The 60,948-nt window shown below is 50.1% G+C and overlaps 1 protein-coding gene across 1 annotated transcript; it reads left to right on the forward strand.

The window, feature by feature from the left end:
* The first annotated feature begins 15,966 nt into the window (after positions 1-15,966).
* SYT13 (synaptotagmin 13) lies at positions 15,967-58,300 on the forward strand. The gene is made up of 6 exons (XM_045065980.1): positions 15,967-16,349; positions 44,215-44,440; positions 47,126-47,260; positions 48,780-49,081; positions 52,688-52,817; positions 54,648-58,300. The coding sequence occupies exons 1-6, from the start codon at positions 16,167-16,169 to the stop codon at positions 54,950-54,952; spliced, it is 1,281 nt and encodes a 426-aa protein (XP_044921915.1). The 5' UTR covers positions 15,967-16,166; the 3' UTR covers positions 54,953-58,300.
* The last annotated feature ends 2,648 nt before the right edge of the window (positions 58,301-60,948 follow it).

Below are 60,948 nucleotides of genomic sequence, written 5' to 3' on the forward strand. Positions count from 1 at the left end.
TTCAGGGGATGGGTGGTTCTCAAAACTTCTGCAGAAAGCTTTGAGAATATGTTACAACCAGGAAAACCAAGAACTGCTGTGAAGATGGAATAACAAAGAGCATTCGAAAGGTGAGAGGAGAACTGCCAAAATTAAAAATTCAATGACAGGTTTGAAATACAAAGTCAAGAAAATCTTCCAGAAGATAGAACAACAACAACAACAATAAAACAATAGAGATGGAAAATATGAGAAAATTAACAGACACGAAAGGTTGATCAAGGAGCTCAAACATCTGACTGACCAAGTTCCAGAAAGAAAGTTGGAAAAGTGAAGGGCACAAAAGCAATCCCCAGGGCTAAGATAACAACTCTTTACATTGAGATTGAGATTAGCATCCACAGAATGCCCAACGAGTGAGTGGAAAAAGACCGATACATGTCACGGTGAAATTCCCAAGCACCACGTATAAAGAGTAGATCCTGAAAACTTCTAGAGAGAAACAAACACACAAAAAGTTGCTATCAGTGGAATGGAATTCAGGCTGGCACCAAAAGATGCAATTAGAACACTAGAGAAAAATGGAGCAAGCCTTTCAAATGGTGAGAGAACATGACTTTCAACTGGGAATTCCATGCCCAAGTGGTCAAGAGAGTTTAATCAAGTCTGAAGGAAGGAGAAAAGTCATTTTCAGATTTACCAGAACTTAGACCATTGTCTGCCACACACGGATTTTTCTGAGGCAGTTACTTGAGGATGTGCTCCAGCAAATCAAGTCCTCTTTCTTGGTCTTGAGAAAGGCAGAAACTTGGTGCCTGACCCATGAGAAGAATGAGAGGAAGTTCCAAGATTGCAGAGATATCAGGAGGCCAGGAGAATAATTAATTTGGTTGGGAAGAAGGAGACGGAAGATCCCAAGAGGAATATACCTGTAAAAACAGGGATTGGAGAAGTTCTATATATCCTGAGACTTTGGTACCACGTAAAAGGATATTACAAGAAATCAATATACAGTAGTAAGGCAATGAACCATACAAAAACTTTAGGAATATAAACCCCTGAAAAGTTCATTAAGAAATACAGGAAAACAAGCTCAGAGCCAGACTGCCAAAACTTGTGAAATCCAGTTCTAGAACTTACCAGCTGTATGGTCCTATATAAACTCTTTGTGCCTCAACTTACCTATCTGTATAATGGGAATGACATTAATGCATCATAGGATTGTTGCAAAACTTACATGGATTAATATCTGTAAAGTGATTATTGCAGTGTCTGTTCCATAGTAAGAGCTCAGTAAATCTTAGCCATTAGCCATTATTATTATAGGCTTTTCTGAAAAAATCCCTTTGTGGATAAAAACCAACCAATCAAAACAAAAGAAAACAAAACAAAACGAATCCCACAGAATCAGAAAAACTGCAGTCATTGTGGTGTCCATTTAGAGGAACAAAGATACTGGTTAAGGTCACATTAATTACCTTAACAAGCACAACCAAAATATATAGGGGCTCAAACATGATGCACGTTTATTTATTTCTGGATCATATAAATTCCAAAATCGTTGTTTCCTGGTTGGCAGGCGGCTCTCCTCTGATTGCTGAGTCAGGGCTCCAGGTGTCTGTCATCCTGGGGCCCCGCAGTATTCGGGGGTGCTGGGTTTTCCTGCAACCAAGCAGCGGGACGGGAAAGAGCACAGAGCATCACAGACTGAGGTTTTCACCGGCCAGGCCAGCAAGGGGCACACAGCTCCCCAGCCTGTGGGGCCATTGTCTAGAGCGCAGGCGCGGGTGATCACAGAGGACGCTGGGGACTGTAGTCCGGCGGGAACAAAGGGTGAACAATTCCGTGAACAGCTTGTCACAAAAGGTGGTGTCAGAACACAATGTCAATGCTGTAAACTTGGACGGAGAGAATAAGAATAGTATTCAGAGGCTAGGAAGGAAGGTGGAAACATCAAGGGTGCTTAATTCCCTCCTCTGAGCAGGGCATCGATCTACGCGGCTTCAAATAAAAACGTGTGGTTTAAAAAGAAAACAACTAATGACTGCAGTCTTCTGGTTTTTCCACACTCCATTTTTGCACCTTCAAAGAATCCTTTAAATTAATCTCTTACAGAGAAGAGCATTTGTCTGAAGTTCAGACAGCAGGTAGCCTAACCTCCGTTTCCTTTTCTTCTGATCAATAAAATGAAATTTAGTTCTTTGCAGTCAATGAGTGCGTGTCTTGATGTCCACGCTTATATGGCACTTCCCAAAGCCCGGAAGTCCCGGCTCAGAACCTGCACCCCAAAAAAGCCTGAGTGAGATCCCCTTAGCGACGTGGCAGTCCCTTAGCTCCGGCCCTGCTTAGCCTCTCCATCAGCCACAGCACTGTGGACTGGTCAGGAGGGTCGTGAAGGTGCGGTTTCCAAGGACAGCACCCCTCCTTCCTGCCTTGCACCCTTCCCATGTGCTGGGGTTTACTGCCCTGTGGGAAGGAACAGTGAATGTTCTCCCCCAACAGGGAGAAGTTGGGCTGGGAGGACTCAGGCTCTCTGCCGGCTTGGATCCAAGAAAGGGATGCAGGGCCAGAGTTAGGGGGTTGCTAGAACTTGCTGATGTTGATTCTTTTCGTCTTAGAATTGTGGAAATGCTGGGAAGTAACACTTCCCAGGACAGGTAGTAATCACTATCCTTAAAAAAGAAAAAAGAAAGAAAGAAAAGAGAAAGAGGGATGTGCTAGAGTCAGCAGAGTCCAGATGATTTGCCCTAAATGCTTTGCAAAGTCAGCCTAACACGAATCTTCCACTTAATATCCAGTCCCCAGAAAGACCCAGCATCCGAGGGCTCACCCTCACCCACCCCTTCACCCCTCACCCAGCCTGGGGATCCTCTCTCTTGAGTTTGGAGGTTCCTCAGGCAGGGAAACAGCGTTGGTGTCGGGATCCAGCAGTGAACACAAGAAGCCGTCCCAGGCGGAGTGGGGCTTAGATTCTAACCCAGACAGGGTTCCTCACCTTTGGCCCTTCTGACGCATTGGGCACATACCCTTGGTTGGCGAGTGGGGGCTGTCCCGCGCTTTGTGGGATGCTCATCTCCATCTCCCTCTACCAGTTAGATGCCAATAACAACTCCCCTTCTCCCAACTGTGACCACTAAAAAAAAGTCTCCAGCCACCACCAAATGTCTCCCAAAGGGCAAAATTATTTCCAGCGGAGAAACGGTAAATTGGGAAGAAACACACACACACACACACTCCCCTAACAATACTTTGAGCATGAGGCTCACCAAGCCAAGGACAGCCTAATGTATTCCTTATGACATGACAACCCCAGTATTAACCATCCTCCCCCCATTTTACACATGAGAAGACTGAGGCAGAAGGACATTGGAAGTAACAAGCCACAGCTCCGAAGTGGAACAGCTGAGATTTGAACCCCGGCAGTCTGACTCCATGCTGGTCTCGAGATCTCCATTGCGCTCTGTAAACAGCGTTGGGTTTGGGTTTGCCTGAGCTGCAGCCCGCAGGACGCCAAGAAGCAATAAGGACCTCATGGGTAGGAAAGCAGGGGAGGGTGGTCGTGAGAGGTTTGCAATTCAAAGGTGAGCTTTGGAAATCAAGGGCCTGGGCCAGCCCTGAAAGAAGCCCTAGAAGAAACTCGGGGCCAACTTTTCTTTCTCCTGCTGGGGCAATTCCTAACACTGCTTTTCAGGGCTAATAAAAGTCTATGGTGTGCGAGAATGCAAAATCACATTACTTTTTTGCGGTAAAACTATAAAGGCGTCCATAAAAACGTATGTTTACTGCTAGTCCTTCAGGTTCTTCAGGCCCATACTAGGTAAGGGGGCAGAGTTGGAGAAATGTTGATTCATAGTAATAATGACAACAGTCATTAACAGATAGCGAGCCCCTTTGCATGCAGTGACTGCCCTTTACTTGTGTTAAATCATTTAATCCTTGCAAGAGCCCATTAAATACGAGCAGGGTTTTTGTCTATCAATTATACCTCATTACGGTGTCAAAATGAGGATTAAGCAATTGTTCAGTGCCCAACAGATGCGTATGTCTCATGATGGAATAATTGTAGTTATCTAATTATAAAATAAAATACTATGTTTCTTATTTAAAAAAAAAAAAAAGCCCCAGGGTGCCTGGGTGACTCAGTGGGTTAAAGCCTCTGCCTTTAGCTCAGGTCATGATCCCAGGGTCCTGGGATCTGAGCCCCACATCAGGCTCTCTGCTCAGCAAGGGGCCTGTCTCTCCCTCTCTCTGTGCCTTCCTCTCTGCCTACTTGTGATTTCTGTCTGTCAAATAAATAAATAAAATCTTAAAAAAAAAAAGCCCCATGGGGCTGATTAAGGCAAGTGGGGACTCAGATAGGGGAAGTAACTTTGCCTGAGGTCTTACAGTGAGACTGACCCACAGGGACAGGGCTTGTTCAAGCTCTGAGTTCAGCAGGTGGCTATGGATGGAAAGCGTGGTGAGCTGCCCGGAACTGAGCCAAGGGCACTGGTAGCAGCAGGCAGTGGGGGGGAAGGTGAATCTGGTCCTTGATTCTCTCCTGCACCCAGGTGACTTTCCTTAGGGGCGGTCGAAAAAGGCTGGAGAGAGAGGCTGGCAGCTCCAGCGGTGGTGTGCAAAGTTGTAATTAGAGAGTTGGTGACATGCAGGGAGACAATGAAATGAACTCAAGGCCCTGAGCTGGCCCTGAGGCACAGCCAAGGTAGTGAAGTTTCTCCAGTTAGAGTCCCTGGACTCCCCACACTGGGGTCACCTGAGTCTGTTGGCAAATACACAGTTCCCATGTGAATTTAAATAACAAAAGACTCTTCACTTACTTATGAAAATAAAAAATATAACAGAATCGTGGGCTTTTATTTTGTTCCCACTATATATGTGGAAGAAGAAAGCCCTACAGTCCTGTCCTGATTTGACAGGGCATCTTTTTTAAGATTTTATTTATTTATTTGAGAGAGAGAGAGCGGGAGACAGTGAGAGCAAGAACATAAGCAGAGGGAGTAGAGAGGGAGAAGCAGGCTTCCGGCCGAACAGAGAGCCCGATGCAGGGCTTGATCCCAGGACCCTGGGAATAGAGCCCGATCCAAAGGTAGATGCTTCATGACTGAGCTACCCAGGCGCCCCTTGACAGAGCAGCTTCTGAGTCTTAATGCTCTTGGCAACTACAGAGATGTCCAGTGCAACATTATCACCAGAGAAATGCCTGGGATCTAATTGCCAGTTTCTCCCTCAAAGGTTCTTTCCAAAGGACATGGTAGCAATCTTGGAAGTCTCATGGCCTCTCCATGTACTTGGCCTTCCCAGCATTTGGAAGCTCATGACCAGTGAGTGTTCCGAGAGGCGCCGGCTGAAGAGGGGAGGGTTAGTCCTGGGTTTCAGTGCTTCTCTTCTGGGCCTTCTGTTCTGCAGCACATCATCACCAAGGCCAGCCTGCTTCAAAGGTGAGGGAAACGGACTCCACTTCTCCGTGCGAGGGTGGCACACATTTACCCATTTCTGGGGAAGCAAGGGATTGATGGTCGTCTTTGGAGATTACCAGCCGCATCCCACCAGTCTCTGCGTTGCATAGAAACCAAGATGGACAGTCTCACGAACGATCTCCATTTTACCTCGTATCAAATGAGATTATTTGCCAAAGAAAGATCTTGCCCCCGCTGTAGCTATGGAGAAGAGGGAACATCACCTTCATGGGTTTCTGAGATACTTTTGCTCATTATGAACCCTTCAGACTCGGAGGGTGAGACCTGGGATGTAAACAGGGTTACAAGCAATCAGTGAGTTACTCTCACCTCCAGCACAGAACTGGAGCAAAGGAAGGAGAGGATTTTACTTATGAGCAGTTTGGGAGATGCGGATCTCACTGCTCATCCAGACCAGGCTCCTCGGGGACCCGGGATCAGCCTCTCTCCAGGTGGGGCCCAGAAACGGACATTATGTAATTTTTATCCAGGCGTTAATTCTTCTTCTGCCAGTTAGAGCCACTTCCAAGCCTGTTGTCGAACATAAAGGGTGATGATGATATTGATCACAATAAATACCTTGTCGATTACTTAGCGCTTTGCCATCTACAAAGCCCTTTTCACTGATTATTCTACTCTGTTTTCACAATAATTCCCGAACCTCCTCCGGCCTCTTTGTTCTGTGGCTCCAGGTTGACCCTGGCTTTGTCTACAGAGCTTCTCAAGTTCACCAACCTGATTTTGTTTCTGAGATTTCTTCTCCAAACGTGACATTAAATCTTTTCCAAAAACCTCCCTCATTCCTCCTGCTTTTCCTTGAAGCACACCACAATTTAAGTGAGGGGAAAGAGATCATCCCTGATGAGAAGCCACCCCACCCCCTTGGGCTCTTCACTGGCCATCCAAGAAAAACCGGTGAGAATTTGGTGGGAGGCTAATAGAGAGACCCCTGCTCGTGTAGTCAGAAAGCCCGTGAACCCGGCCCAGGTTAGCTACAACAGGTGTGGTCCGGGCAAGGTCCACCTCCTCTCTGGACTGTGGGGTTCCCAACTGTAAATTGAGGGTGTCCACTATTATCGGTGTCTTTATAAGTGCTTTGGAATGACCTTGAAGTTTCTATGGGGGCCTGGCCATGAGGGGCCCCAGGTGATTTCTCCTGCCTGTCCACCTGCACTGCTTGTCTTTTGTGTACAAGTTGAAGTTCCACATAAAACTAGGGGGAAGGGGAGGGATGTTTTTCAACAAAGGCAGTAACCAGTGTTTCTTCCAGACCACATGACCTCTAGTTTCACTGCCTGTCCTCACATTTCAATATAATGCCAAGAATTTCCAACCGTCCAGCTTTAAGCCCGGGCCAGACATGTGTCATTATTATTAGTTCATTCTGTCCGTTTACAGATGTCATGTCAGTGAGCCTCACGAAGACAAAGTGCTCTGCCCGAGGCCACTCAGCTGGATCCAGGGGGTAGAAACCAGGTTCCCTCAGGGCAGACCGGTGCCACGGCCGTCTGTCTCAACCACTACCCAGCACTACTGTCCAGCTAATATGGCCACTCATCTGTCATAACAGAGACCAGGGCATGTGGGGGTCCTGGTCCTCCCACTCTCCCCAGCCCTGGAGCAGTTTACATAGTGCCAGGGGTTTCCAGGCCCCACCTTGGGTGGGACTAGGGGTGGAGGGAGATGACAGGAACTGGCAAAGGACATGTACATGGGGGTACAGCATAAGCCTCGGGGCTTGCTTGGGTCAAGGCCCCCTGTGGGGGGGCTTGGGACAGGGGCAGGGTTCCTGTGGGACAGGGGCAGGGCTCCTGTCTGTCCACTCAACAAACTTCTTGAGGCGCTAATATGTGCCAGGCACTGTTCTAGGCCTGGGGAATATCAAAGGATGACACAGATCCATGTCCCTGGGAGACTCAGGCCATCAACAAGACAAACGACAAACAAGGAAGCTTATATGGAGTATTAAATAATGTGGAAAGTAAGGCAGAAAAGGGAATAGGGAGGAATGAGACAAAGGGCAGAGCTGGTCGTTTTAGATAAGGTGGGCAGAGAAGGCCTCTTAGAGAAGGTGAAGTAAAAACCTGGAGAGGAAGGTCCATTTCCCCCGACCTCCTCTAGGTGGCAGCATCCTCCCGATCGTCGGGCAGCATACGGCAGACCTCCGCCCAGCCCTGCGGGAGGATCCCCAGCGAAGCTTGGTTAAGTGGGACACCGTACACCGTGGGAACCAGGGCTGCTCCCCGTAGCCCATCTGCAAATTCTGATTAAAATGGGGAATCCTAGCAAACAATGCCCTGGGATGTGACTATGTTATTTCTTGATCTGGGTGCTAGATAGACAGGTGTGTTCACTTTGTAAAAATCCACTAAGTTATGATCTGTGGGGGTGCCTGGGTGGCCCAGTCCCTTAAGCGACTGACTTCGGAGCAGGTCATAATTCTGGATCCTGGAATCCAACCGGGCATTGGGCTGCCTGCTCAGCGGGGAGTCTGCTTGTCCCTCTCTCCGGGCCCTCTCCCAACTCAGGCATGTGTGTGTGATCTCTCTCAAATAAATAAAATTGTTAAAAAAAAAAAGTTATGATCTATGTATCTCTGCCCTTGAGTTACACTTCAATAAAAAGTTAAGTGTGACATATATACCCTACGCATTTTCTTTTTATCCAGATCGTAGGTTTTTCATTATTTTTGCACACCTCTTGCTGATTAGAGAGCTCTGTGCCATCTTTCTTAAGGATTATTAGATACATTAGAACAGATAACATGTCCAGAGCCATTCCTGAGAGGTAGGAAGCTCTTTGTAAATGTTAACACCATTTCCTGTTGTACACGCTGAGATGCATGGTCTGTGATATCCAGTCTTGCCTTCTTTACAGTGGAGAAAGAACTTAGAAAAACTTGCCCAGTGACCTAATGGCAAAATCCTAGACTTTAATGATTTTTCCCAACCTTTTCCAGATAACTTGCCCATACCTATTTCAATAGAAGTTCTAAGGGAACTTACCTTTATGGGTTTTTCTAAAGTACTCACCTTAGTTTTCATAGAACTAACTCTCCTTCATACTTTGATATCATTAGATGACATATTAATTAAAGTATCTCATTCAATAAGGAGATGAACTGGCATAAAAAAAAAATTTGGAGACGGGGACACCTGAGTGTTGCAGTCTATTAAGTGTCTGACTTAGTTTTGGTTCAAGTCATGATCTCAGGGTCATGAGATCAAGCCCCACCTTGGTTCTGTGCTCAACAAAGAGTCTGCTTGAGATCTCTCCCCCCATCCTTCCCATCTGTCTCTGTCTCTCTCTCTCTTTTTCTCAAATAAATAAATAAATCTTTAGAAAAACAGATTTGATACAAGCCCATCTAACACTAAATGAGTGTACAACTCAGTTGGAAGGGGAGGGAAGACTGAGGTCAAGGAGAGAGGCTTCCTCCAGCAACAAGAGCTTCAGAAGGGGTGGAGAGAGCCTTGGCCAGTGGGGAAAGTTGGTTGAGTGGTTGAGTTAGAGAGCTATCTTGTACCCTTCTCAAGTGTTGCAATCCCCAAGATTGATTCTTTTTTTTTTTTTTAAGATTTTATTTATTTATTTGAGAGGGATATATATAGAGAGAAGCAAAGAAAGAACAAGAGTGCAAAAGCAGAGGGAGGGAGAAGCAGCCTCCCCTCTGAACAGGGAGCCCCAGGCAGTGCCCAGGACCCCAGGATCATAAGCTGAGCAGAAGGCAGACGCTTAACCAACTGAGCCACCCAGGCATCACCCCCCCGACCCTGGATTAATTTTTTTTTAAGATTTTATTTATTTATTTATTTGACAGAGAGAGACACAGCGAGAGAGAGAACACAAGCAGGGGGAGTGGGAGAGGAAAAAGCAGGCTTCCTGCTGAGCAGGGAGCCCCATGCGGGGCTTAATCCTAGGATCATGACCTGAGCCAAAGGCAGCCACCCAACAACTGAGCCACCCAGCCTCCCCCTACACCCCATTGTGAATTGTGAAGAACTGTGATTCTTACACAATACCAATAAGTGGGTGCATCTGCCGAGTATTACTGGAAGTACTTAGTCAGGCAGGCTGCCTTGGGGATCTGGGAATAATCATCACAGCCATTGCCTGTGTACCAGGCCCTGTGCGAGGTGCCTCACGTACCCTGACAGTAACCTTGAGAGGGCTAGATATCATTTAGTCTTTGAATCTGGTAATCTTGATGTGTAACGAACATTTAAAAAACCCCAATTTTAACTTATTTTATAATCCTGTGCTTGGCACTACTTGGGGTCTCAAGTGGGTCATTCTAGATTCAGTTGGTCTCAGTCATGCATCTTTGATGAGCTCTGCTCTTGGGAATTGGCCAGCGGCAGGCTGGGGCGACTGAGACACTGGGGCCACTCCCTGGGTCTCTCACCCTCCAGCAACTAGCCTGAGCTTCTCCACACAGGGGCTGGGCAGGGTCCCATGAAAGAGACAGGAAACCTCCGAGGTCTCTGCGAGGCAAGACTTAGACATGGCACCATGTCATTTCCACTATCGTCTCTCAGCCAGATCAACCCACGAGGCTAGTCCAGATTAAGGAGTGAAGCAGTAGACCACCACCTTTTTGCAAAGTTGTACTGCAAAGGGGTATGCACCCAGGCGCAGGAATAATTGCGGCCACGTTGCCAACAGTATTCCTTAGTCTTTATACATGAAGAAACGAAGACTTGAGCAGGTTAAGCTACTCATCTACCTAGGGTCTCTCAGCTCATAAGTGAAAGAACTAGAACAACATGTGCGCTCTTCCACTAGGCTAAGTGGCTTAATTAAGAAATTAAAGAATGCAAATGATCGTTTCAATTCTTAAATTAACATTGGTTGAGCATCCTCTATTATACAGCACTAAGTAAAGGTGATCATCCTCATTTGACAGGTCAGGAAATTAAGGCTCAAAACAATTAAGGTTATGGGGCGCCTGGGTGGCTCAGTGGGTTAGGCCTCTGCCTTCGGCTCAGGTCATGATCCCAGGGGCCTGGGATCGAGTCCCGAATTGGGCTCTCTGCTCAGCAGGGAGCCTGCTTCTCCTCATCTCTCTCTCTGTCTGTCTCTCTGCCTATTTGTGATCTCTCTCTCTGTCAAATAAATAAATAAAATCTTTAAAAAAAAACAATTAAGGTTATTCATCAATGGATTATGAAGCCTAGTGCACGTAAGGACAAGGGATTGGAACCTTTTCCTTCTGATTACAGATCCATTCTTCTTTCAGTCACACAAAGAAATATTCATCTGGGGCCCATGAACTTCTAGAAGATGTCACGTGGTCCTTGAACAAGCTAAGCTTCCATACAAAATTTAAAAAATACTGCATTCAAGCATTTTTCTTTATTATTATTATTTTTTAAGATTTTATTTATTTATTTATTTAGACAGACAGAGATCACAAGTAGGCAGAGAGGCAGGCAGAGAGAGAAGGGGAAGCAGGCTCCCCTCTGAGCAGAGAGCCTGATGCGGGGCTCGATCCCAGGACCCTGAGACTGTGACCTGAGCTAAAGGCAGAGGCTTTAACCCACTGAGCCACCCAGGAGCCCCTATTATTTATTTTAAGGAGGAAGAGTGGAAGCAGTGGCAGTGGGGGGAAGAGCAGAGGGGAAGGGGAGCAGAGGGAGAAGGAGAGGGAGAGAGAGAATCTCAAGCAGTTTCCACACCCAGTGGGGAGTACCACCCAGGGCTCGATCTTACAACCCTGAGATCCTGACCTGAGCAGAAACCAAGAGTCGGACACACAACAAACTGAACCATCCAGGTGCCAATCAAGCATTTTCCTGAAAAAGGAAAAGAAATAGTTCTCATTAGATTCTCAGAGGGATCTATGTCCCCGCCCCCCCCACTAAGTTAAGTACTGCATAAATGCTGTATTTCCTCCCAACCAGACAGGCAAAGCCCTTTAGTCCCATAAGCTTTGCCTATTCTAGAATCGTGGAGAGAAAAGGAGCCTTTAGGTTAAGTCCAAGAAAGATCGGGTAGGATTGAGACGCTCTGAGAATTGGAATGCGTCACTTCATCTTGTAATGAGATGGTATCAGGGGTATGAACGCACACTGGGTTGTTGGAAATGACCTGTTGGGCAGGTGGCCACCAGTAGTGGTCAGTAAGGGTACTGCCATTTGCTCTAGAATATTTTTCTACCTTCTACTGACTTGGAATTCTGTATCAGGGGATCCCAGACCTAACTCCTTTCTCTCTTTTGCCTTAAGAAGTGGCCCCAGAATTGCTCAGAGCCAGAGCAGGAGTCCTGAGGGTGCGCTCCACTCCCGAGCCTCGACGGAGCTCTTCACCTTCTCGCTCAGCTGCCAGCCTTTAACAGGTCCCAGGGCTGGGGAGCCCCCAGTTAGCAGCGATCTAGCATGGAGAACCACAGTCATCAAATTGAGGGTGTAACCACACAGAGCTGAAAAGTGGGACCAGTAGAGAAAGGGACTTGCCTTCCATACTGCCCTCTCCTCACGCCATCAACAACTTCTACCCATTGCATGATGACGCATGTCCTAGAGAAGCTTAGCATCCCTCTCCTGGGTGCCTGTTCTGGCAATTTCTCTGGCCCACGTGCATCCACTTGGTTCTTCTTCCATCTGTTCTCAATACTTCAGCTAGAGGGATCTTTTCAAAACACGGATCTGATCATATCATGCTCCTCTACCTAAAAACACTCAGTAGCCTTCCAGTATGGTCTACCAGCCCTGATGTCTGGCCCCTGCCTCTGCCTTCAGGCTCATCTCTCAGACTTTATCCCAGCTCTGCACTGGAGCTGGCTCCTAGCACTCCCAGAGCCAACTGGGAAATATTCAGGAATGTGGTGGTAGCTGGAAATTCACTGTAGTGGGGTTATTTACATCAGAGAAACCAACAAATGCTGAAAATAAACATTTCCCCCAGAGAGCTGGTTGACCAGCACACTGCGGCCCCACGCCACTGTGGGATTCCACCATGGGGTCCTTGCACAGCCTGCTTCTCTCCCTGGAACACACCTCCCTCTTTGCTGAGTTAACTTGACTCTTTTAGACCTCAGTCCCATTGATACTTCCTTTGGGAAGGCTTCCTTGGTGTCTCAGAACCCGTCAAATGTCAACCTCAAACCTGTCCCTCTGAGCTCGTATCACAGCTGCAATTCCACATGTGTTTGTGTGATGAATGATTTCCCTCACTATCATTGCCCCATCGGCCAGCACAAGACCTGGTACATGGTAGAAACTCAAAACATTTGTTAGATTAATGAAAAAGTTACAGAAACAGGCACTAGACAGGAATCTAAAGCTTTGGGATATGGGGGAGGGACTACCATTACTCCGGTTTCCTTCCCATCCAGAATCTTCTGTTGTTGGCTTTGTCGTGTCACCAAATCCTGGCCAGTGCGGTAGGGTGAGAACCATATATACTGTTTCCAGCCATGGCCTCCGAAATGGCACGAGTGGTCTTCAGGGCTCTCTTTTCTCCATCGGAATGGCAGTAGGAAGCAGGAGCCCAGCCTGAGTCACTGATTGGAGACACCTGAACTTCCTTGAACTATGATAGATCGAGCTGTACTTTTATTGTGCTAATCCCTGAGGTTCGGGGGTTACTTCTAACTGTTGCGGGACTGCCTCTACCCTGACCTAAAAGACCTCAGCGTTGTCATGAACTCCTTCTGCCCTTTGGCAAGCCACAAGCTCTCTGGGCCTCAGTTTTCCTAGTGGTTAAATGAAAGGATCACACAAGATGCTGTCTGATATGTTTCCAGTGTTAAAAATTTGCTGATTCTGCTTGCTTATTTTCCTCCCTCCTGTCTAGTACTATATGTGGGTATGACAAACGTTTGTAGATAAGAGTACCTCCTATATTTGAAATCCTTTCCCCCAGATAAAAGCATTTTAATACCTTAGAAATTCTGAGTGGATGCTCAGAATATTTAATCATCCAACGAGTGAAATATTGGTCCAAATAACGATGGTGACATTTTATCCGGAGGCTAGGAAACCTTCTGAGATCTACCTCTCAGCCTTCAGAAGCTCCTCCAATTATCTTGTTCAGTTCTTGGCAGTCTGGGGGCCCCAGGAATTCTAACCATTGGCAGGCCTCCTCCTTAGACTGTCCCAAATGCTCCACTCGGCTGACTCGGTCATCCCTCTTTCTCAATAGAGATGGTCCCATTTTTTCAAAGGAATCCACTCACGCCTTTCCTTAGAAAGTTGTCATGAAAGGCTACTGCCTGGATATCAGTAGCCGAGAAGCCGGAGTTGCAATGTTTGATGAGAGGGAGCACAGGAGACACAGAGTTCTGGTAACTGGGTTTCAAATCTCCTGAGGTCTATCCTAGCCCTGCCCTCGGTTCATTCTGTGTGAAAAAGGTGAAAGACAAGCCGTTTGTCTTGGGCTGGGGTCCCTCTTCCTGGTAAAAATGAAGGTCACTGCAGTTGCTGTCATTCCAGTAACCATGGTAACAAGGAACCACATGACAGGTGTATGATCTCCATCAGACAATGTCTAGAATTAAGTGCTCATCGTCTCCCCTGCCCCAGATCCTGCTAGGTGGTGTGAAGGATATCCCAGGGGATTAGCTCAGGCATGGGAGATCCGGGCTGACAGCATTAATTAAACCGCTCATTTCCCCAGAACATTTTGCATTTGCCAGGCCCGGGAGCCAAAAAAACCTCCAAGGGAAGCTCCTATGAGAGAGAGTGCTAAGTCTACCACCAGGGACCGAGGCACTGCGTTCAGTCCCACAGTTGGCAGCAAATGGAGCTCAGTAGGAAAATGTGGCTGGCATACAGCAGGCACAAAATAAATATTTGTCGAAGAGTCGGTTTAATCAAATGGAGCTCATTTAGCAAATGGGATTCCTTCCAAACCACTGGAATTCTTGCCTCTGATGATCATGTGAGTCATTCACCCTTTCCACGATTCCTGAGTACCTCCTGTATGCACCATGGGAGACAGTATGAAGGCTCCAAAGCTAGCAGCTTGCAGAGTGAATCCCAAGTTCTTTGAGGCTCAGGGCAGGTTGGAAAGTGTGCGGACCACATCACAAAGGGCTTTGGATTTAACTGGAGGCTCCTGCATTTATTATTGGTGACACTTTGAAGGCCTTTATGCATATAAATGACAGGATCAGCTTTGCATTTCAGAAACATCCTTTTTAATGCCCTGTAGGGAGGGAAAGGATTAGAGGGAGACAACTGCTTGACCAGAGGAATGATGTTCTAGAACTTCTGAAGCCAGGTCTTAAGAGAATGGGCAGCTCCTACTTCCTTCCTCGTGGAACCTGGCTGCTGTGCAGCTCCAGCCACGTAGAGGGGATCCCCAGTGCACCGCTGACAGCCAGCTGTGGCGCCTAGAGGCAGCCAGTACCAGCTGCCCGACATGTGGTTTGCCATCGTGTATGTCCCCCAGCCCAGCAGAGTGCAGGCGCTGGAGAGACACCATTTGCAGCAGGAAAAACACCCAGCGGAGCCCAGTCAACGCACAAAAAGCATGGTTCTAAGCCACCAAGTCACATGTGGTTTGTCACGCAGGGGTAGATAAGGTACCAGGAGGGGTCACTTATGCAGCTCAACACAGAAGGTCTGGTGGGAGCCATGCTAGACTCAGGAGCCATTGGCTTCATGGGAATTCCAAAGCCCTGTTGTGAAATTCTCTGCCCTCCATCTCACACGTGCCCTGCACACCTCAAGTATAGCAGACACCGCACGTGCTTGCTGAATTAAACGAAACACTCCACATAACACAACACACTGAAAACCACTATTTTCTGATCTAAAGCAGGGTCCTTATGCCTGGAATTCTAATTTCGCCTTACTCTAAGCATTCTTGTTTAATTTCCCCTTTCTCTGAATCAAGTTTGGACTCCAGGTCGCTGCATATGATCCTCTTTGTTCTTCTAAGGCAAGTTCTTCTCTGAGTGTGACACATGGACTTGGACTCTGCCAACCTGGGTTTGGGTTGAGGATGCCTGGATTTTCCTGGTTGCCTCACATCCCCTACCAGCCGCAGCTTCCTCATCTGTGAATGGAGAACTACAGGCCAAATGGGGTTGGAAAGCATGCTAAAGGAGATCCAGATAGAAACAGAATGGGCGCCGTGATCTTCACCAGGACAAGGGCGCAGTCTCAATCCCAGACAGCAATTCCCTTCTCCTTGTCACCTGCTTCCCCTTCCCCATTGCAGAGCAAAAGCTGGGCAAATTCAGGACAAGGGAACTCTCCAGCCCTTGCGTGTTTGAAAATCTCCTGGAGGACCCAAGCATCTACTTCTCCGGGGCAGAGAAGGTGAGAAAGGAAGGGTTAGTAGTCTGGTAAAGTTACCGCTACCCAGACGGAGCCGCAGGCCTGGGTCGGAGACCTGGTTTGCCTGCTCACACAGTGTGACCTCTGCGAGCTCCTGCCCTTCTTGGGGCCAAGCGTCCTCCTACAGAAAACGTGAAGAATGGTTGCAGATACCCCTAAGGTTTCAGGCATGTGAATGCTCGGCGGCTGTTGGGGTGGAAGGGTCTGGTCACGTGTCGGCGGGAGGGGGTGCGGGTTGACGCCGAGCCGAGTGCGGGAGCACCAGCACCAGCCTGCTCCCGGCCGGCCTCCTCTGACGTCCTCGCAGCCGCCCTCCCTCCCCGCCCCCCGGCGGCGGGAGAGCAGCCGGCGCGCCCGGATCCCAGGAGCTGCCCGGCGGCGGGCCCGGCTGGGAGGACGGTGCGCGGCGGCAGGACCGAGCCCCGCGCGGGGAACGGGCACCATGGTGCTGTCGGTGCCCGTGATCGCGCTGGGCGCCACGCTGGGCACGGCCACCAGCATCCTCGCGCTGTGCGGGGTCACCTGCCTGTGCCGGCACATGCATCCCAAGAAGGGGGTGCTGCAGCGCGACCGGGACCCAGATCCCGAGAAGGCGAGACCCGGCGTGCTCCGGTCCGCCCAACAGGTGAGCGGGGGCGGCGCCTCGGCCCCCCCGGCGCGGTTGGGGTCTCAGTGGCGGCTGCAGCTGCGGGGAGACCGGACGGGGGGAGCGGTCGCCGTTCTTTGCGCCACCAAGCGTGGCGGGGAGGAGGGCGGAGGACGTGCTCCGGGACCCGCGGAGGGGTCCGGAAGGCCTGGGGGTGGGGGAAGGGTCAGGGAGAATAGTTAGGGGAAGGAGGCTTGGTGGGGGCGAGAGAGGAATGGGGTCAGCCAGCGCTAAAGGGGAGGGGGTGGGACCAATTGGGACAGGGGATTGGAGAGGACAAATAGGGGCTGGGAGGAGAGTTGAGCGGCTGGGAGGAAACGCGGGAGGGGGTTGGGGGATTAGAAGCTTGCAGAATTGGGGGAAGAGAAATGGGGACGGGGGAGGGAAGAGAAGTTGGGGGGTCTGGTGTAGGGAAAAAGCACTGCCTTAGCTGAGGAGGGGGAAAGCCACGGAAGAATGGAAAAAAAACGAGAAGGGTGGTGGTTGGTTGCTGCTCCCGTGGGAGCTGGAGAGGGGCAGCTGGTCAGGGAGTGCCTGGGGTCTTGGGGGAGGCTGGTGAATGTGGAGGGGCCTGAAGGACCTCCGCCCCCTCCCATCAGCTCTCGGCTCCAGCCAGCCAGAGGGGCTTGCTGTGGTCTGTCTGAAGATGTCCCTGGAGACGAGAGGGCTTTTATCCCTTGCATTGGCTTGTACCCAGAGCCCCTTGGGGCAGGAAGTGGGTGGTGTCCCCATTGTGCAGTGCGGCAGAAGGGGTCTAGGGGAGAGGTTTGGAAGGAGACTGTTTAGGACACATTCCTGGGTGGTGAGTGCATAATGTCCTGTGGAGACCTGGAGGAAGAGTCTTGCAAGGGTGTTTGAGGAAGGCTGGCCCCAGGGCAGGGATGCGACTTAATGACTTCCCGGAGGTTCTCTAGATTCCGTATAGAGCTTATAGGTCTGGGAGAGACACAAAAATGCTGTGATTCCACCTTCCTTTTCCTAATCAATTATTCAAAAGCTCTGAGACTCAGTGCTTGGGGCTTCTGTCAGTCACCGGGTGGTGAGAGGGGAAGGAAATGGCTGCTGTCCTTGAGGCACTTATAATCCTAGAAAAGTGACATTGACACTGGCAGGAATAGGAGCCGGTGAGGCATTGGAACACGGGACCCTTCTAGAACCATCTGAAGTGGGATTAGTGGGCTCTTCTCCAGCAGGCAGTTGAGGGGATGGATGAGCCCTTCAGAAGCTGTGGCCCACTGCCTCTCAGACTTCTCTCCCACCCAGTGTTAGGGGAAGGCCATCAAGCCTTTCTCAGAGATGGCTGCTCAGGCAATGTCCCCTCCCCTTCTTAAAGAGAAGTGCTAGGGAAGGAATTGGTATAAATGACCTCAGGGATCTTCCAGCTACCTATTATTGATGACTAGTAGCCCACACATGGGCCAAGAATCTATCAAACACAATCCAGATCACGTCTCTCTTGGGCTTAACCCCCAACCCCCAGCTTCTCAATGAGCTTGGAACAAGTCATAGCAAACCGTGACATGGCCGGCAGTCTCTGTCAGCCACCGCTCTAAGTGCTTTATTCTTAATGCACTTAGCAAGTCAATGAAGGACACTTATGATGATCCCTACTTAAAGATGAGGAAAGTAAGGCTCAGAGAGGATAAGTGAGTTGCCCAAGGACACACAGCTAGAGAAGTTTGAGAGCTGGATGGATTCTAGCCAGGCTGGTCTACTTATGGGAATCCATGCCATTAGCCACTCCACTCCCCCATGTACTTGACCTGGCGGGTGTCTACCTCTCCGGCCAAGCTCACGCCCCTTCTCCCAGGCATCTGAAATCTCACCCTCCCTGCCTTTATGATCCTTCTCAAAGTACCCCCAGTGCCCATAGCCATTTTCCTCTGGCTTTTCATACTGATGGCTCCTTCTCATTCTTTACACCTCTTTCTCCAGAGGATTTTGTCTCCGTCCACATGTAACAAAGTACCTTTTCCTCTTTTACCTTTTTCCTTATTGTTCTTCCAATTCTTTCGTAGTGCTCCTTATAACCAAATGTGATCATTGCTGTCCACTTACTTGTATGTTATTTATTCCCAGTACCTCCTCAGTGTCTGGAGCCTAGCAGGTGGCTAATAAGAAACTGTTGACCAGTAAACAGTTTCCTGGTCCACCTGTGTCCATTTGAGATTATGAATGGGGTCATTTCTCCCACTGGGATTGTGGCTGAAGTCATTTTTTCCAATGAGAGTGAACGTACCATGCCTTTGTAGTGCTGTGCTAGCTCAGTAGGGCCACAATAAGCCTTTGTTGTTACAGGAGGCCCCTTCCTTCATATTCCCTCATCTGGTTCCCTTGGCGACAAGGATTTGGGCAATCCAGGCTGGATCAGTGGGCATGGGTGTAGCTCAGGGGAGATCTCACAATGTCGGTAGGGCTACCATTGTTCTCAGTCTGATTCAGCCACTGACGCAGATAGAGTGAATAGAGGAAAGAACACAATTGCCATTCCCAAAGAAGTAAAGGAGGTGGTCTTAGGAGTGGCAGGTGACAGCAGGGTGACGGAAGTGACCCATGTTGACAACAAGGGGAGGAGTCGGGGAAGATTTTCTGAAGGTGTCCCTGGAAGGGAGGGCACAGGGAGCAGAATGGGGTTCCAGACTCCTTTACACTGAGAATCACATGTCTGTGGGCTGCAGAGGGACTGCCCATGTGTCTGTCTGTGAGTTACCGGTTGTGAAAAATTCCTTGGATATTCACCTTTGCATGGTTGGTTGAAGTTGAAGCTTGTAGTGATTTTGAGAAGAACATGGAAGTTCCCCTGGGGGTTCTTTACCTGAGGTTCAAGGACCTCCCCCTATGGAGTCTGTAGATAGAATTTAAGAGGTTTATGGTCTTGGATAGGAAAAAAATTACACCTTTGTTTTCACTAACTTCTAGCTGAAACTTCGCATTTCCTATAAGGAGGAATATCAACCACACCCCTTCAAAGTGTTAGTAATGTGGGTGCTTTGGCCCCCCAGGGAAATCACAGGTCGTTTCGAGGCAATGACAGCTGCTGGAGATACGCCTCGGGATCATTTCTGTTCACTGCCGGTTCTAAATCATGGTACTTATTAAATATCCTGCCAGATCCTGTTAGCCAACGAATGGATGAAGGGCGCACATAGAGCCATTTCACAAGCCGATTTTATTAGATGTTCCTCCGTTGTCTGATGTCGTTGATTTGCAAACATTCTGAGGAAGTGTCCAGAGGGCTTCTCTGGAGAGCTAAAGGAATCCCTGAAACAAAAAAAAAAGGGGGGGGGTTGGGGGAGGGAAGAATCTCTGCCAAGCAGGAGGAGACAGAGGGCAGAGAGCCACAGGACAGTGCACGTGCACGCGTACGTACGTAGGAGAGACTTCCTTTCCCCACTGCTCCAGAATCTACTAGTGAAAGACAGCCAAGCCCCTTGGTTCCGTCCCCCTCAGTTTCCTTTTCACACTGGTCTGACCAGGCATCCATTCACCTTATCCTGGGTCGCTTCAGAAGAAGCCCTGATTGGGGTTTGCCTCGGTGGTGAAGAGTGAGCAGGGAGAACTGCTCTTTCTGACAGCTCAGACCCCCAACCGCTGTCACTTAACAGAAGTTGGGGGTCCTGTTTTCAGAAAGCTCTGGTTTTCATGTCTGATTTTTCTCCCCGCACAGTGCTTACCTTGCTGTATTCTTGAAGTGAATCTTCTTGATTGTGTCTCAAAGGTCCCCAGGGTGACCCTGGGCTCTGTCCTTTTGCAGCTAGCTAACGTGTAGTTCAAGCCTTTAGCCAAGTTGTTTGGACCCTCGGCAGAAGTCTCTGTACTTCTTCTCTCCATGTCCCCTGGGACCTTACTGCCACTTCCCACCAAACTGTACAATCCTACTCTCCTTCCAGTCAGGGGGGGCTTCCATGGAACCTTGTCTTAGTCTGCTTGGGCCATGGAAACAAAATTCACATGGGGCAGCTTATAAGCAACAGACATGAGCTTCTTAAAGTTCTGGAGGCTGGAGAGCGCAAAAGCCAAGCCTCCAGCAGATTCAGCGTCTGGTGAGAGCCCATTCGTACGTAGACTTTGCTCTGTCCTCACCATGGGGAAGAGGTGAGGGAGCTCTCTAGGGCCCTTTCTATAAGGGCATAGATTTCGTTTATAAGGGCTCCGCCCTCAGGACCTGATCACCTCTCAAAGGCCTACCTCCTCGTAGTATCTCCTCAGGGGCTAAGTTTCAACTGGTGAATTTTGGGGGGCGGGGGGACATGGACGTTCAGACTTCAGCAAACATGAATAAATTAATTCTAGGCTTTTATGAAATAATGAAAACAAGTGCTGAGTTGGTATCCAACGGTATAGGTACAGAGGAATCTTTTCCACCAAGATCAGGGAGTGTGTTTTTCATTTTTCTGGTGTCCCTGACGATACCCGGTGTGACGCTGGGCCCATGATAACCCTTGAATGTATATTGTGAATGAAGGGGTCGTATTGCAACCCACGACTAAGAGGAAAGGCGAAAAGGAGGGCAAAGCGGTAAGGATTTATTTCCCTCAGATTTGAAGTCAAGTCCATGTATGTTTGGTCTTGCGCTGGGGGGCAGGCAAGGGCAGGGCATGGTTGGACAGCTCCTGCCATGTTCATATTCTGCCTCTTGATGGGGATGCTGGTCACCCAAGCGTTTTGTCCACTTTGTGAAGGAACATTCACCCAGCTCTACATTTAGGATTTGTGCACGTTTCCCTGTAGAGTTAGACTTAAGTGAGGTTGTCGTTGAAATTTTTCATGTTGGGATACAGTGTTCATCGACACTAACTTAGTATCAAATCACTGTTTTTATGCCTGGGAAGACTTCGGGGTTATTATCAAGAGACAAGGCCCTTCTCTTTTGTGATCTGTTACACAGTACCTGATCCCTGGCTCTGTCCGCTTTCCGCTGCTACTTCTGTGGCCGCCTTCATCCTGGGACTGGGGCCTCGAGATTATCAGTGTGGCCCGATCAGCCCTCAACCCACCTTGTTCTCCTCTTCCTTAGACCACTGGAGCCCCGTCCTCTCCGATCACGTGTCTGAATTTATACTTATCCACATGTGGATGCGTCAAGGACCATATGCTGCGTTTCATTAGCTAATAAGTTCATTCATTCGTGAGCTCCCTGCTAGGCACTGGTCTAGAGCAATAAGGAAACGGGCATGCACACTTTCTGCTGAGTGGGGTGACAGATGTTGGAGCCATGGAGCATGTCACGCTGCTGTCATGATGGCAGGGGCAGGGATACAGGAAACCCTTAGGAGGGGCACCCCCCCACCTTCAGCTCCAAGAACTTTCTCCTATTCTGACTCACTGCTCTGCCAGGTTCTCCTCTGCACCTAAGTGGTCACAGGAGGCCCCATGAGCAGCTATCCCTCTCCTGGCAGCTGATGGGCCTCTGGGCTGCTCTAAGGTTTGCCCTCCACGGATTCTTACCCTTTGAAAGGATCTGTTTCTCAGCTCATCTCCAGGTTAGGGTTAGGGACAGACAAAAAATAGAAGCACTTCTAAAATAGTGATAGTATAACTAACGTTGTTTAGGTCCTTTATGTGTGCGAGGCCCTCCTTAATCATATTAATTTTATCCTCACTATAGCCCTATGAAACCTGTGGGATTATTGTTTCCCTCCTGCAGATGGGGAAGGTAAAACACAGCACCCTTAAGCAACGTTTGAGTGGCAGAGTCGGAAATCAAATTTAGGAAGTCTCATTCCCGAGCCCACACTTTGACCCGTAGCCTGGACATTAGCCAAGAAAAGCTACTCAGAGTTATACTTGAACCACTGTATTTCCCCAGGTATGGCATCAAAGCCTCAAAAACATGCATTTTTGCAGGTCAGCTTCCGAAGCCTTTCTCAGAGCTTGGGATGGTTTTGTCGCCTCTCATGTCCATCCCACTTTAGACCATGAACGCAGCCTAGGTCTCTCCGGAGAGATATACACAGTAAACATGTTTGGGCTGGTTGCTTAGCAACGTGGAAGACAGTGTGAATTTTTCATCGAGAAATTAGCATGGATTATTTCAGAGAGATGAGCACACACCCGCCAGAAACACCAGGCCCTTCCAGATATAATGTGGACCCGAAGTCTGTGTCCACAGTCCCCTCCCACTGGAAGGTCCCAGACCTCTCACGTCTCTGTCCGTTCCTGGTTTCTCCTCCGATGGAGCATGTAGATAATCCAGGATAATACAGGCCCCCGACTCTTCTCTTCACGGGATTGATAGTTCACTAGCACCGTGTGTTTACTGTCTAAAGACTGCTGCATCTTTAGACATTTTCTGATTTTCAGACCCTGGCCTCATTTACCGTCAAGTAGCCGGGCCATTCAAGGAGGAAATGCCCAGAGGAGAAATCGGAGGGGGGTGAGGCAAAGTCAGAAGGAAGGGGAGAGACCAGTTGGATGGGGAAGCAGCAGACCCAGAAGACAAAGAGGCGGCAGGGTCAAGACTGACTGGTCATCCCAGGGTCGGAGACCGGCAGGAGAAATCAGGACACCCGGAGACCATCCACCCACTACTTGACCTTCCGTCTCCCAGCCACCAGTAACCGTGCATAACTCAGTGTCATTGCCTTCACTCCCTGTGGAACTTATTTCTTGCTAACAAAGATTAGGAAACGCTGCTGTGAGGATAGAGGAGAGCTTCAGGGGGGGTATGTGTTACAACTAAGGGGTTCTATATGTCCATGTCAGAATCAACATACACATGTGTACAAAGGGCCTCTCTAGCCAATATGTTAAGAAATTATGTGTTACAGATTTCTGAAGGCAAACAGATGGAAAGGGTAGATAGATTCCTCTGTCTCACCTCCATCCTTCCCTTCCTCCCTTGATTATGTTTACTGAGCACATACTATGCGCCAGGTTCTGGGCTTGCGGGTTGGGATACTGTATTAACTGCTCCCTCCTCAACAACACACTCACCCAATCCTCAGCCCACATGAAATTTATGTTGTAATGGAAACCCCAGAGTTCAAAGGAGAAGAGCACAGATAAATGAAAAGGCTATCGTGGTAAGTGACCTAAAGAGAAAGGTCTGGGACTCTAAGGTGGAGCTGACCCAGTCAGGAAGGTCAGAGAAGGTTTTCCTGGATGGAGCGATGGCCAAGCTGAGAGCTGGATTGAAAGGGAAGTTAACCAGGGCAATGGGAAGGGTTGTGAGAGCTGCAGACAGGAATGAGGCCGTGCAAAGGTCCTGTGACAGAAACCCAGCACTTCGAAGGACCCAGAGAAAGGTCAGTGTGCCTGAAAGCAGAAAGCAAGGCAGGTCCTGGTGTATGATGAGGCTGGGGAGTGGACGGGAGCCGGAAGGGCGTTGTAAACCAGGGACAGGTTCGCTCTTTCATTTATTCACTCCTGCTTCAAACTTGATGAGTGCCTACGTGATGAGCACTGATAACAAGAAAGATAGAGTTATTTTCGAAACTTTTTAAAATTGAGGTGAAATTCACATAAAATGAACTATTCTAAAGTGTAGGAATCACACTGTCACATGGTTCTAGCACTTTGTTCTCACCTTCATTCAGCTCTAAAATGTCTTCATGTCCCTTGAAGAGAACTCCATACCTACTGAGCAGACATACTTTCTATTCCCCTGTCTCTCGCAGGCCCTGGCGAACTGCCAGTCTGCTTTCTGTCTTTATGGATTCACCTATTCTGGACATTTGGCATATTTGGAATGATAAAATACATGACCTTTTGCTTCTGGCTTTTATCACTCAGCATTATGTTCTCAAGGTTCATCCATGTTGTGGCTTATATCAGAACTTTATTCTTATGGCTGAATAATATCCCATTATGAGTATTTGTCTCATTTTGTTTATGCATTCATCGGTTGATGGACATCTGGGTGGACATTGGCTAGAAAGGCCCTTTGTATGCATGTGTATGTTGATTCTGACATTCACGTAGAACCCCTTAGTTCTTAACATGTATCCCCGTGAAGCTCTTCTCCTCCATCCTCAAAGCAAAGTTTCCTCGTGCTTGTTAGCAACCCTTCGGTTGTGAATAGTGTTGCCGTGGACATCGCCGCACACATATTTGTTTGACAACCTGGTTTTCCTTCTCCCAAGTAGATATCTAGGAGTGGACTTCCCGCATCATGTGGTAATTCTATGCTTAAATTTTGAGGGCATGCCAAACTGTTTTCTATAGCAACTTCACTGTTTACATCACCAGCAATGTCTGAGACTTCCAATTTCTTCACATCCCTGCCAGCATTTGTGAGTTTCTTTTTTTTATTATTATTTTTTTGTTATAGTCATCCTAGTGGGTGTGAAGTGGCATTTCACTGTGGTGTTTTTTAAGCTTTTAATTTTTTACAAATCCAAACACTTGTTTTTGTTTTATTTGGTCTTGTTTTTTGCGAGCGAGTGAGTGAGAGCACGCGTGAGTGGTGGGGGCAGAGAATAAGGGAGAGAGAGAGAATCCCAAGCAGGCTCCAGACTTAGCATAGGACTTGATCCCACCACCCCGAGACCATGACCTGAGCTGAAATCAGGACTCAGATGCCCAACCCACTGGGCCACCCAGGCACCACCCCCATCCCCACCCCACAAACTCTCATTTTTAAAATACTCATCAGTATCTGGCAAGTTTTTAAAACATTTCCTCTTGGTGACCAAACATTGTCACAGGCAATGAATCCACAAGGCCACACCTATGCAAATATTCCATGGCTCCGGAGTCTTACAGAAGGAGGCCATGCATGGCAGTCCTGGCTCCCCTGTTGGACTATTGGTACCTGCATGCTTACACCTGCTGCTCCACCCTCAAATACACTGCGTGTTATCACTGTCACATTCCCCACCCTTCCCCCTGAACTCTACTCCTTGTGGGACCCACTCTGCTTCACCCATAGACCTGGCGTCCTACAAACCCAGGTCTGAGTGAGGATATGGAGTATCTTTCAATATCATTTGCTTACGTATTGACATTATCAGACCAGTGCGATGCCAGGAGGTCCCTTGTGGGGTCAGTGTGCCACACACACATGGGAACCTTCCCACTGAGGAGGCGTTCCCAGTGTGCTAATTAAGTGAAAGGTGTTTTATAGAAAATTCCTGGGAAATTTCTACATGGTGTTTAAGGGTGTGGTATTTTGGGAAGTTGATTGAGGTTTCTGGGTGGACGTGGAAGGCATTATGACTTTTCTCATTGAAAATAACGGACTACGAGTGAGTGCGCTCTGACATTTGCTGGGTAGCACATTTCCATGAACAGATCAGGGTCAGATAGTTAGTAGCTGCATATGTGAATATGAATAAGTAAAAAGGGAAGGAGCGTCCTATGAGAATTTTGTCAAAGTGAGTTTCGGTCCATCTGGCATAGACCTCGGGCTACTTGGATGTATCTCCTGGGCTCCCCCTGCCCTCCACTCAGTAAGTTCAAGGTGGATTGCTCCTTTGTATAGAAACTGAGCAGGGCTAGAGGGTGGCCAAAAAAGTGAGGAGAAATGTTGAATGGCTTCCTGAGTCAGAGGATGGATGTTTGGATGGATGGATAGATGGATGGATGGATGGATGGATGGATGGATGGATAGATGGATGGATGGATGGATGTTTGTATGGGTGGTTAGATGGTTGGATGGTTGGATGGATGGATGGATAGATGGATGGATGGTTGCATGGATGGATGGATGGATGGTTGGATGGATGGATGGATAGTTGGATGGTTGGATGTGTTTGGATGTGTGGTTGGATGGTTGGATGGTTGGATGGATGAGATGGAAAGGATCGTGGGACTACCACCTCTTCTTGCAGATAAAATAAAAATCCCAAGCACAGCAACAAGCACACTGAGGCATCTCTTTGCTCACCTTTGGTGATACAGCAAGGAATCGAGACAAGCCTGGGGGCCGTGATAGCCTCACCCTCTATTTGTTTCCTTCTCTTCCAAGTCTCTGTTCACTTGGCTAACACTGGAGAAAATTCAAAAACCTTCAGCTGCAAAACCAATGGGATAATGCCCATGGAGACCACGTTTACCTTGGAAAAGTGTCATCCACCACATAGTTTTGGATTTGTTGCTGAGAAAGGCATGATAAGGGGGTGGGGCTTATTGAGGCAGGATCGTGGAGATTTGGCTTTTCAAAGAGAAGAATCCCACTTTGGAGAGGACAGAGTTGGAAGATGAAGGTAAGGTTGCAGGACAGCCATGTGGCGGGGCAGGTAGGCAGGAAGGAGACATCATGGAAAGAGCTATAAGTGTAGAGGGATTTCTGCTCTCTCTCAGCTCATTCTGTGTGTCAGACCCCCTCCTCCCTTCCCACAGTCCACCCGCAAGCATCCTGAGATGCATTTCCTTTTTGAGCTCAGTCCCTTCCCTTAGAAGAAAGGGCAAGTCCATCAGAGAGAGATGGCGAAGGCCGTGCAGCACATCAAGACACAAAACTCCATAGTAAACCAGCAACGTGATCTGGAGGGCTTTGGGGCACTGTCCCTGCCAGCGTGCCTTCTGGGGAGCACATTTCTTATCTTGCCAGTGAGCAGGTCTTTTAAGCAGCAGCATGACTATTGCCTTTTGCTTGACAGCCTCATTGCAAACCACGCAGAAACAAAGAACAGAAAGCAGTGGACATGGGATTTGGTAACCTGCTTGGAACCATGATATGGCAGACCTGCATCTGATTTTGGATATCCACCAGGATTAGAGGGCTTAATAACAACCTAGTTTTTTGAGATCACTCAAAAGAGGAAGTTGCCTGTTAGAATGAAAATGGTTGTTTTATGTTCAAGTTGCTGAGATCAACTAGGAAGCAGATTAGGTTTAGACCCCCGAACTTGAATTTGAAGGGAGCCCCCACCATTTTCCGGCTAAATTACCTTGACCATTGTGAATTGTACTTTTGTCATCAATAAGCAGGGATAAGGATCATGCTCTCTAATGGACTCAACACCTGGCATTCCTCAGAGTATATTTTAAGTATCTTGAAATCATGTTCTTATAGACCTTTTATAAAAGTAAGGACTTGGATGTGTCTTCACCATGCAGGAAAGAGAGAGTCCATGAAAGCCTTCCAGATGTAAGAAATGAAAAGTCTTCTATGAGGATGACAAGGAGAGCATAAACATTCTACTTCTACGATAATCGTTCATTTAAAAAATTATCATTATTAAGTATATCATTAAAAATTATCATTAAAAAATTATTACCTAGTATATATGAGGTGCTGAGCACTGGGGGCACTGCAGGAACCAGACAGACAGTGTCTTTGACCTGCTATAGCTCAGATTCTAAGGGTAGAGATGCTTCTCACACAGTTGTACAAATGAATATAACTCTATAGTGTTAGATTTGGTAAAGGAGGTAGGAGTCTTCCCAAGAAGTGAGAGCTGATTACTGCTCTGATCTTCAACATTTTTGGAGACACTTTTCAGTAAAAAAAAAAAATTGAGCATGCATGTTGTACATATATATTTAATTCTTCATAAAGTATGTATATTTATATATTATACATATTTTACTCTACTAATGTATCATATACATAATAAAATGTGCACAAAATGGATCTTTTAAGGAAATGAGATAAAATAAATTATAAAATGAAATTCTGTTATTCTTTTCCTATACCTTAAATGAACTATCTTGCATACCCCCATGACATACAGTTAGTGGTATTTACTAGGTAAAGGTGTTGGGGATGACATTTGCATCTTCTAGGCATGTGCAAAGGCCCTGTGGAAAGAAGAAATATCACTCAGGAGGGATGGGATAAAGGTTAAAGTGGGTAGAGTACAAAGAACACAGGAGGGAATGAGGTGAAGGAGCCAGTCAGTGGGGCAGGGGCACCTAGGACCCTCTGGGTCACCAGAATTGCTTAGATATTTATCCCAAGAGCAATGGAAGCTCCTGAAAGACCTTCAGTGAGATGTGACATGGCTATATTTAGGCTGTGAAACCATCCTTGTGGATGGGGAAGAGTGGAAAGAGAGACCAAGGGAAGGCCCAGGGAAAGATGGTGACGGTTTGGGAGGATAAGATGGCAGCAGTGGGTTGGCTGGATGTTTTGGAAATAGATCGACTGGGTTTGCCAGTGGGCTGCCTGTGGGCTTCAGGAAGAGGGAGGAGTTAGGTATGACACCGAGATTTTTACTTACCCGAATGGGCCGTGGCAGTAGTTAGCAAAACGGGGAACACTCAGCAAGAATGAGGTCATGGGTTTGAAGTCACTTCTGTGCAGGGAGAGCGCGAGGAGTCTCTGTGCTATCAGGACCAAGATGTTAATCATGCCAGTGGTCTGCAGGCCTGGGGCTCCGAGTGTGGCTGTGATGTATACTGGGGAGCTGGCGATGTGTGCTGAGGAGTCATCGGTAGGAGGCAGCAATCTTAGGCGTGAGCATGACTGAGACCACGTAGCAAGAAGGCAGAACGAGAGAGGAAAGGAGCCTGGAAAGTCCTGATCCACACCAGCATTTCATGAGAAGGAGGAGTGGCCAGAGAGGAAGGAAAACTTAGAGAATCTACTGTCAGAGAAATAGTAATAACAGGAGAAAAAGCTTTTTGAAGCGGAAGGAAATCCTCTTAAATGCGAACCTGCCACTGAAAAGTCAAGGAAGAGAAGACTGAAAAAAATCCATAGGAATCAGAAGGTAAAGGTCATGGCGACCTTGGAGACAACAGTGAAGTTCTGGTGGGCAGATAAGGGCCCTATGGGAATGGCTTGTCACACAGATGGAGAGTGAGGAAGCCAGGAGGGCACCCAGTACTGGTGATTGTTTTGAGATTTGTGGCTGCCGAGGGGCAGAGAGGGAGAGGACTGGGGCTGAGCAGGGGACAAGAGGCCCCTGGAGTGCTGGGCACATTTAAAAGCTAGTGGGGGAGGAGCCAGCTGAAAGAGAAAGGTAAATGTTCAAGAGAGAGGAAGAGAGAGCCGGCAAATACCTGAGGTGGCACTCCCACAAGTGCTATGGGGACGGGTGCCAGGCTCGGACAGAAGGGCTGGTCCCCAAGGCGGAGAGCAAGGGATGCACCTCCCGCAGTGTCACAGGACGGGGGCGGCCACAGCGTCCCTCCAGCCGAGGGAGAGCGGGAGGAGGTCTATGAATAGGATACAAAGGGACCTCCGTTCTCTTGGCTTCCTTTTCGTCTGTGGAGGAAGCCTGAGGGGATAGATTCCAGAATGTGGGGTCGGGGAAGGAGTTAGGGAAATGGTAGGATTGTGGGGCAGGGCTGGAAGCCAGTGTGAGGCTGCTGGTTGTGAATTTGTCCAGGGACACACACCCCCCCCCCCAGTGACCCTCCCACAGGGCAGGACCATTGGGTGCAGGCATCGCCGTGTAGCAGGTTCATCCAAAGCTGGGCTTCGGCCATGCGGCATTAGGGAAGGGCAGGAAGGCAAGGGGGTCTTTAGACACTAAAGAGGTATGGTTGCAATGCTGGCTTGAGGAATCAAATGGGGAAGGTTGCCAAGGGAAGAAAGGGGAAAGAAAGAAGAAGCTGGTCTGAAGTCCCGTTAGGGGTAGGAGAAGAGCTGTGGGGGGCTCCGGCAGCGGCTGCAAGTGGGGCCTGCGGCCGCGGGCGCCCTGAGGACAGTATGCCCACCAGGGTCAAAGGTAACAGAAGCATCCTTCCGTCCCCTCACAGGGCGGGGAAGGAGTGGGGTGCAGGCCCCCCATGGTACGGTGAATATTTGACAGACTTGAATTCTTAAGAAGGAGTCAGCGGCTAGTTAGGTCAGCAGATGCCTGCCCTGGGGCGTTTCAGGAACTCTTCATTTTATGGCAATGTGAGACTCCAAGGAAGGAGTGCGCCGAATCTGTAACTCCTGAGGGCCACAGGAAGGATCGGGAAGGCTGCATGCTGTGGGGAGCCCTACCTGTGGCTTAGCCTCTGGACGGCAGAGTTGAGGCCACTGGTGTGTTTGCAGTTTCTTGGGCCACAGCCTGAGATCCAGGCACCTGCCCCAAGTGCACGAGGTGTCCCTGGCAGAGTCATACCAGGGCCCTTGGCCTCCTCAGGAGCAGAAGGGTGACTCTGCCTGCCGCCACCACTATGAACTCCTATGACTCCTCCAGACAGCCTTTGGGGGGCCGCACCAAATGCAACAGTCCATGAAACGGTTATTAAACTAATGAATAGTATTATTATTAAGATGTCATCAAAATGACTCTAGTAACCTGATGGGAAGTGACACACGAGAAGAGTGGAGGACATGAAGCCCTCGAGCTTTGGGTTCTGGTTTCAGTCTGCCCCTTGCTTCCTGTGTGATGGTTGGCTGGTGACTTGACCTCTCTGTGCCTCAGTGTAGCCATTTATGAACTGTGTCATTGTCACCAAGTCCAGAAATTAAAGGCTGGGCTGGACATTGTCCCTTTGCTTTGAGACCTCCTTCTGTATCTTCCTCCCCTCCCTGTCACTCCCGCCTAAGCCCACCGCCTTTCCCTAACGTCCCCACCCGCGTGCCCCGGTCCCGGAAGGCCCAGTCTAGGGCTGTGAACAGCGCCCAACTACCCCTGGCTCCAGAAGTCTCCATTCCATGTTTTCCTTAACCTTCCCCACCCTTGTAAACACCTGCTTTCTGAAACTCTTCTCAGTGGCCCCCTTTGAACATGCCTTGTGTTCCTGCCCAAACCCTTAGGGATAGGGTTTTCATGCAGTGTTCGCTATTATTACCAACCCTGATAATTAATAACAACCAAGGGAGAGTCTGCACATCAGAGAGACAGGAGACAGGCTGGCAAGGGCCAGAGTCAACAATGATCAAGCCTTGTCTGCATAAGTCTCCCTTGTTTAGAAACTGTTCTCATTAGCCTCTAGCCTGGTTTCTGTTTGGTCCAGCCTCTGGCTTGGCTTCCATGGGGTCTAGCCTCTAGCCCCTGCGCATCTTAGAGCTCATGCGGGGAGGAAATTTCAGCTGCTTTTCTCATTTCAAGAAGCCTGACATGAGCCGAGGAAAACTCTTTGACATTCATAGTAACTTGGAGCCAGACCCTCTCGTTTTACTGACCTTCCATAATCAAATCCTATGTTTGTGATAGTCAGTAGCCTGTTGGGATGTCGGCCGTGTGACGCAGAAGGGAAATCCACTGGGTGTGCAGCCCATTTAAAGTCAGCAGCTGCCTGATCCTCCGTGGCTCTGGGTCGCCCAGATGGCCACCAGGAGGTCAATGTCAGAAGATCTTTGGTGGCTGTGCCTTGCAATCTCTTACAAAATCTCTTAAAATCTCATACAAAAGTCACGCAGAAGAAATGATCTGTTGCGCAATCATCTCTGTGGCTGTAGACCTTTAGTGACCCTCAGAAAGGATGCTTTTTCAGGAAAGGAGCCCTGCCAGGTAGAGATGGGTGTACCTTTCCCTTAATGCAGCTCTCTCAGACTCCTCCTTCTGCCTACACGCCGCTCCACCCATGAGCACTGTCAAATCTTCCTTGGGAACGTGTCTCACATGTAGCTTTCCTCTCTCATCGGGACAGGTATAGTCCAACCCAGCCCCTCGCTTCCTGTCACCGGGCTCTGGGCTGGCCTTCTCGCCTCCAGTCCCTCCGGCACGCACCTGCTAGTCTGATTTTACTGCACACGCAGCTCCTATCATTCTCCCATTCACTAACTGTCTGCGTCTCTCCACTCTTCTAGAAACTAGAATTCCAAATCTGTTGCTGGGTATTCAAGACCCTTCATGGCCTGGCCTCACCGTTCCTTTGCAAATCCATTTCTCTAATCCCAATCTTTCTCTTCAGCTGGTTTGCCAGACTCCCAGGGCCCCGGCTATGCACCCTCTCTGCTCGCATTCTTCCTCTCTCTCCATCTGAGCGACCCCTGCCTTTCGTCCATAGTTTTCCTTGAACATTGTGCTGAAGCCCCTCTTGCAGGAAGCCTTCTCTGTTAACTAACGATGAGGACCTCCTCTATAGTCTTTTGCACAGTCTAGACATACGGTCCTTTGAGAATCATGGGGATTCAATCAGACTCTTATCTTTTTATATGTCTGTATCAGGGAAAGCAGACAGCATCTAGCTTTCATCTTGTATACCAATTCTTATTCCTTTCAGGTGGCTTCCTCGAGCCCTGAGCGCAACAGGCCCTGTCTGAGCAGGGAAGTTAAAGAAGTCTTTAGCTGATTGGTTCTGTCTGCCCCGGACACAGGAGAGTTCTCGCATAAGGGCTTGTCTTTCCCGTATATGAGATATCTCGTCTCCACCAGGGCGTAGTAAACTTCCTGAGAGCAGGGACTTATTCATGTATCTGGCGTTGGTTTTAAGGGTGGGTGAGTCCAGAGTTAGTGGGCAACAGCGTGTATGGATTTCTGTGTTATTGGCGAGAAACTGGAGGGTTCGGGCTTCAAACCAAAATGTAAGAAGGATCTGGTGAAACAGCCAGTGTCCTGTTCTGAAGCGACGCTTTATAGATTGGCTGTTTTTTAAACCATCGGGTTGGAAAATGAGGTGCTTTCCAAGTGTCTGGCCAGAAGTGGATGGATGTCTTCTCTTAGTTGTTCTCTGCACGTGTGTTCTGCACAGTGTCACGTGTGATGGATGACATACACGCGCAAGGCTTTTACAGATTTTACCTCCTTTCTCTCTCGCTCAGAAAAACTTATCAGAATGCAAATGTGTGAAGGAGGTATTATGAGAATAACCTTGAATGTGCTCTGATTTTGTAAGTGGGGGAAAAAAATAGCAAATTTCAGGACCTTCACTCCCATTCGTAATGTATCAGCTTAAGGACAAGGTTAAACACTGTTTCCTTTGTCAATAGTTTCATCAATTGTCAAGCATCATAGAATCAAAAAAATCCTATAGCTGACCTGAAAGAAGATCCTGAATTCAAAGTCAAGGCAACTAGGCTATAATGAGATTTCTCAGTCTCCCATGCCAAAATGATGTTCGAACATTAGAGACGAGGCACCCAGAGATAAGAAACTGAAAAAAACCAGTATCTTAAGCATTCAAACAGACAGTTGACCAATGGTAAACATCTGTGTTCTTATGCTACGGAAATTTTTGATGATTCAGGACTGAGATTTTCCTTCTATCCATGGACGTGGTTTCACAGAAAGATTCTGAAGGCCCTGGGGAAACCAATACAGTGGGTGTAGGGGGCAAGCGCTGACGGTTAAAGGCTGGCCGGGACTGTGCTGGCCGAGACTGTGCTGGCCGAGACTGTGCTCGGAGTCCATCCCATTGGCCCCACTAGCCACAGCCCTGCTATGGCAGCTGGACATGGAGGATAAGGATGGGCTGGATGGGGTGTCAAGACTGAGTTTGAGGCCCAGGCTACTGGCCTGAGGGGTTTCCTCTGACCTTTCAAACATCCTGGCTTTGAGACAACACTTATGACAGATGCTGATGAGCTTACAACATAGTCTTGCCATTGTCCTGGCTCCTGTTGCAAACGAGACACATTTTGGGCACAAAGAACGTCAAGCCTGTATTCAAGACTGAGAGCGGAAACAAAGCGGCTGCCCAAAGATCCAGACACTTCATTAAAAAAATCCCAGATGACAGGGTGGGGAGGCAGGAGTGGGGTTATCAGTCTAATGATGCGGCCCGTGCCAGCCAATTAGCAGCAACCCACGGGAGTCTCCGTTTCCACCTGTTTATGGGTGGTATCCAGAGACAGCCCCCCCAGGGAGCCATGTTGTGGTGTGTTGTGGTCAGCAGCCTGGCTTTGGGGCTTTCGGGGGACTTGGCTTCCAAGTCCAGAGCAGTCATACATTAATTGTAGGATCTTGGACATGATTCAAACTCTCTGAGCCCCATTTTATCTTTGGTTCCTTGGTTTGACCCAGGAAGGGAAGGTCACGATCAAGCTATAAAGCCTGTAGGCTCCATGGCCACGTGCTGGGTTCGAATACCAGTTCTGCATCCAGATAACTGTGGGACTTCAGACGGTCATCCTCTGTGCCTCAGTGTCCTCCTCTGCAAAGTGGGGTTAATAAATAACACCTCCTTCAGGAGGCTGTGAGGTTTAAATGGAACCCTCCAAGTAAACCACTTATACCTGTATCCAACACGTGATTAATGCTAGAGAGGGATTTTGCCCACCAATTTTAGCTTAATACTTTAAAGCCTTTTCCTGACCCTCACATTCTAAGTGGACACCACTTCTCCTTCCCCACCCCCAACCCCACCCCCATTCCCATCTGTCCGCGAGATTGCCTTTTTTGCATCCAGTGACTTCTTGCTTTCTACTTCCCTGGCAATGCTCCGTCTATAAGGGAAGTGACTGGACAGTGTTGTTCCTGCAGCTGATCAGCCTCTAGAGATTTCATAGATGTTGAACAAATGATTGGATGAATGGCGACCAGCAGAGAGAGGGTTGACACTGGGCTGGCTGCCGTTTTCACTTGGGTGTCATTCTTGCTCAGTGGAGAGGCACAATAACCCAACTCTCAACAAGGCTGATTCACCGACAAACCCCCTTGTCTGTTGCAGCTCCCCATCTGTTGCATTAGGTACCAGCCAGGGGTCAGGGAGTGTCCTGGGTGAACTACAAACTAGCCTTTTTAGATTTTAAAATAACAAAGAAGGGGAAAGAAAGTAGCAGGTGAGTCCCAAGGGAGTGGGAGTTGAAAAGGGATTGGGGACACACAGACTTGCAATAAACAGAGGAGGAGGTGTTGGGAGGGATATTGAAAGATGGAGCGGTGGCTGAGTTGCTATGGAAACCCTGTGTGGTGCCTGGACCTGAAGACAAGCTGCTCCTTCGAAGTGAATTTCAACCTTGCAGCTGGAAGTGTGCTCCTCCCCCCCAGAATACACCCTTCCTTGGGGCCTGACCCTGTGGATTTGCCCATAAGCCTCTAAGACGTAGAAATCTGGTACCAGCAATCCCCTGGGGTGGAATATCTACCGGACAAGTAATCAGGGAGCTGAGGGAACTTGCTGAGAGACAGGGAGGTTGTGCCCAGGAACGGCTCACCGCACAAGAGGGCATTTCTACACCTATGCCACCTTGATTCTGGGACCTTTACGAAATCAGGGTGTTCCCATGTGGGCCACAGGGACCACGCCCCATTACAGTCATGTTGGGGAGCTTCACAGACATGTAAGTTCCCAGGCACTACCTATCCCCTCTGAATCAAACCCCTGGGCCTGGGGGTTTCAGAAAAATCGGGATTTCTCACTTCTGCAGGTGGGAATTGTGCACATCCAAGTGCGGGAAGCAGTGCTTCCAGCCCTGTTCCTCTGCCTAAAGGGGCAGAGTTGGGATGGTCCGGCCACCCAGTGGCCCGGGCATCGATCTCCGTGGAAGGAAAACACCAGTGAGCTTTGGCAAAATATGACTGGAGATGAGAGGAGATGAAGAAAGTGGCCGGAAGCAGAGCTGAGTGGTGCAGTGTCAGGCTCTGGAGTGAGTCGGCCTGGGTTTGCATGGAGGCCCGACCACTTACTATCTGGTGGTACATCCTATCTGGAGAATGGGATTGCTCCTAGGAGTTCTTCCTGATTGGGTCATTGTGGAGATGTGGTGAGCTCCTATCCAAACAGTGCAGGACACAGGGCAGAGCCGCAAGATGAAAGAGGCTGAGACTCTTGAGTTTGGGGAAGAGCCAGTAGACCCTTTAAGACCGTAAGAAATCAACTTTCGTTGTGCTCGGCCATTTAGATGTGGGGGCTCTTTGTTACACAGCAGTAGGGCTCGCCTGACCAATACAAGGAAATTAACAATCAGCCTATTGACTATGAAGCTTCAACGGTTGTGGGTGTGTGCCAGGAGGTTCTCTAGAGGGAATGAGCAGGGGGGATCAAGGCTTTGGGCTGGTCAAGAGCCGCTATGGCTGCACCCCAAATTCTTTCTGGTGGTGTTATCTATATGGCTGGAAGGACTTCCCACTCCCAGACACAGCCTCCAGGAGTGCGTCCTTCCCTAGCGGCAAAATGAAGAGTTCTGTGAACTCTTAGCTCGACCTAATGGACTTACTGCCCGTTATCCAGACATTAGGGAGAGAATCCTACTTCTCCTTTAGGGGAGAGAGTGCGTGTGTGGGGGAGTGTGAGCACGTGTGAGAGTGTGCACGTGTGTGAGTGTGCTGGAGGCAGAACCAGTGTCCTGGGAAATTTCTCAAGTCACAAAATACACAAGAGCAAATTTTCCCCCTTGGTGATGATTTAAAACATTTCTGTCCTAAAATGGCCCTGTGGTGCCAAATACAAAGGCTCACATGAATTTTAATGATAGCACTGGAGATTTCAAGAAAGTTTCCCAATTGCTCCAGAAGACTTCCCCATCTCTAGAGTATGTGTTACCTTTCTCTCCCTCTGGAGCTGTTTTGGAGGGAAAGTTTGAGAAATGCTGATCCAGAGACCAGAGGGTCCTGAATCTAAGTCCACAGACAGTTCTGAGTGGGCTGCATGCAGGAATCACTTGGGACAATTGCTGAACTCTCAGATTCTTTTGTTCATAGAATTTATTCATTTATCTGACTGAAAGAGAGTATAAGCAGGGGGAGTGGCAGGCAGAGGGAGAGGGAGAAGCAGACTCCCTGCAGAGCAGGGAGCCCAATGTGGGGCTCCATCCCAGGACCTTGGGATCATGACCTGAGCTGAAGGCAGATGCTTAACTGACTGAGCCACCCAGGCACGCCCTGAACATTCAGATTCTTATGCCCATCTCAGAAAGCCTAATGCAGCAGGTTGGGTCAAGGTATGTGCCTGTGTGTGTTCACCTCTGTCTAAATTATTAGTGGGGTACAGTTCACATGCAGTGAAAACATACATATTATAAGTGTATGGCTTCATCTATTTTGACAAATATTTATCCTGTAGGCTATCACCATACCTCTGACATGCCCCTTACCACTGGTTTCTCCCAGAAGCACCCACTCTTCTGATTTCTATCACCATGGATTAGTTTTACCTGTTTTAAAACTTCATGTAAATCAGTGTTTCTCAATCAGCACTACTGACATTTTGGGTTGGCTAACTCTTCCTTGTAGAGACCTGTCCTGGGCATGGGAATATGGCTGGCGGCATTCCTGGCTTCCATCCAGGAACAGCCTCCACCTGCCCGTTATAACAAGCAAAAATGTCTCCAGACATTGCCAAGTGTCTCCTGAGTTAAACACTAGGGATAGAAATTGAATGATGTGGTATGTATTCTTACGTATGGTGCCTTCTTTCCTTCAGCACATTTTGGTGATTTTTCTCTGTTGTTGAGCGTACACAGAATTCATTTCTTTTTATTTTTGAAGAGTATTCCATCATGAAAACAGGCCACAATTTACTTATCCATTTTCGTGTTGATGGACACGTGGGCTGATGTCAGTGTGGGGCCAGGACGAGTAAATTTACTGCCAGTATTCATGGCTAAGTCTTTGTGTAAACATATATTTTTATCGCCCTTGAATGAATACGCAGGAGAACATTTCTTGGGCCACAGAGCAGATAGGAGTTTACTGTGTCTGAAACTCCCAGTCGTCCAAAGAGGTTTCCTGTTCTCCCTTCTGAGCAATGTGTGAATGTTCCCATTGTCTCCCATCCTTGTCCATCCTTGGTGTTATTACTCTCTTTCATTTTAGCCATTCTAGTGGGTGTGTGGTAGTTGCTCTATTTTTTATGCCTTCTTGGAAAATTCTTCCCAAACCGATGTATTAGTTATCTAGTGCCGCCTAACAAATCATCCAGCAAATTAGTGGCTTAAAATAAGTCGCAGTGCCTGAGGGTCAGAAATCTGATCCTGACATAGTCGGGTCGTCCAGAGCTGCGGTCATCTCCAGGTCTGACTGGGTCAGGATCTACTTGTTGGCAGGATTCCATTCCTCATGGGCTCTCCTGCCCCTGTTGCCAGCCAGGGCTCCCCAGGCTCCCCGGGCAGCTCTCAACATCACAGCCTGCTTGTCAGAGGGAGCAGACCAGATGAAATCTAATTCTCTTGCAAGCTCATCTCCCTTGTGGTATCTCATCCCATACTCTCTTCACCAGAAGCAAGTCAAGAGGTCCAGCCCACACTTGGAGGTGAGGGGCCCGGGAGGCCCCTGTCAGGCCACCTGCCTGTTGGACCACAGCTTGGTCTACACAGGAGCGTCTCACACCATCTGGGGGGAGAAGAACCTGTTTTGTTTCATTTTAACATCTACTCTTCTCATCACAAAAGAGTTCATGGTCAGACCCCAGTGCATGAGCCCTACTTCACAATGCACTAGTCTAGACCTCAAGGTCAACCAGGTATTTCTAACATTTGTTGAGGGGTTGTAATGCTTATCTCTGTGCTGAAAGCTTTAGCCCAGTTAACTTAGTTAATCCTCCATCCAACCCCAGGAAATTGGTGTGGTGGTGTCAGCAACCCCATTTTACAAATGAAGAAACTGGGGACACAGAGAGGTTCATGAATCAGACCCAGGATCATATAGCAAGTAATTGGCAGAATGTGGGCTCCAGTTGCACTGTCTTGTTCCAAAGCTTGAGCACCTGACCCCCAGGCTCCATTTCCAACTCTGGGTTCCATGTCAGTGTGCATCATTACCAGCATCAGGGACCAGAGGGACGGAAGCTGGCAGGTTCCTTCTTCTAGCACCGCTGGAGGGGGGGGCGCTTTGCTCTGCTTGGCTGCAGACACTAGCCACAGTGGCCTGTGTTTGACATGCTCCAAATGCCCTGTGTCCGACTCTGTCCCCTCTGTCCTCTCCTTTTTTAAATTCAAGTGAAAGGGAAGAAGCCATCTGTCCCCTTTCCCACCCGGAGTCTGCTTCGCCCACCCGTACCTTCCTGGGTGCTGCGATGCTCGAAGACAGACGCCCTAGCTCAAAAGCCCAATGTAATAAACAGCCGTGAGGTGAAAAAAATTAATCATGTCGCGAAAGGGGTTGCCTAACGTCTCTGGTAAGGTTAAGCGTTTGTTTACAGATCATTAGCTGCATAATTAATTTCTATTTTTCCCATGCAGGCCCCATAAGGGAAGGACAGCATCTGTCTTGTTCACTTCTGTTCCTGACACTTAGCATAGGACCTGGCCTGTAGCAGGGCTCAATAAATATTTGTTCATTAAATGAAGGCTAACCCCTCCCTCCCCCCACCATCTGTCTTAGCCTGGATGAGGGAGAGCTGAGCCTGCCTGGAGGCCTCCGTCCAGGTCTTCAGCAGGAAGTATGAAGGGACACAGGAGGGAGGGGGAGGGGGCCACACACAGGGGGCGTCACGGAGCCAGGCCACCCCCTGGCATCGGGGCGATTGTCGGAGGTGGCATCTTCCAAGAGGTGACTGGAGATACTTTTGGGAGGGGTAGGCAGGTGGAGAGGGGAAGAACTCAGGTCTGGCTTCCAGCTCCCTACCGTCAAGCCCCCCTGCCCAACCTGGCCCCCTAATCCATGGAGTGTTAAGTCTTGGCAAATCAGGGTTGTCCTTGGGTGGGTCCAGAGTGCCCCTGGGTGTCTCACGCGCCTCAGCTGCCACTGAGAGGCCCACGACAGGTGGCAAGAGGGGAGTGGGATGGACATGAGCGTGGACATGAGCTCAGAGTCCACGCCAGGCAGGAGCAAGGGGCCCGCCCGAGGCCCTGGAGACAGGTGAGGCCAGGACAATATGCAGAGACCCATCAGAGGGGCCTCCTGGCTCCGTACCGGTCATGCCAGCACAGGTGGGCGTTTCCCTCATTGTTGAACGTCTGTGTCCCCGGAAACACTCCGTGATTCAGTTGGTGCCCATATTTCCACCCTGAGTTTAAGGGACAGTGGGGGGAGGATCCGCACTTCCAAATCCTGTCCCTCATGCCTTGCAGGATTAGGCTCTAACATGGGCCCTTCTCTGCGGGTCTGCTCCCTCCATGGAGCCTCCCTCCTCCCGGCCATTCTAGCTTGCCCCCCACTCACCCCCCTCCCTCACTCCCAAACCTCTTTTCTGCTTCTCGGGCACTGAAGTTCCAGCTGTTCAAAGAGGAAACATAGATGTCCTTGAAAGATGAGGCGGAACCAGGCTTTTGAAAGGCAGTAAATAAGGTTGGACGAGAGGACAGGAGAGGCAATCAGCCGCTGCTTTTCCTACTTGCAGAGAGTCCGGTAGCAGCCATCAGACTCTGCTCTCAGCCCAGTGAAGGCCCATTGATCACTCTCCTCTTTGGGGAGCCCTCGCCACACGGGATCTTACATCAACTGGATGCTGAGACATTCAAGAAGCGTGAATGGCATCTTACCAGAGGCAGTGGTGTCCTGGGATGTTCAAGAACAAGGCAAGGTGCCTCAGTTCTGGAGGCTCCTGGCTGCAAATCCCAAAGACCCCGATCCCAACTCGAATAAACAAGAAGAACAATATTGCTTGTGTGACCACCGGTACAGAGGTGGGACACCAGGCTTGGCTGGTTCAGTGGCTTGAGGACACTGTCCCCAGAGAGTTTCCTTTTTTTTTTTTTTTTTTGAGAGTTAACTTTTTTCTCTCCACCCTGCTGTCCACCATGTCAACTTTGTCCTAAGACTGGCTCATCTCATAGTCGCCAGACAGGGCCACAGGCTTCCTGTCCGGCTGGGGAGAGGATCTCTTCTACCATTGTGAAATGCAAGTCCTTCCATTCTGTCTGGGTTGGCTTTCCAGGACAGGCATCAACTCCTGTGGCGGGAACAGCACCCAAGACCTGATAGGATTAGGCTAAACAGGTCCCCACCCGCCGCCACCCCACTGCTGGGCCTGTGGTGGGACTCAGAAAACCTGGCGATCTGGAGGAAAGGCAGCGTGGAGAGGATGGATATTGGTGGACACCCAAGAAAACCCCAACTATGTGCCCTGGGGCTGCATTTTAAGCTCTTATCACAGGCTCCTGAGCACGTCAGGGGCACACAAATGAAGACCCGGTGAGTAGGGAGGACCCAGGCCTTGCAGAGACTTGAGGCAACGCAGAGCGAACCTCACTCAGAATTGAGCCCAATGATTATTTTGCCATGAAAAATGCAGAACGAGCCAAATCTGATCCAGCTGGAAATCCATCAACATAACCCTCTTCTGAAGCGATTGAACTGGGATGAAATCAAATATGAAACTACAAAAGTATCCCCCAAACCAGCCAAACAACCTTAGTTCCGGACCCAACAAGTGACGACAGGGTGGTTCCAAGAAGGGGCTGGGTGCCCAGCGGCCAGTGGGAAGCCGAGCGCCTTTGTGCTGAGGAACGGGAGGGAGCAACAGAGGTTGTCGCTGCTCAGCATCCAGCATCCAAGACAGACATGGACTTTTTTTTTTTTAGAGAAGCAGCTGCAGGGCAGTGGAAGTGACGCAAATTTGGTGTCAAAATATCTGGAGGCTGAAGTATATACCACTTGTCAATGCTATGACCTTGAACTTCCTCAAGCCCTTTTCCTTGCTGTACGATAGTATAATAAGGATAACTCAGACTTGGATGAAATGTTGGAGGTGGGCACCACGAGGATAAAAAGATGTGGGGACTTCAGTTATTGCCCTAGTCAGGAGGGCAGACCCCCCCACCCCGTCCCTTCCCCACTCGCCAGCCTGCTTTCCAATCCGCCCCTCCTTCAAGTCTAGCTCACGCCCTGGCTCCTCCCTAATGCCCTCCCTGGCCTCCCGGACCCCTGCTTGCCCTGTGCGTGCACCGTCAGCTCCCACCCGCTCCCCTCCACCGCCACCTACACAGACTGCCTGCCGCCCCCACTTCTGGAACTGCTGTCCCCAAAGGCCAAATACACCTGTTATTTACTCTCCAGTGAGTGACCAGCTCCCCAGATCACCTGTTCCTGCCAATAAAGAGCTGTGTCTCCTACATCCTCGGAGGTCAGAATGTAGGAGTAGCACCAGCCTCGAAATCACCTGTCCTTTGAGGGGACACCTCAGAGAGGTGAAATGACCTGCCAAGAGCTGCTCGGCTCTGGAGGTCGGGTCAGCACCAGGAGCCAGGCCCCTTGATGCCCAGTGACACGGTCAGTGGGGTGAGGGTGTAAGGGGGACCCGATTTTGCAGATCATACGGGTGTCTCTGTGGGGGACTCGTCACGACGTGTAACGGTGACACACGTTTCTGATGGGTGAGTGTTGGGCCTGGCAAAGACTTGAAGGCAGGGAGGGGATCCGGGGCCACAGTGACAGAGGGCTCTGTGGCCAGGCTGGTCTAGGTATAATCCTGCCACCACCCCCACTGTCTTGTCTGCTCGTGGGCAGCTTCATTCCACTGAGGTCAGAAATGCTTTTCGAGCCCGACGGTGGCAGGCACAGTCAGAGATCGGGATCGCGGTGCCCTCGTTTGGTTGTACTGTGGTCCACTGGGCAGTGTTTCCGAGAGAGGAATAAAGTGTTTTTTCCCCTCTAAGTCCCTTAGGGAGTTGGGAGAGAAAGGACCACCATGACCCGCACGGTGGCGAGGAGACACCAGCTCCTGTCTCTGGCCCCTGGGAGCCCTGGTGCTCTCCTCATCTGTTATACAGACAGTTATGAATCCCTTGTCCCCAAAGTCTAGCATCCCTTCAGAATGGTCCGGGACAGAGTGTCAGTGAAGGCAGAATGTCCAGGATTTGTCCCAGGGTAGTGGAATGCAGAGTGTGCAAACACTGTGAATACACGCTTTGAAATAGTGTGTGTGAACTTGTCAGCGCTGACCTTCTGCAGGACTGCCCCCCCACGCCCCAGTCCCTGGTCACTCCTGTCACTGGAGAGTGCAGCCTTGACCCCTTACTGGCCTCTCCAGCAGCCACAGAGCGGGGAGAGACAGAAGGGCCAGCGTGAGGGGCAGGAGGCTTCTTGGGGGATGCTGCCATGGCTCCGTACCTGCCCCAACTTGAGGGCTACATTGTGGAGTACCCAGCCAGGATTTTGAGATCCATGTCCGGCCCTCAGTCCCTGAGTTTCCCTGGGACTGGGCAGATCTCTGATTTTGCTGCCTGGTATATATAAGTCTGAATCCCTCCGGTAGAAGATAGCTCAGTCCCTAACAGAGGGATAGGAGATTCCAATTGTCTGTGTGAGGCAGCCCTGCAGACTTCAAGCTTCACAAGCACTCGGGCCTTTGTGTTAAGAAAAAGATGCCCTTTCCTCCAGGGGGACTAAACTCCCACCTCAGGGCACATAGCTGGGCAAGTGGTGCACAGACTGCATTTTGACCCCCATTGCCCCTCATCTAGGCTCCTTTGTGCAGTGCACAAACCATGCAACTGAACATGGCAGCCCTAGCCAGAGTTTTGTATTGCATACTCCTTGTGAGCAGGCACTGCCGACACTGGGGACACAGAAGGAGCAAGACAAGACATGCATGATCCCTGGGCTTACGGGGCTCACACAGGATTGGCCACAAACAGGCCAACCTATGACTACAACAATATAGGGTGAGCTCAAGGCTATCCAGCCAAGAGCATGATGTGGGGAAAGGGAGGGGACGGGCACGGTGGAGGGACTTAATTCATAGCAGGTAGGGAGGGGGTGGTTTCTGGGGGAGGGGTTGGGGCCAGGAAATCAGACCCAGAAAGAGTTCAACCTATCTGAGAAGCAGGTCGGTCAGTGGCTGGAGGGGTGCAAAGGGAGAATTCTGGGACATCAGAAAGGTGAGTGGGCCTGGGTGGGGCAAGTGCTTGAAGTTCACTGCTAGAAGTTTGGATTTTGTTCAAAGTGTGGTGGGACCCCTGGCCCTTCTGAGCCACTGGGTGGAAGAGGGAGTGGGAAGTGACCAGAGACAAGTGGCCAGGGGGATAACCCCTGGGGGCTCAGCAGAGGACAAGGGTCAGGGGAAGGACGGATGGTTGAACAGGGCCCAAATCTCACCTCGCCCTGCCACCTCTCATGATGTCATGGATTCTGGTGGGTTTGGAGGTGACATTTCAACTTCTGGGGTGCCTGGCCTTGGAGCAGAAAGGGACCACAGGCCTCCCTCTGCCTCTCATGACAGATTAGGTCATAGCGTCTCCTTTCTGTGGGTGGCACGCAGGTGGGAGGTCCTCTCGCGGACTAAGCAGAGTGATGTGTGTTCGCAGTTCAATGTTAAAAAGTCCACGGAGCCCGTGCAGCCCCGAGCCCTCCTCAAGTTCCCAGACATCTACGGACCCAGGCCAGCTGTCACAGCCCCGGAGGTCATCAACTATGCAGACTACACTCTGAGGACCACGGAGGAGTCCGCTGTCCCTGCCAGCCCCCAGGCCCCGAAGGACAGCCGCCTCAAGAGGCAGGTCACGGAGGAGCTGTTCATCCTTCCTCAGAACGGTAGGGGTCTCCTGCCCTTGGTTCCCCGCCAGGTGGCACTCCGGGGGGCGGGTCTAGCGGCGACCCTGTAGATGCTGGGCCTAACCCAGCCCCAGCGTCAGTCCGTAGCTTTTGGCGCTGGGCAAGCAGGTGGGCCCGGGGCCTTGGAACCACTGTGCTTTACTCCCCCAGATATGTTGCTACAGTGCCTTTCTCCAGGGCCTCCAGCTTCCCACCGGGCAATGGAGAATCCTTTTCAAGTCTGTAGAGAAGTCCTGATTAGTGATTAGATCACAGGCTTTCAAAGTCATGGGTTCAATTCTCATGTACTCGTTGGGTGGCCTTGGTCATGTTGCTAACCTCTCTGGGCTTCAGTTTCCTCATACATAAAATGGGACTGCACTTTCATCTGCCCCATAGGCCTGTTATGAAGTGTAAATAAAATAACGCGTGTAAAGTGCTCAGCCCAGGGAGTGGCACAAAGGACATAATCACAGCACTCTGTTACTATGTTTTCCTCTTCTCCTTCTCATTAGTGTGGACTTCAAGATGTAACACCTTCAGGGGTACGGTGCTATGCTGGGCACTGGGGCAGGTGTGCAAGGCAGACACCATCCCCAAACCAAAGGAGCATGCAGGCTTTCACAAGGAGGCAAGAAATGCAGCCAGGAGAATGGTTGTTGTGTGGTTTGGTGATTTCGTTTGTGTGGTTGGAGACAGAGATGGCAGAAGAGGAATCAGTGAACTGGTTCTGGCATGGACCCCGGTTTTTATGCATCTTCTGTCCTGCTGTATCTCGTGCTGGCCGGTGGATAGCGCCCCCTCCAAAACCCACCCAGGACCACAATGATTAGTCCGGCATTTCTTCAAGAACAAATTCACATAGTGCCTGTGGCATGAACAAAGCTGTTCCTCTTTTAGCCTCCAGCCTACATTTTATTTTTATTTTAGAGATTTTTAAAAATTTATTTATTTGAGACAGAGAGAAAAAAGCATGAGTGGAGTGGGGGGCAGAGGAAGAAGAAGAAGAAGACTCCCTGCTGGGCAGAGAGCCTGATGTGGGGCTTGATCCCAGGACCTTGAGATCATGACCAGAGCCGAAGGCAGAGGCTTAACCGACTGAGCCACCCAGGAGCCCCAAGAGATCTACATATTAAATAGATGAAAACAGACCCATTGAGGACTCCAGAGATTACACTTGGAGGGTGGGGAAGAGCTTGCATGAGGAGCCTTGAGGGTGGATGGTCGGAGTCCTAATTTCTCAAAGCCCAGATGAAGCCAGGATTGGATGCTTTCCACCAGGAAGAACAGGAAAGGGTGTCAGAGTCTGGAACTTTGAAAAATTCAGAGCATTAGCTCATCTTCTCTTGGTCATCATTCCTCTTTTTCTTTCTCCCCAAAGAAGCCAAACACCAGCCCTACAGAAAGCTACCAGGAATTAATTCTTCAGCAAATATTGACCACAGGCATGGGTGTGCCACAGAGGGGGATGCCAGATCAATTGGATGTTGTCTCAGGGATGCTGAACATGTCCTACTCCCACCCGCGATGATCCCCAGCACCCGCCGTGGGGCTCAGCGTCCTGCTTCTAGAAGCTGAATACATTCCGCATTTCCAAGTGATGCTGGCTTTGTTTTGGTTTTGAAATTGAAGGCTAAGGTCATCTGAGAGCAGAGAGCTCTGGGTGCCAGGCAGGCCCTTTCTGTCCCTGACCCTGCTGTGTTCCTCTGTGTGGGACCCTCGGAAGCCACATGGGTCCTGTGTGAGTGTTGGTCTTACTTTATGCATTGCTCACAGCCTGGACAATCTATTCCTGACTTAGACATCAGGGGAATTGTTCACCACTCGCACGAACCTCATAGTGAGCCATTTAGGAAGTTCAATGGTCCTTCAAGTAGCTACTCTCTAAATTTGCTCTGAAATTCAAAATTTTTAAAATTCCTATCTGCCTCAAGTGGCGTCTGCTATAGCTGCTGGAACCTCTAATTCTTGGAGTGTGTTTGAGTGATGGCAGTCTTCCAGATGTTTGGCTCCAGTGCAAAGGATGCTGAGTGAGCAATCTTGGTGGGTTTAGGAACGTCTGAAATAAAGCTGTGGTCATTCATTTGTTCCACAAGCATTTATTGCACCTGCACTGAAGTCACGTCCACAACCCCTGACCTTGTCCCTGGCATCTCCTCCTGACTCATTTCTCTCACATTGATCTCTGTCCGTGAATACCTACGGAGCAAGGATAAGACTCCAGGAGAGGCGGAGCTGGAGACCTGAGCTTGGTTTGCCTGAAGCAGGGTGCCTGGACCACACACGCTCTGACAGTTTCCCTTCTCGAAAGTTCACCAGGGGCTGAGTCCTGGGCCAAGTACTTTCCCCACTTCATTTCATTTTGTGCAAGTAACTTTAGGAAGGAGGAACTATGATCACTCCCATGGTAAAGATGAGGAAACTGAGAAGTCCCGGGTCACATAACTATTACAGGGCAACAAGGTGCGACACCAAAGCCTGTGTCTTGCCCACTGGGCGGTGACAGTCCTTCAAAATGTCATCCTGGGACCACCAGGGTCACCCTGGTGTGGCCACCACGATGTGGCTCCCCAGCTATGGAGCTTTCAGTTTGCATTCATGGTGTACGTGGCAGATGGGAAAGCTGTGATCTGGAAAACGGGACCCTAACATAGGTGGCAGTGACGGCCTTCCCTCTCTTGACAGGTGTAGTTGAAGATGTGTGTGTCATGGAAACCTGGAACCCGGAGAAGGCCGCCAGCTGGAACCAAGCCCCCAAACTCCACTACCGTGTGGACTATGACCGGCAGAAGGCAGAACTGTTCGTGACTCGTCTGGAAGGTATTACTTCTTTTGGACTTCCACGGGCTTCCATGTGCCCATCTCCCCTGGAGGAGCTGGGCGGGAGGGATGGGAGCACCTGTGGCAGAGGGAGCACCCTGTAACCAACAGACCCTGAAATGTGTGGGGTTCTCCCCTCCTCCCATAGAACATTCAAAGTGGAGAATCCTGGTTAGAAAACATCTTTACTCCAAGTGGTGATTCAGAGGCCGGGCTCCTTCCATCAAGGGCCCGCCCCTCAGTCCTCTCAGGTCTCCTTGTCATCTGTATCTAGCAGGTGGAAGCAGAGGGAGGAGGAGGCGAGAGCACAGCCTCCCCCTTAAAAGCCATGACCTGCATAGACCATGCATCCCTTCCGCTCACTCCCGGAACTCATGGTCACTGACTGCCAAGGAGCCTGGGAAGTGTGGCTCAGTGGGTGCTCAGCAGAAAGAGGAAAGGGGGTTTGGGTGACTAGCAAGCTCTCTCTGTCACAGGTGCCTTTGACATTGAATGGAGCTTTGTGCTGGATATGAAGGGTGTTCTGAATGGGCAGCAAAGTTTCTGTAATCCAGGAACTGGGTGGTCTTTCCAAGGGGGTCACGATGTCCCTGGTGTTCCGACCCCAACTGTTCACTTTGCCATCAGCAAACAAAGCTGAGGCTTTGCTAAAGAATTGGGGCTAACAATAGTCCATTCTATGGCTCCTGGGAGTTGGGAGCTGTGAGCAGGAGAAATTAGACTTTTGTATTAAATGTTATGTTTTTAGGGGGTGTTTTTCTTTATTATTCTCTTTCAAGATTTTTTAGCCTTTTCTTATCCTTGAGTGCATTTGGTTTTCACAATAGTCCCATTTAACAGATTAGGTAACTGAGGTCTAGCAACCTCGGGTGACTTGTCTGAGATGGCTCCCGCTATTGGTGCTAAAGCCAGGACTAAACCCAGTGCCCTTGGAGCCCGGTGGAGAGTACTAGCAGGATATGTGGCCTCAGTCCTTCACCATCTCTTTGGGAAAGGTCAGCTACCCTTTCTCAGGTGATCATTGAGTATCCAGCCATAAAAGCACCAGGGGTACAAGTTTCTGGATTAAGCCCATCTTGGGAAGCATTAAAAACACCAGAGTTCAGAATGAGAAAACAACAGAGGTAGTGGCCAAGCGATGTGTGCCACAAATGGTTGTGTGGTAAATATTGAAGGTACAGAACAAACAAGAACAGGATTGGAGCACAGAAGTCATCGCCGTGCATGGGTCTTGGCATCTTGGGGACACATCAGGGTCATGAGGTGGGGAGGGCTCTGGGAAGGACCCTATCCTGTCCCTGTTCTCCTGGGAACCAGCATGAGCTGACATGGGCTATACTGGGGGAGCTCCAGTTTCTAGGGCAATTCCACAAAGCCATGGTGGTCAACCTGGGGGCTCCTGTGCTCCTGGGGTCATGACTGTGAAGCTGGACACGGCCACTCCAAGCCAACATGAGCCGCCCCCCTCCCCTAGTTCTTGCGAAGTCCCACGACTGTGTTGCTGTCTCCTTGGCTGCAGCTGTGACCAGCGGCCACGATGGAGGCTGTGACTGCTACGTCCAAGGCAGTGTGGCCAACAGGACCGGCACAGTGGAGGCCCAGACAGCGCTGAAGAAGCGGCAGCTGCACACCACCTGGGAGGAAGGCCTGGTGCTCCCCCTGGCGGAGGAGGAGCTCCCCACAGCCACGCTGCGCCTGACCTTGCGGACCTGCGACCGCTTCTCCCGCCACAGCGTGCTCGGGGAGCTCTGTCTGGGCCTGGATGGGGCATCTGGGCCTCTGGGGGCCGCCCAGTGGGGTGAGCTGAAGACTTCAGTTAAGGTAGGGTTATGTCTTTCCAGGAAAGATGAAACCCGTTAGTGGAGCTTGGGGTGATGGGACTGGGCCGGCGCTCACGCAGCAAGCTTTACAGACCTTCCCGGCGCGCGTGCGTGCATGTGTGTATGTGCGTGCAAGGAAGTTGAGAGTCGTGGACGGGGTGGAGGGCTGCCGCAGACCCCAGCCCAGGCTGTGGAATTCCTGGCGTCTGATTTGCTTCTAGCTTGCTTGCCATCGTGGAAAATGTGTTATGAGTGTGTGGATTCTAATGCTGACAGTAATACCCCATCTGAAGGGATGCCCTGTGTCCCTACTATGTGCCAGGCACTGCTGGGGAGACAGGCCCCACATAGGACGCCTTTATCCCTAGAGCTTACAGACCCGAGAGATAAATTGGAGCAGACAAGTGATGATATGGGACATGGGTTGAATCCTAAGACACCTAACCGAAGTGCTCTGATGGAGAGTTCTAGAAGGCATGGTGGGAAGTGGTGTTTGTGCTAGGCTTTGAAGGACGGACTGGGCTGGGGGCAGCCCTAGAGCCCAGTGTTCTGGGGCCCCTAGCCCTGGTTCCCCGCACCCCTCTGCTGCTGCGGGAGCTGAGAGAGGGAGAGGCTGAGCTGTTCAGGGCGGCGTTTCTTGGAGAACAAACCGGTATTCCTCACAGGCCCGGCGGTGAGGGGTCAGAGAGGTCAAGGCCGTAGGATGGTATGTGGTTATTTAGCCCATCAAGGCCTAAATCAGGACCATTTAGGATCTTTTAGGATCGAGGCCTCCTTCAGGGGTCTGCCACAGTGCAGCCTAGCGGGAGCCTTCCGGGGCTGGTCTCAACCAGCGGATCAGTGCCTTATGGGGGCACTGCATAGCCTCCAAAACCCCATGTATTTACTCCCCGGCCCTTTACAGAAAACGTTTGCTGACTGCTATGCTCGAGTAATAAAAATACTACAAAGGGCATTCATTTTTGAGGACTTACTCTCTGTTCGTCTGTTGCTGTGCTTAGAATTTTACTTCAGTCCTTTCCTAGAGCAGCTAGGCAGGAACGACACTGTGACTCATTTACAGGGGTGGGGCCTGGGGTCACCCAGCTGGGACAGCGCCAGCTCGGCCTTCCGGCCAGCTGGGTCTAGCTCACTCAGTCCGGTGCTGCCCTCTGGTCACCGCCTACGAGGCCCCCTCCGAGGGGACCTCTCCTGACGGACACTGTCACTCCCCGCCGGCCCCCCTTTAGGCTGTCATCTCTTTCTCGCCTTATTTTTCTTTCTTCCCAGCCACAGACACTCGATAAAAACTGATAGCTACTCTCCGCTGCAGCCAGGCTGATCTGCAGCAGGCTCCCTAATGACTGCGCGATTTGGGACCCGAGCGGAATCACAGCCCCGGGGTGGGGGAGCGGGGGCTGGGAAGAACATCGGACACTTGTGGTCCATTCAGCTGCCAAACCAGCTTTCTCTGGAGGGGGAGGGCCTCCCCAGGGCTTCGGGGACTTCTAGCCAGAAGGCTCAGACCTGCTGTCACTCCCCCTAGGAGAGCAAAACGCATCCCTTCATCCTGGGAACACCTTGCCCAATTTCCAGCATGTGCCAGGCCCTGTGCCAGGAGCTGGGGGCACAGCAGTCATTCAAGGGGGTGGCCCTGGCCTCAGCTTGGGGTTGTGGGCTGAGGTGAACAAGGTAGGTGGAGCCCTCCGTGGCCACAACCCTGAGGCCTCTCTCCTCTAGGCCAGAATGGGTTAACCCGGGGGCCCTCTGTGCCCCAGTTCTCGCCGGAAGACATTTGGCCAAACAGTAGCGTCACCCGGGACGAGCCCCTCACAGGCTGACATGCCCAGGATCCTCCCGCTTGGCTTCGGGGAAGCAGGACACGGAACCCAGATTGTCCTGTGACTATAGACCAGGCCCACCAAGGACTTCCAAGAAGTGGTCTGGAGCCAGGAGGCTGGGCACATCCCTCTGGGTGCCTGGACAGGTCCCTGGGCCTAGCTTCTTCATCAGGGAAAGCTCCAGGTTAGAACTTGGGCTGTGGCATCAGGCCAGACCTCCACTAAGGCTTCGCTTTGCTGCTTCCCTTCCTTGGGCTGCGGGAGACCTCAGGCAGCCATGTGCCCTCTGAGGGTCAAGACCTTGTGTTCAGAATGGGAACAAGTTAGTGTCGCCAAGGTGATTGTCAAGATTCAGTAGGATGTCTCCCCCTACTTTCTCACAAACATTTATTGGATGTTAGCTGTAGGCTACGTGCTAGGGAATGGCTTTGCAGAACCCCAGCGTAGTGGGATCGATAACACAATTGCACCTAGCACACAGTAAGCGTTTAAATAGTCTTCACGGCTATTATTCATGTCCTTGCAAAAGTCCCTGGTAGCTCCCAAATCATTTCGTCATGTGACTAGTTACTTAGGGCCAGTTGAATCTTTGGGGTCATGTTGCAGACATCCCCCCATCCTGGAGAAAAGGGGTGACCCGGGCAGAGGGCTGGCCAGCTTCATCCTGCCTCACTCCCAAAGCCCACACTGGCTCCTATTCATCCAGAAATAATATTCCCACTTAATCATCTCGAAAAATGCGGATTGTCCTTCCTCGATGACCGATGGTGATCTTCTGAGCAGACAGTTCCACAGCGATTCACGTGGGCCCCAGGCTCACTGGGTGGATGTATGTATTATTATCCCCATTTTACAGATGAGGCCCTGGAGGCCTGGGGAAGCGAAGTCACATGTTAAAGTGCAGACAGCACTTGGAAGGCAGGATTTCTCAGCCCTCTGTGGTCCGGGGCTAGGGTGTACACACTTTCACCGCCTTGGGACTGTGACGGACATCTGCCTCCTGGGTCTGTGGAGGGGGGGGGACCCTTTGGGTCATTTTTGTCTATCAGTGGATTTGTTGAAATTCCAAACAATTGCTTGTCGGAATTCCAGTGGGGACACTCTGGAAAGCCACCAAAGGAGGCAAAGTGTGTTGGACGCTTCGCAGAGGCATCTGCCCCCCCGCAGAGTGTACTTATTGCCAATGGCCTCTGGTGCCCTTTCTACCATCGCGTGCCTAGCTTTTTTGTTGACACGGTTGGCCATTCTGTTGACCGAGCAGGGCCGCATTCAGCATCTGTCATCACGTTATTGACTCTCAGCCGTACAGGGGCTGGAAGGAATTATCTTCTCAAACAGAGTAATGAATCACACCTCTCCGCGGCCCCCCCGGAGCCTGACCGGTCGATGCAATAGTTCTCAAATTGTGTCCCCTAGACCCTAGTGTTCTATAAAAATACCCCAAGAACTTGGGGGAGGGAAAGGTGAAGAATGAAAAGGGGTCCTGACCCTGTGTTCCGGCCACGTCCTAAGTGGCGTCTCTTCATTCTGTTTGATATGTCAGGTTTGAATATATGATATTTGGAAAATCACATTTTGTGGCAAATGTAAACCTCTTATTGAAGCTCACACTCCATATCATTCCTCTGTGCCCTCTTCCCTTCTGCAAGAAAGCAGCGTTGGTGGGTGAAGTGTTTCTAGGATGCCTATTGGATACAAGACCAGTGGGAGCCCAGCCTCCGCATTAGCTGATGGGTCAGAAGCCACCCCTAAGAGAAGCCCCTCCTTCATCTTCTTCTCTGTTTCAGGAGCCGTCTGCAGGAACTGGGGAGGTCCTTCTGTCCATCAGCTATCTCCCGGCTGCCAACCGCCTCCTGGTTGTACTCATTAAGGCCAAGAACCTCCACTCTAACCAATCCAAGGCACTGCTGGGGAAGGGTGAGTGAGACTACACTCCCTTCCTTACACTCATTTCCATAATACTCCCGGGCCCGTCCCTTCATCGGGCCCGGGTCGGAGCCACCTAGAGCTCCCGACCCTGCAGGTGCACATGCGGAGAACTGGTCTCACCCGTGGGTCAGAGGAAGCAGAGGATCGGACCAAGGAAGCCACAGAGCATAGTACCCAGGCTGTAGAGAGGAAACTTAGCTCAGCCCATTTCCCACACGGGACTGTAGTGACCTCACCGGCAGGTATCGGGAAGGCGGGGCGGTCGTCCCGTCTCAGCTCACCATCCCTGTGTGCCCCGCACCCAACCCCTGTCTCTTCTCTTCTCTCAGTCTTTGTCGAGCTGCCGCCCCCACAGCAGCTGAGTGTGGGCGCTGGCAGAAGGTGTGTGGGTGCATGGGCTGAGACGGCCTGAAGCTTAGGGCGTCTGTGCCCCATATACCCAAGTAAGCCTCTCTCCAACATTCCGGGAGCCTTGGTTTTTTTTTTTTTTTTTTTTTCTGGATACCCCAGCACAGACAGACACCCGCCCCCCCAAGTCTTGGGGACCAAACAGGCTCTCTTATCGGAGCAGGAAAGCAGCACTGGTTAACAGTATGATACCTGGACCCCACGCCAAGTGCTCAGAGCAGGATATAAATAACCAGGTATTTATAGCAGGATGCAAAAAAAGAATTACCACCGTGTTCAGAAACTCTGAGCAAACAGTTTTGGGCAAATGAAATCAGAAGCGCTAGTCTTGCCGCCAGATCCCCCAGCAGAAGGCCAGGCCAGAATTCCGTGCCTCCTTTCCTCATCCCTTTCAGACAATTCTTTGTCTCCTGCTCCTTTTTTTTTTTTTTTAACAGCTCCTGTCAGGACAATTACGACACAACACTTTGTCTCTCAAATCTATCTCCTCATCCCTTTCAGACAATTCTTTGTCTCCTGCTCCTTTTTTTTTTTTTTTAACAGCTCCTGTCAGGACAATTACGACACAACACTTTGTCTCTCAAATCTATCTGCTGAAATAACAAACTAGCCGCATGGGGGTGATAATTATCGCCATAAATACCAAGGAACAATTATTTTCCCATTAGCTTCGGGAACCTTGACTAATGAAAACGTAATTCGGCATCGGAGCCTAGTGAGGCTCCATGCAGGCTTGTCCTGTGACTCATGCTACTGTTGGGGAGGCGGGGGGGGGGAACAGCTCTATTGACCCAGGACGCACAGGGGCCCAGGCAGTCTGCTCTCACCCTTCACATGAAGCCGGGCTGCTCCAGTAACATTCACAAAACAACCAAGGAGAAGAACTCAACCCATCAGCAGGAGACTTTCTATCTTAATAACCAACAAAAATGCTGGGAGGGAGAACCAAGGGGATGAAGACGTGGGGATGGCTTTGTATTGCTGGTTGAGTTGAAGGTCAAGTTGTGGTACATCGGAGGCACTATCTGGAATCTGGGTTGATGTGGGACACAAAGACCCTTGGAAGGGCTCATAGCAGGTAGTGGTTCAAGCTTGACCCAGTCATGGGCTACCCAGTGACCACCTTGGTGTGTTGTACTATTGTGGGTTTTCCACACTACAGCCTAAGTTCTACGGATGCAGGAAGTTTTGCTGTAACTCTATGTCTAGTGCCTCACAGTGGGCATTTAATTATTGCTGAATGAATGCGTGGCCCAGTGAGGAGGGTGGTGCCGGCAGAGGGGGTGCAGAGAGAGGGAGCCTCAGGGTACATCTTTAGCCAGGGACCCTGTCTCTCCAGCCCTCAATCAGAGCATTATCCTGGACGAATCACACCCTACAGACTCACCTTTCCATCTCTCTTTCCCCCAGACGTCTCCGTCAAGGTGACCTTAAAGCACCAGGCACAGAAGCTGAAGAAGAAACAGACAAAACGGGCCAAGCACAAGATCAACCCCGTATGGAACGAGATGATCATGTTTGAGTTGCCCGACGAGCTGCTGCAGGCCTCCAGCGTGGAGCTGGAGGTGCTGAGCCAGGATGAAGAGGGGCAGAGTTGTGCCCTTGGCCACTGCAGCCTGGGCCTGCACGCCTCGGGCTCTGAGCGCAGCCACTGGGAGGAGATGCTCAAGAACCCTCGCCGGCAGATCGCCATGTGGCACCAGCTGCATCTGTAGGCAGCCGCCCGGGCTCCTCCCCTTCCAGGCCCCGCCCCGCCCCGCCCCTCCAGCCCTGCTGTCCTCTGCAACGTCCTCTTTGTGCCTCATCCTCATTCCGACACCCAGGAGACAGATGTGTTTGCAAAGGCTGGGACCCCGTGCCTCTCCTAGTGCACTCGTCTTTCCAAAACATGAGCAGGGTGGGGTGGGGCGGTGTGTGGAAACGGGGCATTGGGGTGGCACTGAGGAAGGTATGGTGCTCCTCTGTGCTATTGCAGAGACACTTGTCAAATACAGACCACATGCAGTTTTGGCAGGTGGACTCAGGCCCGATGCAGAGAACGCATAATGTGAAGAAGAATGAGTGCAGAGAACGTGGCTCTTTAAAAACAAGCATTTCAAAAATGGTGGAGGACATAAAGCATCCTGGATCAACTCGTGGAGTTAGGGATTGGGAACGGGAAAGGGTGGGATGAAATAGCCAGCATGACATCGTGCCCCTGACCCACGACTGTCACCCAGTGGTTCTAGAACCCTAGTGTGTGAAGAATCACCAGCAGATTCCCCGGACCTGCCCCCTGACACTCCAGATCAGTATTCCTGGCCACGACCCCGGCACCTGCATTTTTACCAAGCTCCGTGCGGTTTTGATGCAGAGGTGGGAGCACGGCGCTGGGAGAAATCCCTTCTACAACATTCCAGACAGGTTTCCCCAGTCCTTGTCGGGACTCCCAATACCCTGAGGCAGCTGGTTCCGAGGCTGGACATCTCAACTGTCAGTGTGAAACTTGGGAGGCCTCTAGTTTTGTTTTCTTTTTAATTTAATCATTTTAATTCTTAATATTTTTCCTTTGTGCTCTTCAGATCCCGTTTTTGGACTGGATTTTGTGCTTTTTATTGACAAACTCTGTCGTTTTAACTCAAAGTCCGTTTCTGTTATCTTCGGGGAGATCTTCCTTGACCAGGTGTGGGTGGGATTCCCCTGTTTGTCGCGAGGCGCTTGTTGTCACGCCCACCAGCATCACCAAAGTGACCCTCTGAGACAGATTCATCTTTCTCAGCGTTCCAGCCACTGCAGGAGGAACAGGAGGCTCGTGTTGATTTAGGCTGTTCTATCTGGCTGCCTACAAGTGGCCGAAGAAGGAAACTTGAAATAGGAAAAAAAAAAAGTCTTGCATGAATGTGTCCCCTTTCCTCAATTTTCAGGGCCTGCCACTGTCATCAGTAAGTAACCAGCAACTTGGCTTCAAATTCCTACCTTCTTATTCCAAACAGCTGTCCACGTGGTCACTTAGACACTGAGTCTCGCTGTTGGGTATACCGTTTGCCCAGGAACCAGGGTTCATGGGTTCTGTTGTTGGCCGTCTGTCAGATGGGACAAATGACACGGCAGCTCTGTCTCTGTGAATGACGTGGCAGATGAAAGAGAGCTCCAACACCGGAGGCGCTCTCTGCTAGAAACAAAGCACAGCCCCCAGCAGGTCACCTTTAAGCATCAAGATGGCAGTTGATGGTGACTGGAAGAGACAAGAACCATCCCAGGCACTTACAGAACTATGGATTCTGCATTTGGGCTCCTCACTACTGACACCCAAGCTCTGGGCTTTCCAAGGTCACCCAGTCCTGTCATCTGCAAGGGAACCCCTGGGTGAGGTGACCGGTAAGGGCCTACTTCAGGCCTGTGACGAGTCAGGCCGCTCTTGGCCTCTGCCTGAGGATCGGAGCGGGCACCTCATCACCTTGGGTCATGATTTTCCATTTCTGTGCAGAAGAAGAAAAGCATCCCAAGAGACAGAAAAAATATCGAATCCCTGTTTAATTGGCAAGTTTTCAGGTAATTGGAGAATTTGCGCCTTAAGGTTCGTCACCTCCTGCCAACATTTTTTTTTTTTTACTTTTTTAGGCAAAGCATTTGTTGGTGATTCCCTATGGCATGTTGCTAAGACTCCCTGCACACTCTGGCCTCCTGGTTTTGGCCAGCATGGCCCCAAGAAAACAAAGCATTTCCTCTGGGGCCTGACTGGTACTCTCCTCTCTCTAACACCCATCACTGCAGTGTAGAAAAGTCTGGATTCTGGACTTACCGTCAGGAAACACAAGTTCTGCTTCCTTATAAATTTATGCGCCTGCCTCACAGTTACACTGAAGGGTGTTGGAGGTAGACGGAGCCAGAAACATCAGCTCTACAGACTGTGGTCTTTCCATCATGGGCATCTATGTCTTTGTGTCTTAAGGATTTCATTTTCCAGAATCCAGACTCAAGGTTGCCCTGGATAGGAGTCAAGTGCTACCACAGAATATCTCAGTGTCGACCACCACCTCACTTAGTGGGCAAGCGCAGGAACAAAGGAGGTCTTGTGTGGGATTTTGTCTGTTGTCTTCACTGGGGTGTTCCAAGAACCTAGAATAAAGCTAGCTGATGGCCCTCAATTAATATCTGTTGAATGAGTTAATGAGTGGAGAATAGATGGAGGACCAGACAGAGAAAGACACTGTAAGTGGCATAAAGGTCAGTCTGCCCTGAGTTCTCCATGGTAAAAGCATCAGCCGTCTGATGACAATTCACAGCCCTCCGTATCAATGTAATGAACAATAGTGGTTTTCCAGCAGAGCTCTGTCTTGGTGAATTTTAAACTGCCCAGAGACATCAGGCTGCCAAATCAACGGACTCGAGGAATCTTCGCGTCGGGGTGCCTTATACCAGATCCCTGAGCAATTTTACTACCAGCTTAGAGTAAGCGGGTCTGGGTGAAATCAACCGATCATTTTTGAAAGGCACACCTTGTACTTCGCAGGGAGCATTTTCTGAAAAGGGCATGGAGCGAGGTGAAAATAAAGGGAAAACCCACCACAGACCAGGCTGGGGCCGCCGAGGTGAACTGGTTCTCTCCTAGATACAGTGAAGGGGATGCCCACCCTCGTTAACCTGTGGCTCCACTGCCCACATCAAATCAGCGTTTATCTGCCAGGTTCCCATTGCTCCAGGCCTCGCACAGGTCTGTCCATTTCACTTTGAGATACGATCCTTGGCGTGGGCTGAGGGACCCATCACTCCAAAGGACACTATGTAGAGAGGGGAGGATGCAGAAGAGGCTCTCCGGGGGCAGTTTCTTGGGGATGTAGAGGAGTCTGAAGGGGAGGAAGCTGCAGTGTAAGCCAAACTGAGGTAAAGACCCCCAAAAGAGAGACCTAGTCCTTGTGATCTGTTTCTGCTGCCTGTGTTTCTTGTTGTCAGTGCTAAGTGTGTGTTTGTTTCTCAATCATGAACTGAAGCACAAAAAGACGCATGAGACATTGTAGTCATATGTCTGGTGTCACACTTGGGAGCAAAAATCTCTCAGTGGTAAATAAATAATTTCCAGCGGGGTCAGGGGCCCAGTGTTTTCTTTTTTTCTTTTTGCTTCGTATTTGAGACACATCAGATGCACAGACAATAATTTGATAAACACTCGTCATTAGCCGCTACCGAGTTTTAGAAACCTTGACGAATGCCATTGAAGTCTCCTTGGTTTCACTCATGAGAGCGTCACGTTTCTCCCCACCCCAAACATGTCTTCACCCCTTCCCTCCAGGTTACATAAACCCTGAGCAGCCAAAGAGTACTTTGCGTTTTAAACTTTATTTAACTTGTATCTCACTATTTGGGCTGCACATGAAAATTTTGAGCTTGACCCCTGCAGACCTATATAGGTCTAGCTCATTTGTTTATTTATTTATTGACTTACGTATTTGCCGCTGTATCCTATTCTATGGTACAGAGAGGCCACGGTCCCATTCTCTCAGTAACACACATTTAGAGCTTTCTTTGTTTTTTTCTATCATAAGGCTGCTAGGAACATTCTCATGCATGTCCCTTTGCTCCCGTGTACAAGTTTCTCTAAGGTATGTCCCCAAGAGTGAGGAGAATAGCTGAATCAGGAAGGGCTCTCTGTGCATGGCTGTGCACATGCGAATATGTGTGTGTGTGTGTGTGTGTGTGTGTGTGTGTGTGTGTGTGTGTGTGTGTGTCTTCATTCTCACGCCCCCTGGTGGCTTTGCTTGAGCACCGAATCCAAGGTCCTACACAGGTGCTGGGATGCCGGCCTTGATTCTGGCCCCTTGGGGGCTCTGCCTTCATTCTTGAGAAGAAAAATCAGGCAGGACCTAGAGACTTCTTTCTCAAACACCCCCCAAAGAAATACTCCTATCGCTGGAAGATCAGTGCATCAGCCAGTGGCTCTCCTGCACTCTAGAAGGTGGGCTGGAACAAGGGGACTCCTGGAGGCCTGTCACCCTAGGTCTTCCTGGCGGCTGCCGCAGGCCAGCCTCTGGAGGCAGAGCCTCTGGCATCAGGCAGAGGGCAGGGTCAGAATTTTATAGTCAGTAGGGAATTAGCCAGGGCTGATTAAAACCAAAGTTCTCATAAAAGAGAAATGATCCATGAAGAGAGCCATGAGATGTCTTTGCTTTCCAAGTCTGTGTGTGTGCAATTCCTTATTTTATATGCTGCACATATTTCTTATACTGTAATGACAACCAGAACTTTTAGTTTCATAATTAAGTAGAAGTTGGTCCTATCCCACAGAGAGCTAAGTATACAGACTGTGTTTCACGGGTAACTATGACTATGGCCCACGGGAGCCTAAAACTAACATCTAAGAGTCCGGAAGAGGGAAGAGTTCATTAATCACTTGATACAGGGCTTTCCACTGAACCGCCTTACATAATAAGCTCTGTCCCTGCATATAAAACCCACTCACGCCTAGAGCACTGTGGGGAGGAGCCAAGAACGTACATCCCAGCGTGGCTGTGTCACTCTGCGGCCTTGGGCAAGTCACTTGCGTTTGGGCCTCTGTGTCCACGTCTGTGAAATGAATTTGGACCCAATGATCGCTTGCTTTAAGGTGTTAGGATTCTGTGACCTAGACCGGCAACAATCTACTTTTCATACTAGTTTCAGTCTCCTGTCTCGTGCATGAAGCAAGAAAACCCACCCACCTGTGTTCCTGCCCTCTTCTCCCTGTGCCTGGGAGGTCCCACCGGCATCTCTGACAGTCACCCACTCTCTGAGGGGAAACACAATGTCACCTGAGGCTCTGAGTCAGCCTCTCTCCTTTGCTCTGCTCTTAACGGAGCTGGTGGTGGTAATTTTCCACCAAGAGTTTCTTTTTTTCTTTCTTTCTTTCTTTTTCTTTTTTTTTTTTTTTACTGCCAATTAGAAGCCCCACCATTCCAGAAGCTCGGAAGACCAGCATCTGTTCTGTCTCCCTTCCCCGGCAGACACCTGGCAAGGCTAGAGCCACGGGAGGTGCTACAGATAAACTTAGGCTGTTTGGCATTTTCTTGGTGCGAGTGTTGAAGGACTGCACCCCCTTCTTCCCTCCTTTTCCTCCTGCAGGTGAGCCTGCACAGATGGTCCTCGGCATGAACCTCAGAAGCTTCCCCAAGCCAGAGATGGAGGCAGACACCTCTCTGGGGGGAGGTGAGAGGAAGTCGGTCTCGGGGCTGGAAGCCAGGCGTCGTCGCTAAGGAAACCAGTCTAGTGGTGACCACCGTGTGCTCCAGTGGTCCCGGACGGTTTTCCTTCAGTCAGTGTGGTCTTGCAAGAGGCCTGGGCTGGAGCAAGGCTTTCCGTTCCAGTTTCCCAACACTCCTCCTTGGTGTTTCAGGACCGCCCCTTGGCAAGTGGGTGTTGGCAGGAATCCTGCTTCAGAAACCCGGGGCGGGGGGGGGGGGGGGGGGGGGGGAGAGGGGGGGGGGGGAGGGGGGCACTCAAGCCAGGGACAAGCAAGGAGAAACTGGTTTTTCCAGCTAAAAAACAAACAAAACTTCTCTGCAACCCCTTTTTTCTTTAAAAGCCAAGTGGGATGTGCTCTGGTGGCAAAAGGAGCACCCTCAGGGTCTCAAGGCTGGGAGGGGAAAGGTGAACCCCCCCCCCCATTCAGGCAGAGGCGTCCAAGTCAGCAGGCAGAGGAAGTGTCGGTGGCTCTGTATTACAAATCACAGGCAATCCCCTCATCCAGGGTAGCTGCAGG

The sequence above is a fragment of the Mustela putorius genome, unplaced genomic scaffold (assembly GCF_011764305.1).
Source record: "Mustela putorius furo isolate JIRA1106 unplaced genomic scaffold, ASM1176430v1.1 tig00003859_pilon_pilon_pilon, whole genome shotgun sequence".
NCBI lineage: Eukaryota > Metazoa > Chordata > Mammalia > Carnivora > Mustelidae > Mustela > Mustela putorius.

What these genes read in the sequence shown, in the direction of transcription:
- SYT13 (XM_045065980.1), top strand. Translation starts at nt 16,167, where the DNA reads ATGGTGCTGTCGGTGCCCGTGATCGCGCTGGGCGCCACGCTGGGCACG. An exon ending in TGCTCCGGTCCGCCCAACAG is followed by an intron (nt 16,350 to 44,214) that starts GTGAGCGGGGGC and finishes GTGTGTTCGCAG; the next exon opens with TTCAATGTTAAAAAGTCCAC. An exon ending in CAAGGCACTGCTGGGGAAGG is followed by an intron (nt 52,818 to 54,647) that starts GTGAGTGAGACT and finishes TCTTTCCCCCAG; the next exon opens with ACGTCTCCGTCAAGGTGACC.